The following is a 72089-nucleotide window of genomic DNA, read 5'->3' on the forward strand; positions in this document are numbered from 1 at the left end:
GAATTTAAGACCAGGACAAGTATATACTGATACTTCCCAAGTGTGTTCTCCATAGTTTTAGTCATAGTTTTAGTGAGGTAGTTTTGCATTTTTGTAATTCAGGCTTAAAAAGTTTTCACTGAAATCTTCCTAGCCCTGAAGGGAAAAGGGAGAGTATTTCTAATGAGTACCTATCAGAAAAAAAAATTAAAAACTAAGAAGAAGAATACCCCCCAAACATCTCCATCCACCCCCCCAAAACCACAGCAAACCAAACCAATCAACACTCAACAACCAAACACCCAAGATTATATAACAGAAAGGAAAGGGTCAGGGTTAGGGTAAACCTAGAGATTTTCACTTTTTAATAAAATAGGAAAGGAGTGAGGGGAGGGATATTCTTCATCCAGATGTTTCTGAATCCTCCACAGATTCCATTTTTAGGGAAGAGTCCTTGCTACATACAGCACCATTTTCCACAGTAGGGGAAACAGCATTGATCATTTGCTGCTTCCCTAATCAAACAGGCAGAAATAGGGAGTTGCAATAACTGAGTGAACTGAAAAAGCATACCACATGAAAACCAAGAAGGAGTACTGATTTAGTCCTGTAAAAAAAAAAAAAAAAAAAAAAAAAAAAAAAAAAAAAAAAAAAGACACCTCCTTCCATTGTTATGAACTTAATAACAGTTATTTTACTCTTCAGCTATTTTCTCCATGTATGGAATATGATTCAAACTTTGAAGTCTTGGTGAAAAAAGCAGTATTTTTAAATTGTCAGTGGATGTGACCCACCTTTTCTTCCTGAAGCTGGATTTCTGAAGCAGGAATCTACAGGAAGCTTTGTTATTCAGACATATTCTACTATTATGAAAGGAAAGGGCCACACCTAAATGCTCTCTCCAAGAAAACAAACAAAATTATACGTACAACAAGCAGACATCTGTTTGGTTTTATGTAAAGATTTTCTTACCAAGTTTAGTTCCTCCAGGAGACAACAAAATCATTGCTGCACATCAGCTTTCTAGTGCTGTTCAAACACAAATATCCCTGCAGCATTCTCCTGTACAAATGATTTTGCAAGCATTTGATGAATTTTAACCATTAAAGAATCCTAATTAATCAAGGAGAATTTTTGGATCAAAATGAGTGTAATTTAGAAAAGGTATTTTTCATATGTATGTCCTGTTCGATTTCTTTAAAAATATGGGGTTTTTTGTATTCAAATCAGTATATGCAAATGTTTGCTTTAATTAAAGTAACATTGTATCTGTTTTCTGAAACTTTTTCGATGGTTGCTGCTTTAGATCTGCCCTTCCATACACAGAGCACCAAGGGCATTTCAAGTTTATTGAGTGAATAGGCATTACAGGCCGATTTCAATACGTCGTTTTTACCCCTGTGAGGGAAGGCATTACCTAAATTAAATTATGCTGACTGTCAATACCATGCCACAGACCTTACATTTGTGTCAATGAATAATAATGTTTGGTGCAGGCTGGATAATCTTCAGCGTTGTTTAAAAAGCAGGGGACAAGTTCTGCTCAATCAAATTTTACGGCTGTGCTCTCTTGCCCTGTGGCTGCTGCTCTGCCTCTAAAGGTATCGGAGTACTCCAGGCAGACCTTCCTAAAGTTTGGTGTGCAGGGACATCTAGCGGCACAAGGATTACAGACCTGACCACAGGCTGATTATTCCAGTGCCTGGGACTCCTTCAGGGGACCCAGAGAGGGGCGACCAAGCTAAGCGATGTGAATCCTTCCCGCTTTCAGGGACTGTGATAGAGAGCAGGACCCACTTGTACTGTTAGCTGCAGATCCCCTTTCACCAAACGACATTGGCTAAGAAGGTAACAGGGTAGAACCTTGTTAGCATTTAAACCTGTCATGTTGCTCTAGTTTCTTGTATCAGTGAAAAAGTCAACACATGACACTGCTGAGACTGCAATCCAGGAGTGGTGCTATTTATTCTAGTGACAAGTGTCTGCTTTTCATTATTTTATGTCCTTTTCTACACGTTTGTATCATCAAAATAACTGAACTACTTCCCTGAATTAATTTTAAAATACGACTAACATTTGTCATGCTTTGTTTCTTCTTTTTTCTTTTGGAGAGAAACACTGACTGTGAAATAACTTCCAAGCAGGCAGTTTCCTTATGACTCTCTGTTTAAATATATGTGTTCCTAAACAATTGTACTACATGAAGCATAAAGGGTGATTCATTTATCCTTAGTTTGTCAAGGTAAAAACAGGTTAGAATTTGTACCTTTGAACTAGACTTTTAAGATAGTTCCGACTTCTCAAAGGCAGTACTTGATTTTATTGTAGATAGTTCTGTTATGCTGAAAGAACAGAACTGTCATTTGTGGGCATCAGTGGTTGCACATTTTCTGCATCTGATTGCAGCTAACTGCAAACAAACCTCACTGACATAAGGTGTCTTTCTGAGTTTAGTGATAACCTGGTTTTAAATGAATATGGAACATACCCTGGGGCATCAAATTATGCTAAGCCTTTTCACTGTAGGAAAAAGTAGGAAGAAAAAGGGAAAAAATATACATAATATATATTCATGTGAGAATATCAAATATTTGCACTGATTAGAAAAAAAGGACTTCAGCAATGAAATATTCATTATAAGCATGCAGAGAGAGTGAGAAAGAGAGAGAACATACAGTTGTGTTATGACCAGCTCCTTTATGTGTACCAAATAATTTAGGCTACATCAAAAGATACTACTAAAGGTATGATTTTGAAAGTCTATTTATATTATTAACACACTTTCCTTCTGCCATGCAAAAGTTTCTGTAACCATAAAAGTTTTAGAATGTTAGAATGTAAAATTATAGGAAACAAAAGGAATGAAAATGGGGATAAGATCCTGCACAACCTATACTGATTTCTTGTAAATTTATTGAGATTATTTTACTGAGTTAAGAAATTCAGGAAAAGAAAATAGTTTGGGTTTGTTTTGTTTTAATTTTCCAATTGCAAAAAAAAAAATATTACCATTGTTTTGGAAAAGGGTAATTCTCATATTAATTCTCATAGTAAAAGGCTTCCAATCAAATTATTTATATCACCTCTGATTGTCACATTTTCAAAATGCTGATATTTGGAAAGCTGCATCAGAAATTATCTTCAAAATGTGAATAATGAAAACCATGAAATCTACAATTCATAAAAATCCATGGCATCTTCAACTTCCAATATCTCACTTTTTCTGTAACATTCCTGTGTTGGTTTTGCACAGCCTGGTTTTCGGCAGTGGGGGGCGACAGAGGTGGCTCCTGTGAGAAGCTGCTGGAAGCTGCCACCACGTCTTGCAGAGCCAATCCCTGCTGGCTCTGCAGATGGACATGTTGGTGGTCAAGCCTGGGACAATTAGAGATGATGGTAACACTCCAGTGATAGCACATTTAAGAAGAAAGCAAAACAAAGGTAGTGGTGCAGTTTTAATTGTAGTTAGAGCAGAGGAGGAGGTGAGAACATGTGAGGGAAAACAACATGGAGACACCAAGGTCCGTGTTCGAGAAGGAGGGGCAGGAGCTGCTCCAGGCACCAGAGCCTAGATTCATCTGCAGGCTGTGGTGAGACCGTGGGGAAGCAGCCTTTCCCCTGCAGCCCAAGGGGATCCACGGGGGATGCAGAGATCCACCCACAGCCCGTTGGGGAGGTGCCCATGCTGGAGCAGGTGATGCCTGGAGGAGGCTGTGATCCTGTGAGAGACCCAGTGGAGAGAGGGGCCCTGCTTCCAGGCTGGAGCAGCCTGTCCTTGGAGGACTGCACCCCATGGAAAGAGAGACCCATGTCACGGCAGTTTTGGGAGGGCTGTGTTCCCGTGGGAGGGGCTCACATTGCAGCGGATGCAGTAGGGCTGCTGCTGGTGAGAGTGTACTCACGCTGAAGCTATTCACAGAGAACTGTCTCCCATGGGAGGGGCCACACAGTGCAGCAGGGGAAGGAATCCTCTCCTGGAGCAGTGGAAGGAAACCTCTGGTGATGAACTGACTAAACCCCCCTGCCCTGTCTCCCTGCACTGTTGGTGGGAAGGAGGGAGGGGTAGGGGGAAAAAAAGTGTTCTTTAAGGGATTATTTTTGCTTCTCATTACCCTTCTCTGATTTTGTTACTAATAAACTCACTTTACATCTCTAAGATGAGCCTGTTTTACCCTTGGAGTGTTTTCTCCAGGTCCTTATCTCAACTCATGAACCCTTTTTTCTCTTCTGTCCACGTGTGGCATGGGAGGGTGAATAAGTGGCTTTCATGGATGCCTGGCATTCGGCCAGTGTCAAACATGGCAATTCCTAGTATTTATTTGTTGGCTCTGGTTGTGAAAAAAAATCATCCTCTAATTTTGATACAGTAATGAATATTCCAGGGCTCTATCTTTCATATTAAACAGCCATCTTTCTCCTTGACAATTCATGATATACCTGACATCAACAGGCAAATGTTTTATTCACATGCAGAAGGAATCTCTGGCAGTTGATTATGCTGTCATATTTCCCCCTGTAACTCAACTTATCAAAACATTAGCCAGCATTCTTGTGAATCACCAAGTCAATATCCACCAAATGTAGTATCTGCAATGAACTAATTTTGGATAATAAACTAGAAAATACTTCAGGCGAATTAAGATTGTGACTGCTGTTTCACTCATATGAGTAATTTTCATATCACTAATATGAATAGTCTATATACCCAAATCCAGTTTTTAGAACTATAGGAAAAAAGTGGATAATGGCCATGAAATCCAAATGAATATGATATGGATATGAATGGTATGATATATGAATATAAAGTTCAAATGAATATGATTAAGAACTGTACCTCATGTAGTTTAGCAAATTATTTAACTACAATCATTAAGTCTTCTAAACATATGCAATTGAGCAGAGAGCTCCAATAAGTAATGTATAAAACAGATACTGTTCTGATGCCTGGGGCTGAGAATCACCACTGTTGTCCACAATACTGGGAAGAGAGGATAATACAAATACTGAAAATTTGATTTTTGATTAAGTAACATTTTAATTTGTACAGCAATGCAAAGATTTAACAGTCATTTGCACTACCATGTGATTAACTGAGATATGCAATATTCAGATAATGGACAGCTGTTGGGTGAAACTCAGCTCTGTTGCAAGAAAACAAACAAGTTGTAACTAAGAGTTCTTCCTCCATATTTTAAGGGAGAAAATCAACTATTTATTCTAGCTATCATGTACGAATATTTATAAGATCACTAGGGCCCTGGGTGCAAGAAGTACTGCAGTGTCCATCCTATCTCATTCCTTTTCCTTCCCCTTCTGGGCCTGGGGAGGGAGGTCAGGGCCACTTCTGCAGCCATGTAGCTGTGACTTGGATAAGGTCTGGGACCAGCCTCCATGGGTCTCCTCCTCCCATGAGGGCCGTGCTGGAGCTCAGCCCCTTAGCCCTGGCCCTTGCCTGGGCTGTGCTGTAGGAATACATGTGACACAACCAACCCCTTGTCATCCTTGCCTTCTTGACTTGCCCTCAGACATCCCTTGGAAAGTCATGTTGGGGCAGCTCTGTTTGGACCTCCTCTGCTATCCATGGTAAGGACTACAGGACAATATTCCATGTCAGGACTCTGCAGCACCCCATGCAAGGTGCAAAGATGTGTATGTGCCTGTGAGAGTATAAGAAGGTGACACAGAAATACTGCTGACAGCACTACTCTTTACCTGTACGGAACAAATCTGAGCCACTGGGAGGAACTGTGATAATTTCTGTCAGCAGCTGCTGGGGAAAAGGAAAAATTACTTGTTTCTCCCATCTCTGCAGAAGCCCATGGACATATTGCTACAGAGTTATAAATGGAGAAACTACAAATGGAAATTTTCAAAACTTCCAAAATTCCTAATTTGAATTTTTACAAGTTTTTTTCTATTTTAAGGAGCTATTTCCTTATTTAAAACTATTTCCTTCCCACAGAGCAAATTCCTCCACAGCTTTACTCTTTATTTAATTTTTATTAAAAAAAAAAAAGCCCACATATTCTGAAATTCAAGCCCAGACATCTGAATAAGGTCACCATAGCTCTTTGCTGTTTGATTAAATGAATCATGGCTCTTGCTTAGTGTGAAATATGAATAATGATAATTTATTTCCTAATATCATCAGTTCCATAAAATAACTTAAGGGTGTGGATGGTGTAGGGGAAGAGGCACTCAGCACTGACCTGGTTTTACTCTGACTGAAGTTAGTGAGAATTTTAAGAATTTAACAAGAGCATCAGTAAACTAATATAACTTTTAAAAATATTGTCCTTAGTACTTCTAAGCTGCTTTGAAAGCCTGAAATTAAAAAGCCCTTTAGAAGTGCAAAATTGCTGTATTTTCATTGTATTGAGACTAGTTAAATTTTGTAAAAAAAACTGTTTAAAAGAAACCCTGTTTTCAATGAATTAGAATAGTTAAGGCTTCCTGAGAAGAATGGTATAAGTAAAGTTTAATTTAAAAGTCATGGGTTAATATTTCTGGTTTTAGGGAAAATGGAGTTATACACATTATTCTTTATTTTGCATACAGAAAAGAATTTGCAATCTGATATAAACTTCTGAATATAAATACTGCTATTTTTTTCTAAACCAAGTAATTCATTTACCTCAGCAATAACAATTTTTTAATGAGAATTAGGATAAATGTCATGTTGTAATTTTTTAGATGATCAAAAAGTTAATATTAATGCATAATGTCAAAAACACCATTTGGGTTTCTGAATAATGTCTGAAGAAAGCTCAAGGAAATATTTCTTTCATCTGTAATGAGTCTTAGAAAAATTATTTTAAAAAATCTAGAAAGATGGTTGAAGTTCAAAAGAAATTAAAGCCTGAGCTTTGAGATACTGTAGGTTAATATGATTGGATAATAAAGCTTTCTTAAATATAAGAAAAATATTAATCTGAGGTTCACTGCCTTGGGCTTTTTCTCAAGTTATAGCTATTGTACATAATATTATTTCCAAGCTAAATTAAAATCTGCTGTTAAATTTGTGTTTGCTAATATGTTAGCCACTAACCTTAAGGCTGAATGGGAAGGAGAAAATTGCATAATTCCAGGGCTGCTCCCTTCTATGTGAAAGGGAAGTATTTTAGAGGGCTTCTGGGTGTAATCCTCTCTTAAAACACTTTCATTTGGGCATCCTTAATTGTATTCAAACAGCATAAGCAGTATCTCTACTCAATTTTTGTGAACACGTAGCTTAATCATGAGCTAACAGCCATAATAGATGGATTAGAGTAGCATGCAACAAAGTTAAACATGAATATGCTCACTGCTTTTAGTGCAGGCACCCAGTGAGAGCCTCTGCAGGCCAAAGAGGTCATGGAGATGTAGGTGTCTGTAGTTCCGCAGTATAGACAGATCATCAGCATTGCTGAGTTGCTGTCTTCCAACTCTGATTTTACTCAGGATTGAGAAATAAGATAGATATATCAAAAATGGCAATTTTTTTCTCTGAAATCCAGGTGTTACTAATACCAACTTAGTGATTTCACTAGTGTCACTAGGTTGATTTTCTTTCTTTTTTTTCTCTTGAAAGTCTTTCATTTATGAACAGTCATTATCATAACTCATTATTTATTTTAAAATTCAGATCATTCACAATTAAGGCACCTACATCTGTACAGATTCCCATTAATGGGGAGAGTGTCAGGAGAGGAGCACAAGTTTTGAAAACCAAAGTCACTTATTTTGTAGGATAACTTTAATGAGAATCCCAAGAAAACCGTACAAAAGAGGTAGAATAAGCACTTGCCATAATTCCTCAGGAAATCCCTGTTCCTTCTCAAGCTTGAATGACCGTCACTCTCAGCAGTGCATGGGAAGATGCAAATACAGAGGAGAGAGGATTACATCTTTGTTAGTATAGCCCTTACATTTTTAATTGGAAGCAGCAGAAACCTCTCAAAAGTTACCTATCATCTTTTATCCCTCCTTTTCTTCCTTAGTAGCAGGAATGAGAGTTGTCTTCTTGCCTCCAGGGAAATTTTAGAAGACACTACAGGTTATTTAAAATATGCCTGTCTCCTCACAGCCCTCTTCTGCCACCCACAGCTATTCCAACTTGTACCTTTTGCTTTCTACTGTTCCCTACTAATTACTCTTACCACACTGGAAATCAGCTGATCTTCCTCCCACCCATAGACATTCCCTGTGAATTGCATTTTCCCTCTGTAACTGATCAGCTGTTGTAAGGATCAAACACAGATCATAGAAGAGGAGCAATAAGGACTTGTGAATGTATTTCCAAGTTACAATAACTGATCAGAAGCAAGTAAATAAGATGTCATTGTGTTGCCAAAATTTTGTAATCAATCAGAGGGAAAGTTAAGTATGATGGAACCCAGTAATATGAAATCTAAGATTCATTTACTAAGTAAGATGGGTACAAGAGTTAGATAACAGTTCCTATTCTATCTTATATATGCACACACATGAGTCTGCATAGGCTGCCCACATCAGACAAGGTATCCAATTCAACTGTGATCAGCACCTTGGTCTCAAGGGCACCCGACGCATGTTCCACCTGCCTAGATGTCCAAGACCTGAATGGCAAAATGAGTTCAGCCTTTGGCAGTGAACACATTGATGGGTGTGCTTTCCTCAAGAGGAGCTACTGTCTTCACTATTTATTGCTCTCTATCCTAAAAATTCTGTGTAAGCCACCAGAGGCATAACCCAAGTCCAATTTCTTGACTTTCTCATGTTGTAACCCATTGTTAGGGAGTGTGATGTCAGAAATGTGTCAGGGAGCTCTTATATTTTATTGTACTGTCACCTTAATTCTGGCAACAGGTCCACTTTCTATGTTCAAGAGGTATTAGCTAACAATCCCTCAAATTCTCACAATACACTTTCACAAGAATGGTGGCTGAAAAGCCCTTAATTTTTTTTAGTACACTTCTGTAAGTTCTTAACTCCAGCAATAAAATCCCCAAAGGAGCTGCTAAAAAGCCACAACACACTTATTTCCTCCATTCCCACAACAGACTTCAGTATGGAACAGGGGATAGAAAACGATGGTTTTGCTTTGACCAGGCAAAGGAAGTGGGGAAAGAAATAAGAGGCAGAGAGAGAACAAAAAAAATGACCAGCCCTTAAGCTGTCATATTGGTTCTGCCACTTGGATGGTCTGGATCTGGGGTATTGAGACAAAAAAAGTAAAAGAAAAAGAGGAAAAAGAGAGTGGGGAGTCCCAATCCCTTTGTAGTTAACCTAGTATGCGCCTCTTATGTAAACTAAATTTTTTTGGGGTTTTTTTGCTGCTTTGTTCATGCACACACAGCCAGCTCCCTCCACAGTACCTTCCTCCAGGAGGTGAGTCCAGGCACGGGACTGAGTCTCAGGATGGAACAGGAAATTGACTCAGAGCAGTGTTGCCCCAATTTAACAGGACCCTCTTTTCCAATCCCATGTGTCCAGTTTGAACTGTGAGAAGGTATGACAGAAATAAAAAATCCTCTATGCTAAATCAATTGCCTGTGGATAACTAAATCACTGCCATCTTCTGGGGCCCTACCCATGGAATAAAAGCTGTTAGCACTTTATCTATGCATCTTTCTTTCCTCAATTATTAGAGAAAGGTGGATATAGTCCACCCCTTTAGGGTAAGCCTTCTCCATAGTAATCATCCATGCTTTGTTAGTGATCCGAGCCCAATAATTTAACATGATAGAGCTGGGCAGATATAGCCAATGTCTTATTTAAATGATGCTTTTTTTATATGTCATGCTATGACATTCCCTGTCTAACTAATGTCATCTCCATTTAACTTATCTGTAATTTGCCTTCTTCCTCTTCACAAAACAAACTACATCTGGAAGCATAATAAGTGTCATAGGTGGTAGTTTTTGTTTCTTTTTTTTAAGAATAAATTTAAACAATATAAAGAGAGACTTAAATTTTGTTCATATTTTAGAGTGTACTGGATACACATCACTGAGAATAGATGTCAGTTCTTAAACAAGTAGTAACACTGAAAATTAACCCAGAGTGAAGGCTACCACCTGCAAGAAGAGGAGTTAAAATATTTGTCCTCAGTTTTTAATAGAAGGTAGAATTATTTTAATCTAAAATTTCCTGCTGGGCTTTTTTCATGACAACAGGAAGTTCATTTTGCTTCATCTACAGTACAGCTACTCTGCTCTGTACATGCAGGAGAAAACAGATTCTCTATTTCAGCACTCTTAGTAGTTGAAGTGTTCCAAATTTGCAAGTAGATCTATTTAAGTGGAAATGAGTCCAAGTTATTCTGTATTCTGTGACTCCTGCCACTGATATTTTGAAATTCAACTAGTCTTTCTCTCACTAACCTATAATGCTAAGATAAACAGTTTCCTCTTTTTGTTTGTTTGTTTGAGAACTTCATAAAAAGAGGCATCCCACAACCCAAAAAGATAATGCCACATTAATTTTCCAAATAAATAAGTATTGTGTTGAACCCAAACTGCTTATTTCAGTGACCCCATACTGACAACTGGAAACCAGTACTTGAGTTAGAAAATTCCAGAGAAAGCAAGGTGAATTTCAAGGTTATGACTGCAGTTTTGTTGCAATCCAAATGAATCTCGTAGAAACTCCTAAGTGCTACTTTCCAATAGGTATGAAAAATATATCATTCACTGACATTTAATATTTTTAAGTTCATTATTTTTCAAGTATTGAAATTTATTTGAGACATACTGCATTCATACTCCCACAGAGACTTGACTATATTTATTTAATTCTTCCACTTTCATTCACTTAAGACCACCTGAGAATTCTCACTCTGTATGCTTTGCAGAGGATATAGTGATAATATATTTTAAAATCTCAGTAGTGACTACAAACAGTTTATAGGACTTTGAAATTAATGATCTGAAGCTGAAATTCTTAGATCCAACCATGTTAATATTTATTCATACCTTTCATGCCATCATTAATGCAATGGAGCACAGTCAAACAGATACCAAGCTTCTAAGATTCAGCTCATGAAAAAACTAACAAGAAAGTCAGACTTATTCTCATTGGAAATGAAGAAACCTTGTGACGTCCTAATTAAAGTAGTGCTGTTTCAAAGATGGTAAATAACACTGATCCAAGTAAGGATTAACAGTTGCAAAGAACATCATGATCTCAAAAAGTAGTAAAAATCCATAAATAATTTTTAGCAAAGAATTTTCTTCCGTCATATGACAATGTACTCAGGAAACAAATGAAAGATGTAATTTTTACATCTATATTCAGAAAATGTTTGAGAATTAAAATTATCAAAAAATGTAGGTAAGGTTAAGTTAGTTTGTTTGTGTTTCACATAAACAATAATAAAAAGAAAGTTGTTAAGCTTAGTTTTGTACTGAAAATAGCATAAGAAGATTCTGGTGCTCCCTTAAAGCTTTGCTGAAGAGAGAATTCCAGGGCTGGTGCACACCAACCAGACTGACCAGCCAATTATGGAAAGACCCACTGTTCAGAAAGGTATCAAAGTTTTTTTTTTGATTTAGCAAAGATCTTTTATTTTTAATAATGGATTTTGAGTACCTAAAATATGATAAAATGTTCCTTTCATGTTTTTTTTTCCCCACAAGTCTGAGAAGCAAGTCTTGCGATGTTTCTATCTTGAAAGCCTTGGGATAGGAATGAGGGATTTTTCCATGACACACCTTGGAAAATGTTATGAAATTTTTAGATTGAGAAGATAGGTCAGTGTTCTTTCAAGAGTTTAATGAGATTGCATATTCTTCCAAGTACTGCTCTTAACATGTTAATGAACATATATAAACAAATTCATTAAGTAATTTTCAATATAAATGCCCCTAAATTGTAAGAAGGTGGTTAGTTCCAGTCATTTCAAATAGCTGAGAGAAAAAATATGAGCTAGGATGTACAAGTTCAAAATGGTCTTAAACCAGGAAATTATTTCAGTATCACACAAAGCAGCTTAATAGCCCTTTATTTTATAGGTGAGAAAGTTCAACATTAATTTAAGCCGGAAATAGCTTTTTCTACAATAAGAATACTGAAGATTACATCACCTGGGCAACTTTGGCAAGGACTTCAGTAGCAAACCTGGTGGGTCAATTAAATGTAAGTGCTACACTGAACCTTCCCTTTGAGGGAGGAGATCCTATTGAAGAGCGATTTCTCCAATACAATGAAAATGCAAAATTGATTTACAGTCCAAATGTGTCAGTTCTTATAAACAGAGTTATAACAAGGGTCTATAGATTGTCAGATAAAGAAACAGAGGACTGACTGGGGGAACAGATAACACTTCTGTATAAATAAAGTATAATTGTTCAATCAATAGTTTGCTTTAAAGGTTTACGTAAAATTTCATTAGACATAGATCAAACAGGTGTCTCTTTGTACAGAGAGCAATGAACTGCAGGTTTATAGTGGGAAAACACTCACCCAGAAAAGAGTTAAAATGATTAAAAGCTACTAAAATTAGCTGAAGCATATCATGGTAATGAATAGCTTTTAACACCAGCTAAATAATATCCTTTATCTCTCTTTCTCTCTCCCTCTCTGCCCTACTTCTGTGTCAGCAAAGGTAGCCACTGAGGTAGGTTGTTTCCTGCAAAAAGCTTTCCATTTCAGCTATTGGTGCAACGTGGCAGGTGTCATTCTTTAAGTATGAAGCAGTTGCTGCTAAGATTAAAATCCTTAAAATGAGTAGCATTGCATTCAGGCTCAATGCGCTGCCTACAAATAGATACTTGCCTACAGGACCATTCCCCAAGTATCGATGCAAACATTTTTTAACTGGCTCAAACAGCCCTTTTCCTGCTTTTAAGAGGTTCAGCAATCTAATCAGGGAGCCACAGCAACACTGTGATTTACAGCACACTTAAAAAACCAAATGCTCAAACAAATAATAGGAACAGACATGATTGCTCTCTATAAATACTCCAGGAATGAGCAAGGTAGTTAAATGCCCAGGAGGAGAAAGAACTTTTTAAACTAAAGGACAATGTTGGCAATTGGCAATAAATAAATTTAGACTGGAAATTAGGGATTGCTAACTATTAGAAGAGTCGGACTATGGAACAAAGTCCCAGAGGGATAAGTGATGGAAAAGTATCTACTATATTTAAAGACACATACAAAAAAAAAATTTATGAAAGCTATTAGAGAATAATAGTAGATATAATAGAGAAAACTGGAGATTAGGCCAGTTTGCCCGGATTCTTTGCAGCCTTCTGTCATACTTTAACAAGAATGATGAAGAGAATAACAGCAATTCATAGGGTGATACCAATTCCCATCTCTTTCAATTGGCTGGAAACAGTATTTTAACTAGGAAAAATTGCCATAGTCATTGAATGTGTTTGTTGCATATAGTTTGAAATTCCAAAGTGAAGAATAATTTGATTTCATAGGCCTATTCCCCAGGCACACCTATCATATATTTCAGAACAGGATATGTAAATGACCTGAAGCTTATGCCTACTGCTCTGGCTAGGAGGTATGATTTATTGATGGCATAAACCCACATAGTCCCTCAAGAGCATCCCGTAAGTCCCCTAAGTACATCATTGCTTAACCTCCTTACAATTCTCTAAAAGAAATCAGCTTCAAGACATGTATTAGAATTCCTGACACCAACTTAAGTCACTGCTGGAATATCCACAGACTTGAATGGAGTTTTCATCGTACTTGGAGCTTCCCAGGGCAGTAGTTTAATTCCATATCAAGATTTTCAAGCCACTGAATCAAGGTTTTGCCAGCTGGATTCAAAAACTGCATGGTGCTGTGCTAGATTTACTTGTCTAAAAATCAAGCCTTCCTTTTTAGTTGAATTATGTTTCAGCACAAAATCCAAAACCTCAAAAGGAAAATCATAAGTGCCTGCCATTTAAAATGTTTAATAGAAATATAGAACTTGATGTTTGAAAGATAGTGGTAGTCCATCAACGGAGGATGCTACTCAAAAATCAGCTTCAATAGCAAAGGTACATCCAACATGATAGATTAAAATCCAACACTAATGAAATTACTATAATGTGTTTTGCAGAAAAATGTCAATAAGTGATCTCAAAGTAATTTTGCTGACAGTGCAATGAAGAGCACTGATATTTTAAATTTTCATTGGCATTTCATTTAGAAAGTTTTAGGACATGACAATGAGCCTTATTAGAAAGACTAGCAGATAATCATTATCTATTGACACAAGACTGCTTCTCTCCATCTTTATCCTTGCAGTCTTTTGTGTACCTGACCTTCTTTCTTGAAGTTTGTCTTAAACCCACAAATACTTATCCTGAGAAGAAGGGAAGGCAAGGTTGCTCTCGAATTATTGCTTCTAAAAGCTACACCCCTTTGGTCAAATACAGCAGTCTAATGGTCCCTCGTAGCCTTGAAAACACTTGAATGGATTTCATATCTGGCAAAACAACTATGATGACTGCACAGAGTATTTATGGAGAAAAAAAAAAACCCAGACACAAAAAAACCCAAAACATCCAAACAAAAAAAAAACAAAACACCCAAACAAAAACCCAAAAAAACCTCCAAAAAAACCCCGAAAAACAAACAAACAAACAAACAAAAACCCCAAAAACTCAAAAACAAAAATTAAAAAAAAATCAAACCAGACAAACAAAAAACAAAAACAAAAACAAAACAAAACCAAAAACAAACAAACAAAAACCCCAAAAACAAAACAAAACAAACAAAAACCAACAAAAAAACCAAGCTGGAACAGTAACCAAGGAAGAGGATAGAAATCATCATTCCAGTGGGAAGAGAACTATTCTGTTCAGTCACTTAAAGGGAACTATGAGGCTGGATTTTCAACGCTGAGAACCTCTTGTTATAAAGGAAAAGGTGGTGACGAGGAAAATAAACATTTCTTTTGTACTGTGAAAAGGACACACATGATCAACACTCACAGTCCGAAAACACTTCTCAGAACCCAAATATTTCCATTCATTGGTTAACAAGCTAACAAACTATGAAGCTGTGCTCTTCTTTTTCTTCCATGTATTCTGGTTCTTATATTTTTACATCACAATTAGGTATCAGAATAAAAGGAGAACAATATTACCTGAAGAAACCTAGATAGTGTTGCCAAAGATTTCTTCCAGGGCAATGAAAAAACTCTGAATTTTGGGGCGATTAGGACTGAGTCTTTCTATTTAGTAAATATCTAGCCATCAGAGGACTAAAAAAAGAGCTATATAAAAGATAGATTATGATGATAGTTTAAATTTTTAAATGCACTCAAAGGGTTTTGTATTAACTTTTGACTGGTTTATGTCAGTTTTAAGATAATCAGTCTAGCTCTCTTTTGGAGACGTTCTGTCCTGTGCATTACTAGATACAATACCTTGTAATTTTTAGCTAGAAGAACACTGAGGTTCTCTGTCAGCATAGTTCTTAGCAGAAGATATTTTTTTCTAAGATTCTGAGAATGTGGAATTTGAGGTTTATTTTAAAACTCAGTTTAGAAGTCAAAGTCAAATAGAAATGGGCTTAACATAGTGGTAGTGGTAAGACAATGAGAGAGTATGAAAAACTAGACTTTTTTTATTTTATTAACCGTAACTTTAAACTTAACATATAGCAAACTCTTTTAGATTAGGATTTAAAGTTCTTAAATCCTTTCTAGATCTTTTCACTTAGGCTAGTCTCTTGTCATGTACTTGCTCAGTGCTTAACCAAATAACCTGGGTAGAAACCATGGTCAAGCTGAATGTAATTGAAATATTTTCTTACCAGAAGAGTACTCGTTTTAACTCTGGGAAAAGACTGAACCTTTATCTCCCACAACATAGGTGGCAGCCTAATTTCCAAATTGTTGGGTTCTGTTAGATGTTGTCTGTGCTATCACTACCATTTTAGTGTCTTGACTATTAGATGTCCCTGAAGAAATCTGTTGATCAGACAAAATAAATATTCAACCTCTTCAGAGGAAGAGGAATGTCCCATTAAAACTCTGAGCATTTTCCAGGGCTAGGTAGGCTCTGAGAAGTAGTTGCAGGAAATTTTCTTTTCCCTAACAGTGACAACTTTATCATTACTTGTACTAAAGGATGTCTTAGAGTTGTTTAAATGATATTATTGGAAAAACCATACAAGACATTTATTAATCAGTCTTCCAGGTGCTTCTTCTGAACACATGGATGAAATCCCCACCTGCAAAGAATTTCTGAGAACTTGTTAACAAAAAGAAAGATGAGCTGTTTCTCTAATTAGGGTATATTGTGGATATGTAAAAACAAACTACAACAATTTAGCAACTAAAGAAGAGAATGATTTTTGTTTTGACACTGCACACTACTAGGAAGAACATCTGTGTATCTAATTTTCTGCAATGAGCAGTTAATAGCGAAAACATAAATCATCTAATTAAAAAAATGTGATGATGATGATAGTATTTGGCTTCCAACTTATTTTAGTCATTCTTTAGTTTTTTCTCCTTCAGTACTGATTACAAAGGTGCACAATATTGCTGCTGAGTTACAATCAGTTTAGTATTTTTAGTTTTTAATAACAGTTTCTGTATTCATTTCAGTTTGTCATGATGATCCCAGCATGTTATAATAATTTGCATCACACTTCTAAATGAGAATTGATTTTGTTTGCATGGGTAATTTCTCAGCAATTCCGTTTAATTTCAAGATGAATGTGTTTTTCAATTTTTCCAATTATGTTAAAAACAAACAAACAGTCCCCCCTCCTGTGGAATCTCCCAGAGTTCCTAAAACCTTTATGTCAATCTGTTTTAAATTAATTGTCTTTAACTCCCTGGGAGATTGTTAAGCACCAACAGGATGCACTGAGGCTGTGGAGTCTCTTTCCTCAGGGATTTTAAAATCTTGGTTAGATACAGCCCTGGTCAAACTGCTCCTGCTTTGAACCAGATCTACAACAAGATGACCTCAAGACCTCCCACTGAAACTGAATCATTCCATGACTTTATGAAAACAGTCATTAATTGGATTATATATTGGCATCATTGTACATTGAAATTTACAGGGAAGTAATTTCCACAATTCAGTCAAACAGGAATACAACAATAAACATTTTAAAATATCTACATTTTTTAAAATCTATGTCACTATTGTGCATGTATGTTTTGGCATATATACATACATGTATGTATATTTCTTTCTACCAATACATGTATTCATACACGTTCTATTATGGTAAAACACCCATTTTTATATAGATTTTGGTGCTTAATACACTGACATTTTTTAAAAATTCTTGATATTTGTATTTTATTTCCAGTTCATTTTAATTATATTACTTCACAATGAAGATTGAAATTAGAGCTAGTCCACAAATGAATAGCTTTGATTTCGAAAAATAAGTAGCCTATCCAAAAAACAGTAATATTTTATTTCCTTTGGAAAACACTTAGTTGATTGAATTTCTTTTTTTTTTTTTTTTTTTTTAAATGCTTTTGACTTCTTTGTTTTTCTAAATAAAATTATCAGGAAATTTCTGGTTCCCATAATGCCTGTACAAATTGAATGTAAAACTATGATGTATACGGAGTTACAGCTGCTGGTGTATTTATTCAAAACTGAATATGACTCATTTATATAACTAATTATATAGAAAATAATGTTGTTTTTGTGGTGAATTTCATCCTGTCACCATCTGTTACATACTTCAGAACAGGTTTTTAATCCAGAAGGTGCTTTTACTTGGAATGATGACAAATGAATCTATATCTATATTACTGGACATATTAATTGCATTACAGTCTTAATAAATTAGAATATCATATAATGTCAAATTCTTCTTTCTTGTTTGCATAAAATCTGTACTGACTTTAAGTTCATTACAACCAAAATACCTCTGGAAATCACACCCAGCATATATCATAAAACATACAGTACTGAAAGCACAATCTGTTCCTAAAAATTTATGTTAGAAATATTTCCTAAAAGTTGATTTTTAACTACAGGAATAGATGCTTTTACATGAAGTGAGGCACTTAATGAGTGTCTCAACTCTGAGCAGCTTTAATTCCTCAAAAGATTTTTTTAAAAAAAGTATTTTCCATTCTTTCCTGGAGTCTGTGTTTCCACCTTCCCTGGAGATGATTGTTGTGTTTAGGGATGGAATGATACTTTTGTCTGTTCAACTACCTAGTTCAGCAAGTAATATTCAATGTAATCCATCTGCTGTCTGTAGAGTAGTACTTCCATTTTTTTTCTGCTTTCTTTTATTAACAACTAAACAATAATACAAAACCATTTAAAAAGAATTGGCTAGTTGGGATAAATTTTGCATAGTTTTCCCAGCTTCAAGCTGATGAAGATACTGTGCTCCTCAGAATGTGAACCTGCACTTTCCTGTTTTGTTCTAGAGGTAATTTCCAGCTCAAGGTCTTCATGGGGAGGGCAGGGAGGGAAACTCTTAGGAATGTAAAATATTTTAGATGCTAGAGATAATCATATTCTGCTTGACTTGTGAAACCATTTCCTTAAAAAAGTGTTAAGACACGCTTAATTTAAAAGTGGAAGAGATAGTCTTACTTGAGCCTGATAAGGTCTGAACTCTTTATCAGCTACATTGCTGGTAGAGAACTCTGTGATGGAAAGGATTAACTCACCTGCTTCATTTCAAGCAAACTAAGCTTGCAAGAGAGCCCTCAAGAGAATCCGATCACATAACTGTGCACTGAGCTTGTATCAGCTGTGCCACATTTGTCAGGCACCTGCAGCATTAGTCCAGGCAGCACAGCTAGAATCAAGTGGATGCTACAGAGATTATATTTTGTCATGCTCTGCTCTAAGCATCTGCTTAGAATTTCAACCACATCTATCCTACATTCTAGAGAGGCTGTTTTCCTTCCCATTCAAGATAAATTTAAGGAAAAAACATTGGTTGACATACACATGTCACTGCAAGTAGGGAGGACTCTCTTCCTCTCTCACACACATCTAGGTATGCATTTGAATGTAAGATGAATTATTGATTTTTAGCACCTAAAACATTAACCTTTGATAAAGTTTCAAAAGAATTTGAACTATGTAGCCCAAGGACTTCAGGATAATAATAAATAAATCTATGCCACAAACGTAAGGTCTGGTCAATCCACTTTCTTATTCGTATCTCTAAAGAAGACATAGGTCTTTTCACACAGCTGTTATATATTTTAATATTTTTTTTCCATGTTCCTTACCCCTGCCCTTCATGGAATAGAATTAGCTATTAGACATGCTCACTTCCATGCCCCCTCAGCTACTGTAAAAAATTAACTCTGTAACAGGTTCACAAGATCATTTTCTGTATCCCTGCTAGAATGTAGAACATGAGAAAAGCAAGAATAATGCTAAGGATTTAAACTTACAGAGTATCAAGTAGGAATAAACAGTTGAATGATCTTAGTAAGCAGACCAGAGCCTGTGCTTAAGATGAAGGCAGAAGTTCAAGGAAATTCCTTTTTGACTAGTGAAAAATGGTTTTTTTACCTGTAACTTTGGAGCTTCCTGAATCATGAGCATGGAAGAGACCTGTCAGGCACCTCAGAGATTCTCCAGATTATTTGAAGCGCTGCATTAGTTCCATTGACCATAACCTTCTTGGATTGTGGGGTTTGGGAGAAAGGCTTTCATCTAATTTCCTATAATTTCCACAGTTAATCCTTTAGTTAATTCATGCACTGACCTTCAAAACATCTAAATAAATAAAAAATTAATTTAGACATTGATGAACTGAATGAAATCTAAAACATTGTATTGTCACTGCATCAAAGAGCATCACCTGAAATATTGCGTAACATAATAAAACTGTCAGAAATAAAAACATTCCATCACAATTCATCTAGAATTACTCTGGGTTTTTAAAAGGACTGTTGTATGCAAGAAAAAAAAAAGAAAGGTAGAAAAAAAATCCTCAAAGAGATATTATTCCCATGATCTGGGAAAAAGATTAAAGAATGTGGAAAACATTTTGCACAAAATCTTGGGAAAAATTGTCTAATAAAGGAGATATAGAAAAGTAAAAGTCAATCCATACTTGATTTAGCATATATACTTATTGTTAAATTCCTTGCATTTAGAAAAACCTGTTCTTTGTAAATCCCAGTCCCCTCCAACTCCATAACAAATTTTCTACTTTCTTAGGGAGGCAAGTACCAGTTTTTCCATGTTTCATCTACCCCTTAGACTTCAATCTCTTTGAGACACTTTGCAATTTTAAGATCACAGACAGAATATCATGAGGCAATTTGGCAAATATAAAAAAAGGCATAATTTGTAATACTTGCATAAGGAAGTATTATAAAATTAAATTGTTCTAAAGATGTTGAGAAGAGTTTGCATTTACACAGCAAAAGTAAAATAAATAGTGTTCCTTAAGGCAAACTTTTGTGTGGTACAAACTTTCATTGTTTACTTTAATGATAATCTTTGTTGTTGCTATTATCATTATTATTATTATTAGCTTGCTAGTCTTTATCCACTTAAGGAGTATACACAAAGCAGATTAGTGGACAAAAATAATTTCCCCAAACTCCAACCATGTCTTTAGTAAAGTTAGCAGTCGTTTTGAGACTGAGTTCACTGCTATCAAAAATCACAAAACTGTGGGCAGTCTTCATTTATCTCAAATAGATAAAGGAAATAGAGAGGAGAAGAAAAGAAGTTAAAAGCTTTTGGCTTAGTTTTTTTTATTTACTTTGATTTAATTTTATTATATTTTATAATATTTTGTTCTATTCTATTCCATTCTGTTCTCACACACTCTGGCAAGTTACATCTATGTCCTTTGGCACAGAATCAGAGTTGCAGAGAAAACCAACATGGCTAGGGAAAGTTCTGGAATGTAGCTCCTGTGAGGAGTGGCTGAGGGAGCTGGGATTGTTCAATCTGGAGAAAGGAGGCTCAAGGAAGAGAAACGTTTTTGCTCTGAACAACTACTTGACAGGAGGTTCTAGTGAAGTGATGGTCAGCTTCTTTCTTAGGGAGCTACTGATAGGATAAAAGGAAACGGCATCAGGTTGAAACAGGGAAGGTTTAGGTTGGTTATTAGGAAGAATTTCTTCACTGAAAGAGTGGTAAAACATTCTGTGAGGCTCCCAGGGAAGCGACAGATTCACCATTCCTATGTTTAAGAGTTTTAAAAAAAAACATTGGATGTGGAACTTTGTAACGTGTCGGTGGGTATGGTGGTATGAAGTCAAAGGTTGGACTTGACTATCTGGAGGTCTTTTCCAGCCTTAACGATTCTATGATTCTGTCAAAAGTGCTGAGCCCAAGTGACACCCAGTGACCTGCAAGACAAGCCTTTATTTTAGAAATGTAACGTAAACAAGGACAAAGCTGGAACCTAGGTAAGAATTTTAGGAACATTTGTTTCACAGAAATTCAAAAAAAGTCTCAATGGAGCCACTAACAATTAAAGGTACTATCACATGGAGAGTTTTATCAAAAGTTCAATTGGCACATAATTTTTAAAGCCAGGTTTGGAAAGGTATTTATCTGGATAGAGACAGAGATTTTGCGTGAGTCACTACGACTCATACAAGAGTTGTATGCTTGGCATTTTATAAATGCCCACTAAATGCTTTCATGCAGTTTTGATGAGTAGATATTACTGGACTGATTTTTTTAAAAAAAATTACAACCCCCTTGCCCTTTTATCTCAGATTAGCCCAATTAAGAAAACCCAATGTCAGACAGCCTCATCTTTACGGCTGCACAAAATATACAGTCTAGATTTTCCTGTCCTATATGTGTATTCATGAGTGATTATATATGCAAAAATTCTGCACTTAGAATGTAGCATTTAATGTCTTCCAGTAGTATATTTCTTTTAAAGTGAAAGAGGATCTCAAAAACATTTTTATGTTCAACAGTTTGTGCCACAAACACATAATGACTTTATTTTTCTTTCTCAGCTGCCATTAATACTAGCATCAACATTCTTCAAGAGAAAAGTTTAATTGAATAGATAACGAAATCTTATTGTAGGAGTGTCTGTATGGTCATCTGAAGATATATTAGTTTATTTTCATAAATAAATTGTGCAATGCATCTACAGGATAATTGAAGGGTGACACTTCCCTTTTTTTCAGCAAATGGGTAAAATGAATTATTAAGGACCTAAAAGCCTGAGTTTTGAAATCCCATATTTATGTGTATAATTAAAAATATTATTATTTCAATTGACAATACTTCTGTCATCTCCTGTATTAAAAATAAAAAAAAAGAAAAAAGTATGTCAAAACATTATGTCCCATGGCTCTATCTCCCAACAATTTTAACTCTAATTTTTCTTATTATAGTGATGTACTTCTTAATAAATTTTTCCCTAGCTGTTCAAAACTTCAACTAAGAAAATTTTCAACAGGAAATTTATTAAATTATGCCTTTCACAATCATTTCTCTGAAGGAGAAAAAAGCAATGTGATGTAGGTTTCTCTTTATTCCAGAAGATGGAGCTCAATCCCTGTACTACAGTTCTGCAACTCCTTGTGAGGTGTTTTTTCTTTTTTGCCATTCTCTTATGGGAATAAGCGACAACCAGAATAAGTAGTGTGATGCAATAGTCCTCTATTTATAGATGACAGAAATGTCTCCAGAAAACAGTGTTGTGATCCTACAGTGATGTACTCTCAACCACGTATGCACTTTATTAACTTAAGATTTGAATATTAAATGCTATTTTATTGGAGTAACAATGTATTATTAACTAGATGACATTCAGAAATGGAGTCCAGCACGTATTCAATAGAACAACACAATGATAAAACACACTCCATACAGGGAGTTTTATGATACATAAACATAATGATTGCATCTTTGATACAAAAAAAAGAACTTAACACTTTACATAAAACTGAAGTTCAGAACCTGAATTACATCCCCTAATATGCATCAACTAGATTTTTTTTCTGAATATCATGTTTCATTAAGATATACTCAAAGTTTACCAGTTTATTCTGCACACATAAATCAAAGTGTTTTTTCACAGCAATACCTGAGAACCACAGAAGCATAATTTGCCTGAAAAGGGCCTCTAGAGTTTATCTAGTCCACCTGCTACTCTAAATCAAATCAGAGACAATTTCATATAGTTCTGGTTATTTTTAATTATGTGTCCAGCTTTCTGAAAAGTGATGACAGTCTGTTATCCTGAATGTTCAGTTAAAAACATGAGCTTTGTACTTCCAGTATTTGAATGTAATTTTTAGTGGAAATATCCATCTTTCAGTTACAGGGTAAAGTGTTGGCACGCTGTGAATTGCTGAGGACATGTAAAATGTGTGGAAGTAGATCAAACTGAGATGGAAAGCTTTTATATTTCACTAAAGGACACATCTAAAAGCCTACCCAATGATGTATGCTCTTTCAGTACCTCCTCAGTTCAAAGAATCACATAGACAAGAAAGTTTTTAACCATGACAATTTTGTCAGTTAGAACAGCTTTAGAATTCAGAAACCCCATTCAACTGACATGCAACTAAGGCAACCTCATTCAACATCACAACGCATTTTGGAAATTTGGTATGCCTTCAGAGAACTTTCATGCATTCTCAGCTGTTGGATTACCAATTACTTTTGGTTCTGTGAGCACAGTGGGTGAGATCCAGAAAAATCCAATTTCAGAAGCATGGAAAAAAGTAAAGTGTCAATGTTTTGTTTTCTGTGAAAGCTTTTGATTGCTCACAGATGCTACAGTAATGTCTACCTATTCCCAATGTTTTTGTACATCTCTCACCTTATCCATATCCATGTTCAGAATAAATATACCATGTAAACTCCACACACTATACTATACCCACCACCTTTATATTTCTGCAGACTCGAGATACTTAGGTTTTTCTGTTTTCTTTGTTGTTCTCTTTTTCAAACTAGTAAAAATACAGATTCCCACACCCATATTTTTTCAACCAGCTCTCTGATATACTCCTTAACAAGTGCCATCCTGCATGCCTTTTATTCCCACCACACTTATCTATCCTTTTCAAAAACTTCACCACTCATGAGCTGTTTTGTCATTTCTATGGCCATTTCTATTTTTATCCTTTTCCTTTCTCTGGGACATTTTCTCCATCCCTAGAATAAAATCTAATGAAATAAAATGGAAAAAAAATACAGACATTCACAGCACTTTTACTGTCATAAAGTCTTTTGATTTATGGAAACCTGAAATATTTTATCTTTTCATTTCATCTACTCACTGTAGACCAGATCAGGTTGTTGGTACTGGGACACTCCCCTCATCATTCCCTGCAAACCCTCTCAATTCTCCTTTCATTTTCAGCACTTGCAGGAAGTTTCCTCTCTTCTTTAGCAGCTGCTGCCATGTCCTATCACTGCAAATCATCTCACTATATTTCAGCTTTCCTCTCTAATTTCAGCCTCAATCTCTCTGCTTCCCCCAGCATCCTGCACTTTTCCTTGGCTTCTTTGTTAAATGATCCATTTGACCACTTTCACTTCCTTAGCCCTGATGCTTTACTTCAGCTTTCTGACTTGCCAAAATGTTCATTCTTTACCTTTCATACTTCAAGTGTCTCTCTCTTTTTCTGTCTGACTTTTCTCTTGCTGTGCTTTCTTCATTCTAGCTACCAGCTATTCTGTCTCATCATTGATCGTCAGGCTTCAACATCTTCCCTTGTGACATTGAAGGCAGTTCCTTTTGACAGCACTGATATGTGCCTTATGATTACATCCTGTTGGGTTTTTCTTTTTCATTTCCTAGGATGGCACTGATAGGCATTTTTTGAATATGCCTAATCATTTAAGTTCTTCAAAATAGGGCCCCTCTTTCAGCCTCAGAGTTCAGAAAAGAGTGTGTTCACTTGGAATATATGAAACATTTTTTTTTCAATTTCTTCTTTTGATGTTCATCTCTTTATAGATCATTCTCTTCCCTTTGGCTTAGATTTCAGATTCTGGGAAGAGTGATATTTTCAATCCAAATGAGAAAGATTGTGCAGAGAATTGTTTACAGCTTCTGGCCTTGATGTATGCACTATATAATGGTAAAAAGATTATTAGATCAAAGCAATAAAATTTCCTTCATATGCAGGTGAGTATCCCACTTTGCGGATTACACAGCATTTTTTTCCTGACTTTTTCACACCTGGTTTATTTCATTTCCCAATGCTAAGTGAACAGCCTTGAAATGTACATGGAGATATCATCCATCTATATATAAAACTGGCATATCACAGAGTACCTTTCTCTGTGTTACTTCATGAAATGCTTAATGAGATAATTAGAAATTTCACATAGAAAGTGAGAAATCTAGGCATACAACAACTCAAAAGAGAAAGGAAATAAATTAAGGACTCATTAAGTGGACAATGGGATAAAAAGGAATCCTGAACTGAGTAATACTGTCCTTAGATTCCTAATTCTCAAGGAATGTTACAGAGTGAGCTAGACTCAGTTCAACTAATTGCATGAAGTGGATGCCATAAAGTGAAGAAGTCAAACGCTCTCTGTCAATCGGACAGTTCACTTTTGAGATTGCAAACTTCTTCCAAACAGAGAAATTCTTCAATAGCCATAATTGAAGATGGTGTCTGATTGCTTCTGTGTGCAGTTAATGAGAGAAAAAAATATATTATGAACATTGAAAAGTAAGAACAGGGATCCATTCTCTTCTAGTGAGAACTGGAATAGACTCTGAGTCATCTAGTCAGCAAGGGTTCATACTGCTACTGCTGCTTCCCTTCACCTGCCAAGTAGCATTTGATACTGTACATACTGTCACATAACCAGCATGTTGGCTTGATATGGGGAGCCATGAATAAAGAAAGAGGAAAACAGATATTAATATTTCAAAATAGTCTAGATATCCTTTTAATACATTATATTCATGTTTTAAAGTGAAAGGAAAATAGACTTATCCAACAGAACAACTCAGAAGAAAATTATACAAGGAAGTAGTCAATTAAGTCCATATTTGCTGACATAATGTTGATTATCTTAACAGCTGCAAAACTCTTATGATGTGTGTGGTATGACTGTACTCTGTTATCTAGATCAGTCACTTTTCTTGCAGTCATAAAAAAACCCTATAATTCCAAATAGTGGCAAAATGATTTTTTTTCATTATTTCTCTCTCTTGAATTCATCGTCTTTTTGTGATTTTTTTCTCTAATTCCAAAAAACATCAGAAAATGGAATAAAGGGGTCTGAATTTTTTTTTTTTTGTAATTCTTGGTATTTCATTCATTAATAAATACAAATTGAATTTTAGCATGTCTTGATACAAACAGAAAGATTCTTAACTCTATGGCAAAGATTCTAAAATTTTTGAGTGGGAGTTTAGGGATTTCTTAAATGGATGAAGGCTCTTTTGGAGGCAACTCAGTAGCAGATATGTTCACATCTCACATTCCTGCATCAAACTCTGACTTATCTTAATTCATTTCATATTCACCAAAGCAAAACAAACAAACCAGCCAAATATGTCTTTGGCAGCACATCTTATCTCTAGTTCAACCTAGGCAGTGCAGTGAGAAGCTGTATTAGGCATAGGACTGAGCAGATGCAACTTTCAGTCCTTTAGTCTTCTGTCTCCTAAGCACACTTAGATTTTGTTTTGCCTGAAGTATTGATCATATCTGTTACTGCATTCATAAGAAACACTGACTTGGTGGAAAAAGTGGAAGGAGGTGCCCCACTATTAAGGTGTTTATACAGCATGTCAGTTCCCCAAAATTTTAAGGTGTTGTCTCAGAATTAGTGTGATTAACAAGGACACACTAAGATCCTGCTAGAGCTGAAACACTCCAAAATGGTGGTGACTGCTTGCTATTTCTCAGCAGGCCTCCAACTGCTTTTGTTTCAACTGTTTGAATAAAAATGAGCAGAAACCACAATAAATGACCTTTCTTTTGGTCACTCTTTATAATGACTTTATATGCCTGAAAAATTTCAGATCATCCACTGCTGAACTTAAACCACACAACAGAAAAGGGCAGGGAGAGAAAAAAAAAAAAAAAGAAAAAAGAAAAACAAAACAAAACAAAACAAAACAAAAAAAAACAAATCCAAAAAAACCCCCAAAACCGCTGGTATTTCATCCCTTTTGATGTGAATGGGACTCTTTGTTCCAAAGTTACCAAAGTCACAACAGTCAAGATGATAATTACAAATTTCAATTGAATATTCTGAAATTAAAATGAGGTGAAAAATCCCTAATAAATTGTGCCCCTGACTTCAAGAACACTGTAGGGAATTCAAAAAGGTGTAGAAGCTTTTAGAAGATTGATATACTTATATTCTCGTATGATAATAACCCTTCCCTTCCCTGTCTCCTAAGCTTCTTTTCCACCCATTGTCTCCTTAGGCACCACACAGGCATCAGGCAGCCAGGGTGGATAACTCCAGTACAGCAGCCAGCCTGTAAGCCAGCACAGCAAAAGGCAGGATATGCTCCAGACAGTGCTAGTCCCAGCTTTTATAATTGTTTAAGGGAAATTCAGAGCCTCAACATATTTTGTTCTTAGAAAATCCTAATGTATATTCAGATTGTATTTGAAAACAATGCATCTCATCTTTAACCATATCCATTTACCTTAACTACTCCATTTTTCACTGTCACTGAGATTTTTGGTGGTTTATTGTTATGCTATTTCTAAGATGTATATTTTATTCTTAATAAAATTTTCTTATGTTAACTTTTATTTCTTTTGTGTGATTTCCTTCACAGCTCTTTCTCCTTTCTCCAATGTAAGAATCTTTTTCTCACCCTTTTATTTCTCTACTTCTCAAACTCTATTCTCTTTTTCTCCTATTGCACTTTCATGCACATTCACTGCCATGCCCTTTTCCTTTGTTTTGGTGGGGGTTTTTTTTTGTTGTTTTTTTTTTTTTTTAATTTTTTAAAATTTTTTTCTAGTTCATCCATGGTTTCTGTTCCTCAGAAGACGTTTAGAACCAAGGATCTGCCAAATATCTATTTTCATAACTTATATATATATAAGTATGTCTTATACTCTGTGCCTCCAGATAATTTGATTTCTTTTTTCCCCATCTCCTTTTTCTAATGCTAATTAGAAAATTTATGCTATTTGATTAATTCTGTGATTAATTGATGTTCTAGGAACACAGTTACTTCTAAGATCCTTTCCCAGCAATTAAGGGAAGAGGTGTGACTGAGGAACTACTGCTCAAGGGCATATATATATACACACACACATATGTATATACATTTTATATATATATATATATATATATATATACACACACACATATGTATATACATTTTATATATATATATATATATATGATGTTAATTTTACTCCAAGTTTTCCTGTGAGATAGGGGGTACAGATAATTCATGAGGCAAAATATGGAAATCAGACAGAATTTTGAAAATCTGAAAGAAATTGTAAGAACATGTGGCATTTGTCCTCTTTTAGTGTCAGAAACGCAACATTTTATCTGCCAGCTATGTTAGTTCTTGCATCAATTCTTATGTTCTTCTTACAGGAACTTATTAACAGATTATAGTTTCTTACAGTAAAGTTTCGACTCATTGAAGAAATATCTACAGAGGGTTTAATTTTTTCACAATTTTAAAATGATCTCCATTTTTTTCCTTCTCAGAGTTTTTTTATGTCTATATATACATTTGTTCTTTATTTGTAATGTAAATTGTTTGCTACAGTACAAATGCAGATGTTGAACTCTTCATCACTTAATTAAGAATTCACAGTATTGTTAATTAATGCATTAATCCACTTTCTTGTCAATTTGTCTTATGCAATTTAACATTTATGATCCAAGACATTAGTAATACTGCCTCACCCCTAGGAATTTGTCAATTTAACCTCTGCCAGCATGAACTCATTTCAATAACTATTAAAAAGAAAAAAAATTAAGGAGAATTTCTCATGCACTTGGTGGTTCACAATAGGATTTGGTTCCATTAAAAAAAAATCAACTACGTAATTATTCAATTACAGAGATATAATTAATTGTATTCCTAACATTGAACTATTTTAGGTTAGACAAGAGAGTCCGTAAAGATACCTGCATTAGTGTCATGAAAACAAAAGATCCTAATACTGTTCACAATAATTTCTGAGTGGTTCAAATTAGATTCCTGAGTTATGAAAATCACTATTTCAAAAAAAAAAGGCTTATACAAGGGAGGTAAGGGTAGCCATCTGACAGAAATTAATTTCCTCCTTTCCATTATTTGTCACAAAAGAGTAGATTCCTGGAAGCTACTTGGAAGAAATTGAATGCCGAAGGAGTATTAAAAAAAAAATCCTTTACTTTGTAATTAGATGAAAAGTTAAAAATTAAAGTACTCGTTATGGTAATGTTTCATTAGAATTTTTAGTTCACGAGCAAAATGTTGCAAAGCAAAAATGGAATAATCACATTTGATACCACTGTGATTCCAATATTTTATCTTTAATATTTTATTCTTAAACCCACTGAACCCTCACCCTTTCACCTGTTAAATCTCTTTGAACATATGTACTTTGGGACAAGAAGAAAAAAGGAATATTAGAACAATTCAAGCAGAAAAGCTCAATTGGAGCCACAATTAGAAACACATTTTTAATTGGGATGATGATTATTAGAAATTTTTGCATTGAGAAAAGCATTTATGAAAAAGGTCTTGAATCTTAGACCTTATCTGCTGGCATAGCTGTGACTTTTAGATGGCTTTTAGAGACTGTGCATATATTATCAGTACATAGTCTTTGATCATAGCAGCAGAAAGCCTTTTAAGGTAGATCAAAGAGATGGCATCATAAGAGGTGATCAAGATGCACAAAAGCCTTAAACCCACACCAAATGCATCTAAACTATCTCTGATGTGCTTATCTGGATGGATACAGAGGATTCAAAGCTAGATCAGTATCACTGGTTTGATTTTCAGACTTTTTTGAGTCAATCGAATAATACAGGAGGCTCTCACAAGGCTGAACAAAGATATTAGCCCTGTGACCTACGCAAATTTTACAACAAAACTCCAGGTAGAGCAGCACACAAGTTCAGAAGTAAGCCATTATGTATGGATTATTTCTACAGCTGTATTTTTTCCAACTAGGCAGATGCAGAAATCTGCATTTCTGAACTGAGTAATCATTAACAAATCACCAAAACATCTGTAATGGAAATACTCGAATGTGTTACTCACTGCTGTAAGCAAGTACTTGAAATTACACAGTATTTGCAGGACACCAAAATCAGGACAGTTCCTTATCTCAGAAGGACAGGAAATATTTGATTTTGGTCTCCCAATGTCTTTTTTGTATTCCTGTAAGTCTGCCTATTTAACTTCAGTCTTTTGTATGCTTGTTCCATCCTACTTGACTTACTTAGCATCCACTTTCTTTCTTATAACTTATCATCTTTCATTCTTCTGAAGAGTACTCAACATTCAGAATGAAAATTCATTTCTTTTCCTCAAGATCAGTTAAGAAATGAATAAACGTGTTAGCATAAAACAGGGAACATGATGTACTTATATTTTATTTTAAGCCTTCTATTTTCCAGTAATTATTTGCCAAGGAATTGGCATTTTATCCAACAACACAATATAAGTTTTTAACCTCAGAGTAATACTGATAAAAATATTTATATATTAAGCATCAAGCTTATCTTGCAACATAGAGATACTTCAACATAAACCATTTAAATGTCTTTTTCTGGGAGAGTAGGAGAGGGGGTGGTGTGTAAACTTAAGAAAAGCAAACAACAGAAAAATGAAACCTTTTTTGATACCAAAGAAACAAATAAATTTTCCCTTGTTCTAGAATGTATCTCACAATTATCTTTTCCCCTGTGTAGACAGCTCAATCTTTTAAATAAAAACAACAATTTCTGCCTTTGACAACATTTCTCTCCTTCGATCAGTGGGTTATATGAATTTGAACTTTTTAATATCCAGTGTAGCATGCTGTCATTATTCCTTCTCGGGAAAATGTTTGATCTTCATGGGAACATGCTGTGGTTGAAAATAATGACCTTGGATTAAGTAAAAAAAGCAGAGCCATATCTGAAAGCATGCAGAACAATGATGCTTTTACCTCAGGCAATGTCAAATTAGTTGCTCTTTGCTCAGCAGGAGCTGAAGGCTTATCCAACATATTTGCTTTGAAAATTTCACAGATAACATTAATTTGAAAAACTGCTAGTAATCATGCAGGAAGGCAATAACAGAACTATAGTAAATGGCATACTTAAGTAAGTGAACAAACATAATTTAAAAAATAAATAGTCCTATTTTTCTGCTCTCACTAGGCTCTGTGTTTGGATCTGCATCTGCTTTGGCCAATAATTTATACTGACTTCTAACTCTAACATTTTGTTTATTCCATGGAGTAAAAGCTTCCATATTATATTCTTCTGCTGAGAAATCCTTCCTGCATATCTTCTCAGTTAGAACCACTGCTAAATCACTGTTCCTTCCTTCAAAAATCATCTTTCCATCAACTCCAATATACACTAAGGTCTTTAGGAATCATTTTCTGTAAACGTCAGAGACTTTTATTATACTGACAAAATGTAATGAAAATTAAATGTGGATGCGACTTTGGCATGCATATGAAAATATTTCCTGTAACAATCACAGCTCAGAAGGAAAGATGCCACATCGGTAATTCATGAAGAGATCACAAACAGAAAAAAACATATCTGAGAAAACCGTGATCTGCTAATGTGTATTACAGGATCAGTCTTAGAGTCTGAAATTGGTTGAGTGAAATATGGACTGGAAATGTTTATTTCAATTTCTTTGGACAATTTCAATGTCCAGTTCCTTTTCAACTGCCTGACAATCTTACTTGCTGCACAACTCAGAGACAGGACTTCAAAGAAGGAGTGCAAAAGTAATCCAAGCAGAGAGCCTTAAGTCAAAGCTTCAGCAGAAATAGGTCGGAGTTTGGGTTGAAGTTAAAGTTTATTGAAGTCTAAGTCTAAGTTAAAGTCAGGGTGAGAGGAATTGAAGTCAAAGTCGAAGTTGAAGCTATTGAAGCCATTGAAGTCATTGAGGTGAGGGTAAAAGGAAGTGAAGTCAGATATTCTAACAGTACAGTGTTATATACTTGTTTCTGCTCAAAATAGGCCACAGCCCCACACAGTCTCAAGATTTATCCCGCATACTACAGACAGCTTATTGTTCACATTATTTTGGCAGCTTTTACAAGAGTTTTAAAGACCTTGACAGTTACATATGCAATTCTCTTCCTAGTTCTTTTTCATATATGTGCTCTCTCCACCATCACCTGTACCCAACCAAGGCTCAGATACCTCAATTCACAAGCTCCACTGTGCCTCCCTTTCATCTCTTATCTGTTCTTCCACAATGCCATACATTATATCATGGATTTTTTAGCTGGCTTTTGACAAGATACATGCCATAAAAGGAAGAGTCTTGTTCTACTTTGTTAAAAGCTGTTTCTGGACCTACAGGTATAAGAGCTTTTAAATAAGTTTTTAAAAACAGTTTTATTACAGTTTTCAGTAAACCACATAATGATAATACATTGCAATTTTTCATTTTCTCAGGACTGTCTCCTCTAATAATTTCTGCAACATTTGTTGATAATAGCATGATGTGAATGAGCCAGAAAAAGGGCATGGCAGAAAGTATCTTCCAGCTTTGTATTTCCTATTGCAAATGTTGAAGATTGACAAATGGATGATCTGACATTGTAAGACAAATCTTTTCTTCAGATGTACTCTTGCAGAATTACTGTTTGTATTTCCCTCTAATTACCATTCTCTCCATCTTGTCTGAGACTGTTACAATGGGTTACAGTAGAAATTTCAGAAAAGCTTTCATTCCTTTCATCATAATGTTCCAAAATATACTTTTCTATAATTGACAAAAATAAGATAATATTATATTTAAGAAGCACAGTAATTCTTGCTAGATTTGTAGGAATATATGAAGAGTCATTCAAGAAATACCTAAAAATGCAGAAACTTATTTGCAATCTACCACTACAAAAAAACTTAGGAGCAAACACATTCTTGCAAGTTTAAAAATTGCAGATTTAACAGGTATTTTTTGGGTGGTGTGTTTATATGCTGTTGTAGTTTTATAGTATGACTTGCATCCCTGTAAGTAAATATTCTTATCTCTCAGGGTATGAATCATCTTTTCCACATAATTATGACCACACTATTCAATATTTCTCTGTATTATGTGGAAACCAGCCTAATTATTGTGCTGTCACTGAGATAAGATTTTGTTAAATCCTGACATTGTCTTAATACTGAACACTGCCTGCATGACTTTTAAAGGAAACAATCAGATTAAGGAAAAAAAAAAAAAGTTGCAGGACAGTCATGGAACTGAACAAAATTTATAAGAAAACCTAAAACAGATACACTAGGCCATGAAGTTTTTAAAGGATTTTTTTCAATACATGAAAACACTTAATTCCCAAATTCTACCGATTCTTTTCTTGAAATAAGTACTATCAGGGACACTCAGTTCCAGATTTGTACATTAATGAGCACCTTGAAAACCAGGTTTCATCTAATCTAAATTTAGATACATAGCTTAGATATTGTAGAAGAAAAGAAGCTTCTTAAATAATCACCTTACCTTTTTCTTTTCTCTGTGCCAGAAAGATTGGAAAATTTGCATTATTTTGCATTTTAATTTATTTTTTTTACAATGGAAACTTCAATTAAGAGATTTGTGCTAGAAGGGTTTTCACCTGGCAATTAGAGGGAAAGAGAGAGAGATTAAGTGTTCTTCTAAATTTCCTAAGGGTTCTTAAAGTTGGAGACATTGCTTATATCTATTTCCATAAATAGGCTGGATTGACCTTGGCTGGGTGCCAGGTGCCCACATAGATTTTTGAACCACTCACCCTCCATCAAAAGGGAAAGAGGAAAAAATATCATTAAAAGATTGTGGATGAAGATAGGGACAGGGAGACAACTTACCAATTGCTATCAAGGACAGAACAGACTTGAATTAGGGATAGTAATGTATTTTATTTCAAGTATTTGCAACAAAATAGGGTGGTGAGAAGTAAAACCAAGTGAAAAGCACCCTTTCTCCACCCCTTCCTTCTTTCCAAGCTCAGCTTCACTCTGACTTTTCTACCTCCTGAGCAGTGCTGAGGGGTGGGGAATGGGGGTTGCAGTCACTTCCTAACAATGTGTCTGTGACTCTTCTTGCTCATCACACTCAGGCTGCAGTTCTTCAAGAACTGCTCCATAATGGGTCCTTCCCATGGGGTACAATCCTACAGGAACAGGCTGATCCAGTGTAGGATCCTGCGGGTACTGCAGGACCTCCTTGGGCTGCAGGAGGACAGCCTTCCTCACCACAGCCTCCACCCCACTCTGCAAGGGAATCTTTTCTTCCTCCTTCTTCACGGCAGAGTCTCTGGGGCTGCTTCTCTCACATATTGTCCCACCCCTCTCCCAACTGTCTTGGTACAGAGATTTTTTTACCCTATCTTAAATATATTATCACAGAGATGATACCAAGGTTGTTGAAAGACCCAGCATCAGCCAGCAGGGCGTCCTTCTAGGAGACAGCCGGAATTGACTCTGCCCCACATGGGGGCAACTTCTGGTGCCTTTTCACAGAAGCCACACCTGCCACCCCCAGTGTTATCAAAATCTAGCCATATAAACACCATACAATTCTTAAATTCAAGAGTACATTTTTTCTAGTCTTATTTTTTTCTAATACATTTATAATAAAAAAATAATTATATTTGCTATTTTTCCTTTACATTGACTTATGATTAGCCAGAAAATGTTAAAAATATCTTTGCATTATAATATTTGTCACTTGGATCTGAATGATAAAAATGCAATAATTTGGGGGACAAGATATGTTTTAGATTTAATTTTGGAAAAAAAAGACTGCAGATAATATTGAAATAGAATGCATGGGAAGTAAATGTTGCGTTGAATGTCAAATCACATTAATCACATACTCAGGAAAACTGAAATAGATACACTGTAAATTTGTTAATATTTATTTCGACTACAAATTATCAGTGCTCAGGGGAAAGGGAAAAATGAGAGTCAAAACCAGAAAATTTGGTCTGCAGGCTAGAAGTCAAACAATGAAAGAATAGTGCGGCAAGAATGGTATACTGAACCAGTGGTAAATTAACAGGGAATAGCAAAAGCAAGATTTGCATTTGTAAAAAGAAAAGATTTTTCTTCTGTAAACCTTTTCATTTTGTATACTAAGATGAAGGGAGACTCTAGAAATAGGAAAAAGAAGAATATACTTCTCTGTAAAACACTAGCCACTCTTGCAGTCATGAATCATTTAGCTATAATATACAACAGTATGGGGATGGCTATAGAATACTTTAAGAAACAAGAAAAGCAAATTTTAAAATACTGTATTGTCCCTCATCTGTTTGAAGGTACTTTATTATTACTGCTTAAAAATGTGGTTTTGTAGCAAAGCTTTGCATTAACCACCATTAATCCAGCAATATTTGATATCTTGAAAGGATTAAAATACATTCGAGGATCAGAATTGAGAGAGGATTTCTCATTTAATGATTTGACCCTTGAAAAAGGGGAAAACTCCTATGCTTCTATTCTGATTTAGTGATTTCTTTAAAATTCAGACAATACTTACCTATGGCTTACAATAAAAACTAAATAAAAACTATCTTCCTCCTCTCCCATCTCTCTTTCACATTCCAATAAAAAACCTTGGTTTAGGCTAGTCCCTTTCTTGCTGATGTAAAGAAAGGCATTTAAAATTATTTGGGGTCTGATACGTGACAAATAACTGCAAGGAATATAAAATTAGTACCTCTTACTTGTAAAACAAAGCCTAAGAAATAAAACAACCACCAAATATATCTAGTATTATAAAAATTATACCACAAATAAGCATAGGCAGACTTAATCCATTTATATTTAGTATCAAAAGACCTAAATTTCATGACAGCTGGAAGTTATTAGTTTTTTTACTAAATATACCAGATCACTGTAATAGCCAGCAGTATGACACATAGACCGTATGCAAACACCTTAAATCCAATGCTTCAATGTCAATTTTCTAGAATAAAGGATGCATTTTAGCCTTATTTATTTATTTGTTGCTTTTGCAAGAGTGGTTCAAGAGTTGAATTTATGCTTCTTAGGTACATCTGAAATTCCATACAAAAAATGGCAAAACCCTTACACAAAGAATAAAAATGGTCACTTTAGCCCTCTTGCACAAAAATGAATATCATCTACATCTGAAAAAGAAACTGATGGGAAGACTGATGGAAGAGTCCATCTCAGACTGGCCTTCCATTAGAGGCCAGTTGTTCAATTTACTGTCACAGAAGGCAGAGAACCCTTCCATGGACCTACAAGTCAGGCAGATTGCATTCCCATGAACTGTCATTCATGTCAGCACATTTTATCTTCCATAAAACATGAAGAAGCTGTTAGATTCAACTCTGACTCAAATAGCAAAAAAAAGAGTCTGACCTGGGATTTATGTTCATTAGAATTTACCTCTTTTGCATCCCTTTTTCTGTGTCCCAGAATGCCTGTTACTTTCATATATCCCTAGAAACAAATAGTTTTGATGTGAAGAACCTACTGTTAATATGATCCTGCCTATTATATGAGCTATGAAGATGAGAGAATTTTCACAGAAATACGCTGTACTATAAATGCTGGTGTAGATTGCAGATATCAATGGGTAACACAAAGAGTGATTTATTATATTTAAAACCATTTTGGTAATTTTACCCAGGAAATACCCTTGGAAATGTTAAGAGCTTCATGATTTTTATAGCTGTATGCCACAATGATCAGCATCAGCAATCGCATTCTTTTCTTGGCCTAAGTCGGAACTCTTCCAAAGTCATATAAATTAAACCAGACTATCCTTAGAAGCACTTAGCTTTAAATCATTCCCTGATTTACAGAGAAACACTAGAGAGGTGACCCTAAAATAAACGGGGAGTTTGGGCGAGAGCAAAACGCAGATCCAATCAATATGATTAATGCTATGTTCTTTGTTTATTCTGTCCAAGATGGCAGGTTTTATACAGTTATTCATAGTTTACAGTTACAGGTGTACTCTCATTGGCAGACAGCACAGGGAAGAATGCAAACACTCATTGTTGAATAAACTCTTAAGGCAGCTACCGTGTCCACACAAATTGCTGTACTTGCTAACTACTAGAAAACTCTCTGACTCTTGCTAACACCTTAAACTATAATTCTAACTGTGCTACACTCTTGGCACTGAATTTCTACCTGTGCCAATAACTCCTACAGGCCTCAGGATGAGGCCCAGTCTGGGTGATTCAATTACAGTCTATATCTGCTACAAGAAACAACTCCTTCCAGTTTGAAAATTTCCAGTTCTTTAACTGCAGCTTTGAGAGACACTGTGAGACCATGTCAGGTACCAGGCTAAATGGTCCAGAAGTTTTGTACTTCAGAGGCACAGGAACCACTTTGAACAGTTTAAGAGTTTTGTTGTAGTAGTTCTATAAAAGTTATTTCTTAGCCTCTGAATTACCCAGAACACCAAATTAGAAAACATGTTTCCATTGTAGCTTTATGTAATCTGAAGAATTTAATTTTATTCCTTTATTTTGAGTTGACCTTACCTGGCATACCTCACAATAAAATTGAAACACTTTATCTTCATTCGGCATATAAGCATCACTCTCTGTTCGGAAAGGAAAAAAGATCAAAAGCCCTAATATTAGCTATGTTAGCTATATGAGAAACAAAAATCAAATTTAGCTACAAAGAAATAATAGCTGCTGTCTCAAAGAAATGCTTGATTCATTTTGTCATTGACTTGTTTGTCTCTCATTCTCTTTCTTACCAACAATTTAGAGGAAAAAAGGTTTGGTTTTTTTTTGGTTTGGTTTGGTTTTTTTTTTTTTTTTATGGACTAAAAGTTAGACCCTCCTGAAGATTAAGGGTCTTCATTTTTCTTCCAACTTCCAAACTAAGATTTCCCCCTTTTTTGGTTTTAGAGAAGAAATCATTGAAAGGTTAAGACAGGACAATAAGCCCATTTTGAGTTACAGGCTAATAAATGTTTGGAACACACAAGCTTATCTAGGTCTTGGCAACAAGGTTCTAGTATAATGAAGATGAGGTCAGAAAATTGAAATTGTAAAATGGAGCACTCATGCAGAACAGAGAGGTGACACAGATATTGACACATTTCTTCCTTCCTTCCTTCCTTCCTTCCTTCCTTCCTTCCTTCCTTCCTTCCTTCCTTCCTTCCTTCCTTCCTTCCTTCCTTCCTTCCTTCCTTCCTTCCTTCCTTCCTTCCTTCCTTCCTTCCTTCCTTCCTTCCTTCCTTCCTTCCTTCCTTCTCTCTTTCTCTCTTTCTCTCTTTCTCTCTTTCTCTCTTTCTTTCTCTCTTTCTCTCTTTCTTTCTCTCTTTCTTTCTCTCTTTCTCTTTCTTTCCTTCTTTCTTTCCTTCTTTCTTTCCTTCTTTCTTTCCTTCTTTCCTTCTTTCCTTCTTTCCTTCTTTCCTTCTTTCCTTCTTTCCTTCTTTCCTTCTTTCTTTTCTCCTTTTCTTTTTTTAAACTGAAGCCTCCATGCTTTAATGTGTCTATAAGTTACCTAAGATCAGAGTTTGCAGGTCAAGAAATCGAGATTTTTTAAATCGAAATATGAATGAGAAGAGGCAGAAGATTTGTGCACTAATGCAAAGCAATATCTAAAACTCCTACCAAACACATAGGGTTTAAATTTCTAAAGGATAAAATAGAAATGTTTTAAACAAATAGGTGTAATTGGCTGTTAATAAAGATACCATAGGAGCTAAAAACTCTCAAAGGTCCTTTTCTTCTGATTTCTGGAATGATGTGATGAAGCAGTAAGTTTTATTCTTAGGCTTTATATAAGCGTTTGTTTCTCGTATACTGCCAAACAGTGTATAGAGCTCATGCTAGAGTGATCTTTAGTCTGGCTCAGCACAGCCATGAAAATTCTTTGATATTTACTCATAATCCTCATTATACCTCATATAACTAGACCATGAAAGCAAAGAATAACAAAATCTGTAATGTCTTCACTAAGAAGTGTGTCTTGTAGAAGAATGATGTATGGCCAAAGAAAAAGCTACCTCAGGAAAGGTATGTGGGACTGGTAAAAGGCTTGTTTGTCTAAGTGGGAGTAGAGACGTTTGAATAAAGTTTAATCTCTAGAACAGTGAAAACAGACCTGGGTAATTCACAGCATTACTGTCAGTGATGATCCACAATGACCTCATAGGTTAAGAACACTTTATGCAGATCTATAAAACAACGCTCCCCAAGGAAATTTAGTATTTTCACAGACAGACCGTTTATGCTTTGAAGATACTGGAAGCAGCGTGATTTGGTGCAATTCATCCATAACCTATAGAGCATGTAACTTGGGACCAAGAGCTACCCTCCATGCTGGAGACAGACAGCTGCAATGGATCTACTACAGGACATTGCTGAGCCTCTCAGCCAAGATGGTGATGACCCTTGGAAATCATAGCCAAATGGCACTGCAGCTTCCCTTGCAGCTGGTGCAGACACCACAAAGAAGCAGACATCTACCCTTGAGCTTGTAGAGAAATCCATTCTGGAGCAGGTTTACCCTGAAGGACTGCAGTCTATGGACAGAATCCATTATGGAGCAGAGGAGACATGAGAAGAGGAAGAAGCTGATACGGAGTGACCACAACCTACTTCTCCATCCTCCCACACCTGTCAAAGGATAACAGGTAGAGAAGCTGGGAACAGATGTGTTAAGTTGAGCCAGGAAAGAAAAAGGAACAGCAAAGAGTGATGTTTTGATTTTTGTATTTTTTTCTCACCATTCAAATAAATTTTAACTGATAAAAAACAAATTAAGTTTCCCCAAGTGGAATCTCTTTTGCCTGTGAAGGTAATTTGCAAGTGATCTCCCTGTTTTTATCCTCAGCCACCTGCTTTTTCATCTCATTTTCTCACTCTGACCTGTTGAGAAGGGGAAGTGAGAGAGTATCTGGAGGGGGACTTGACCTTCAGTCAAGTTAACCCACCACAGGTAGTAAGTCACTGCTCTCAAGTGATTACCAGAGCAGAGGAGGGCACACAATGCTAGGCTGGTGTCTATTCATGGAGCTGCCCACCTCTAAATGAGACTGGTACAAATATAAAACCTTTCATTCATGAATAAACTGCTTGGCCATGTGATTTCTGTGGAAGATTTTCCAAGTAGTCTCACCCATGATCTCGGACTCTTAACTGCAGAGTGACAAGGACAGTCTCTCACTGCAGCTGAATTCAGCTGCTGAAAGGTCCTGTTTACCATGTACACACTTCTAATCTTTTCCTTTGCAAGCTTGAGCCCACAGGATGAGTTGGCTGACACATTCACTTGAGAGAAAATTAATCCTGTCTTCCCTCCCACATGCTGAGAAGTGTACTTTCTGTCTTCAGTGAACTGAACCAACTCACCCTTCTGGGAAGCTGCATGAAAACAGATGATACAGGGGAAGAGGAGGAAAAAAGACTGGGCAATGTGTCAAAGTTGTATCAGATGAGGTACGAAAGGAAAATGTACCTCGGTAAATATCTACAGAAATGCTTGGTGAACTTGTAGCTGACTATTTTGTGATTTTTTTTCCTATCCTTCAAAATTAGTGTTTACCTGATATTTCTATGTTTTTTTCACATGCATTTGGAATGGAAATCCATCTGTAGGTGACATAAAAAAGCAAATATCATTTCCTTCCTGAGGGTAGTAGTGAAACCACATTTGACTATTCCTGCTTCACTTGGAATCATTTTGCTTGTTTGCACGTCTTTCAGACCTAGTATTGCAGTAAGTATACTGGCAGACTTTTATATCTCCAAGTGGGGAGAAGAGTTACATCTGTCTGTAGCAGGTAGCAACTGGAATAAAACACCCTGTTAAAAATATGTGATGGCCTAAGTGGTTCCAGATTCCTTAGCAGATTGTAAACACTATATGGTGCAATCAATGACAGTTCTAACTTGAAATGAAGTTAGCTCCAGGAAAAAACTTCATCCAAAGCGGTATAATAATAGTGAATTTCATAATTTAAGAAAACTAACCATTTGTCTAGTGCATTTATGACCAGATTTTCTTCAAAATAACTTTTTGAATAAAATACAATTTAATCTTATATCAATAAGATTGATACATAAAATACATATTGAATCTTAGTAAAATTTCATTGATCCTTCCAGCAATAAGAGCACTGAGAGATAATAAAAAAATTGTCAGTTCCAAAAGCTGCTGACATAACTAATCTGTTAGACATACATAGGAACATTGATTTAAAGTAAAACTTAAAATTGAAAAAGAAGGCTTACAATACGACACCTTTTGTTTGCCAACATTTTCTGGAAGAAACACTACCCTGAAATTTAAAATTAGGGGCCCTGGTTTGTTAGCTGGAGTTTTATTTACACCACTGGAAGGGCAGTGCCTGTGAGAATACCAAAGCTTGTTGGATGAATAAAGGAATCTAACTGGAAAGGCCATGGCTACTTTTAAAATGGTGGAATTTTCTAAGGATCAGGAAATTACTGTTTTTCTCAAGTAAGTAAAGAATTCATTAGTCAGGGAAACTTGAGGAACTGGTTAAGTTTCCTGATGTCATGCTGTGGACACCAGATCATCTAACACTCTTACATACCTTTTCTTATTTTGTAGGACACACCAGTGAACAGACAAGGAGGTAGGAAATGCAGTCTTGGAGACTCTGTAAAGGAGAAGGAGATAGAACTCACACATCATGCACATATGCTGCACCACCTGCTCTTTGTTTAAAAAAGAACTTGCACAAGAACTGACATTTCTGGGTCATTATCTTATTTTATTTCTTTATAAATTATCAGCGTAAGTGAGACCTGCTATGCCAAATCAAATATTTGCACTTCTCCTCTCGATATTTTTCATTTTTTCATGTATCACTACAAAACCTGAATATGAATTTGGTTCCTAAAAGTTGTTTGGTTTTTGTTGAGGTCTTGAATACACCAAGAGGCTCTGCAGCCATCAGCTTTGTCCCCTCTCTGTGCAGTCCCATGGGTACTCCTGTGTCATTTGGTCCCTTGTCTGGCTGATTCTGACCTGGCGGATATGACTTACAGGCTTTGACTTGGACCTCTTTTGTCACTGTGGATTCACATGGGCACCACGGGGCTGTTCCCCAAGCTTGTCGTCTCTCATGAGTCCTGCCAGGCTGCACCCTTGCTGGTGAGGACACCATCTCCCCCTGCCTTGCTCTCACCGTAGGCTTTTAGCTTATATTTTTGTTCATTAAATTGCCCAGCCTTCCTGTGCACTGGCTTATGCTTGTTGTCATTTTGTTTAGGCTTATTTATTTACAATTATTATTCAGTAGAGAGCTGCTCAGCTGAGGCTAAAAGGTCAATTTATGGAGATTGAGTTCTTGTTATTCCCAATTCAGCAACATAGCAAAAAACTTATTAGACGCTTAGTGAATAAAGTATTGCTCAGTGGGATGTTGATCTGCATTAAGTCTCTTATTAAAATCAGCTTTAGGAAAGAATGGAAAAACTTGCTATTTTTTCCACAGAAATCCAGAACTCAGAAACATTGGCATTGTTAAGACTTACGGAAAAATCTCCAAAGTCTGGTAGAGATGTAAAAATAGAAAAAAATGGGTGGAAAAAAAAGCCCCCAACATGGGATAATTTTGGAATGAATATAAATTTTGTTTACTCTCAAAGAACAAGTGCTTCATTGAAGATAAGGTAGTTGAAGTTTACTGTAAAATAGGCATGAGCTGCACCAAGTCTAATATTTTACCCTTAATATTCTCAAAGAAGGAATAATCATGATGAATCACAACACTGGTTACTAAAAAGCAGTTGCCCTCCTATCATTGGTGATAATGCAGGCGCTTCTCCAAGCATCGGTATAGAACACTGCAATGACAAACTTCACCTCTTAATAATTTTTATTTTTTTCCAGAGTTTCTTATAAATAAACATATTTACAAGGATTGTGATTTTAGGATTGAGTTTCTAGATAAAAGAGGATTTTCAGCTCTTGCTTTGTTTTATGCCAACAGTTTGAAAAAGAAGCAGCTCAAAACCATTCTGACATACTCTCACTGATCACTGAATGAGTATTCTGCTCACCTATGCTGTAAAGCTATCTAAAATATAAAAAACATTCTGATTTAAAAAGCAAGGAATTCTTTAAGAGTTAGATGTTTGTGTGTTGAACAGGTCTTAAGTACTTTTGGAGCAACAGAATGTCTGCATGACCTGTTTTCATGAGGATGGACAAGACAAGCTAAATAAACGAGGCTTGTGGGGCATTAACAACATGATGCTACTGCTCAGGGAATTCAGGCTAGCTAACATATGTTTCAAATCCAAAGTATATTCCGTGCAGCCACTACAAGATTTGAATTACAACAGTATTCCTGACCACAAGTAATTTGCTCAGCTCCTTGGCTAATGTGCCATTATGGCTCTGGCTGACATTTCACACTCAGTGCTGTACATCACTAAGACATGCATATTCAGGGTTAGGCACTGGGTGGTGCCGAAGAGCTAGTTAGTGGGAAAATGTACTTCTGCAGATCTTAAACTGGTTAATATTCACCTTTTCTTGCAGCCGATGGAGCAGGATTTGCTCTTCAAAATAATTCATCTGGTTGCCTAGACCTAATCAAGTACCTTGAGTTAGTTTTCCTATTTGTAAAAGCATACTGAAATGAAGTCCTGCATTGTGTTTCTTTTTCTTAAGTTTGAAGTTAAAAATATGTTCCTGTAAGTAAAGTATCCTTTTCATATTACTTTATCACTAAAAACCTTCTACAATCTGACCTTGTCAAATTTGAAATAAATGTTTTTCCAAAGTATTGTATTTAATCGTACTGTGTGTTTGACACAAACTATAGAAAGATTATGTTATTTCTTATTTTCTTTCTTAATTGATTTTACATAACACAAGTACAAGTAAACATCAGAGGAGAAGAAATTATGTGTTAGTTCACCATCACATCAAAGTATTTTAACCAAGGTAAATATACAGGTCTCAAATATAGAGACCAAGTAATAATAATAAAAAAATTAACGTGTCATTTAAAATTACCCTGCTTAGAGTGATTCTACTAAAGAAGTGGCAATATTTAGCTTTAAAAGAAGATAGCATTCAATGACAGCATTTGTAGATATTTACTCAGCATCTTCAGTTTTAAGTAGTATGAAAAGTTTAGATTAGTCTGAAAATTGTATGCAGCTGTACTTACAATTAACAGGTATTCATGTGTACATAATAGAAATAAAATCATACATATCTATCTCTATGAGGTTTCCAGGCCAAAAGCATTTTTTGTGTTTGTCTGAGGGTTAAATTATCATCAGGACCTTCCCTTAATTCTAATTTTATTTCTACAGATAGGTGGTCTTTACTGTGTTGGTATCAAAAGATTTGGAGTTTAATTTCCAGTAGCTGTTCAAAACAAGATTTCTCAAAATATATGAATATTTTTATGACTTAGAAATCCATAGCAAAAAATTACTACAAAATTGGCCTCTCCATAGATATCATGAAGCCAAATTTTCAGCTGCAACAAGCTTCTTTAGCAGTCATCTGTGTCCTGGTATATCAAGTACCTTCTAGTCCCCAAATGCATAGAATGTATTGCAAGGATTAAAAAACTATCTGATTCTTTCAAATATCTCACAACTATAAGAAGTCTTTGTTTGTTAAAGGGAGAACTGGAGTGAATATTATCTGATCTAGTCACTTATCCCTAATTTAGATCTATACCACAGTGAAGACAATAAAATTAGTGACTCCTACAATTGCTTTGCATCACAGACACTGGTGCTGAAATAGTCACCTTCACCAGGACAGCTGAGACTTGGCCCAAGGAGAAGACTTTTAACACAAAGCTGCCACAGAGCTGTGGGAAGCTGCAGCAGTAGCTCTCTATCCATGCATTCATTTAAGATTCCACCAGTTATCAGAGTACTGCCACAGACACTAATAAAAAAAAAAAAAAAAAAGAAAAAAAAAGATGCACATCAAGTAGGAAAAAAACCCCAGAAGAGTCAAAAGGAATACAATGAAAGCAAAAGTGGTAAACACAGTAATAAGTAAATAAAGAAATAAACATCCTTGATTTTCCAAACCACAAAACATGGCAAACAAAAAAAAATCACTTCCAAAAAATACTTTTATCCAATTGTGCACACTTATTCCATTTGATGTATTTAAAGTTGATTAATTCTCTCCTCCACCTAATAATATGCCTCTTAATATGCAAACTATAAACTACAGTACTTTGGGGTAATTAGTTAATCAATCAAAATAATTCTCATTTATACCCACACTCTTGTGGTCTAGGGAGGTCATTTTAATATTCTGCAAATACCTTTAAGCAAACTCCAGGGACAAATCAGGTAAAAAACACTGTAAGCAGCTATTTTTCTGTAGTCGTGCAGTGTTTATACTCTGCTGGTAAACACCGTAGGCTGATTTTATGGAGGCTTTTGAGTATAATGAGCATAAATGTGACATATACCACCATATGGTTTCTACACATGGACAGGCTGCAATTAATGTTGCAGCCTATAATTTGTGCCTTACTTGTGTGTTTATCTGTCAAAGCTAATTCGTTTGCAAAGAGTATTTGTGTATATACATGTGTATGTGACTATAGGCATAACCACTTCTGTGTTTAACTACTGGTTGTGCAGAATAAAGCCTGTATGTAATAGATGATCAGTAGGAGAAAGCAGAAGAAATACTTACGTCGAGAAAGTTGTAAAAATTATGTGCTATAGTACTGTTGGGTTTTTTTCTTGGTCTTTAATGTTTACAACTACCAGAAAACCTAACACTGTTCTAATTGAACAATTATATTAAATTGCACCCTGTATATATTGTCATATATAGTGTGTGCATATAGCTCCCTATCATATATATTGCACTCTACTATCACTTATATAGCATGTTTTAAGATAGTGGCCTAAATTCCTTAATTAAATCTTATGCTCCGATTCCAGTCATTACATCTGCTGAATAACTTCTGAAGTTATAAGTAAAATTTTTAAACAAAAATCACATGAAACTTACAAGTGGGAAAGTAAGGAACCTGTAGTATTTGTGATCTAGGAGTGGATAACTTGCAAAATAATTCTACAGCATCAGGTCTGATTGCTTTGTCAAGTTGTATTGAGAAAAAATGCATGCCCACTGAAGATGTTTCTCTCTTTCACCTTATTTAGAGCATGATTAGACAGCTACTGTAAGCAAAGAAATACTTCTCTCCCCTTTTCCCAGTAAAGGACACCCTGACATTCAGTACAACAAAAATTGAGATAATTTCATTACAAATTTCTCTTTCTTTACACTCTAAGTACACAATCTTATTTTTTATCTCCTTGGGTAATACTTTTGCATACATTCCTCATACAAAAATACCAGAAAATCACTTTGGCCAACAGAGAAATACCAGGTCTTAAAATGGTAGGCAACCAAGCTTTCTTGGATCTTTGAACGAAAGTTGTTTCAAAATAGCATTTAACACTCACCAGTTATACTCAAACAAATATAAACAGAACTACACAAATAAGCTTCATGTGATAAATTAGATTATATTGCCTAAATATTAATGCTTGTTTATGCTGTTGATCAATATGTATGATATATTTATATGTCATTAAAATGTCACATGGTACTGGTGAAATAAGCAGTTTGATTTTAGCAGAGCAGCTAGTAAGTGAAATTTTCTATATAATATCTTTTTGGCAAAAAATATACAGAACAGTATAATTGCATATAAATCGGCTAAACAGTAATAAAAATCAAAATGTATGTGAAGTGCTTTCTTCTTGGGAATTCTTGGAGATAGGTAAAAGTAGGTTTAATAAAATCTACTTTTTGGACTGTATATATTATTTGATCATGTGGCATGAGCAGAGTTTCCAACAAAGATACAGGTATAAAATTTATGACCTTGAGGAATGTTCTGTTTAACTTTGTTGTTTTAAATATTTAATGTCAAATGGAAACTGAGATTTTTTTTTTCCCCTGAAGACATGAAAACATTTGAGTCTTTTCAGTACTAATAGTAAAGAAATGTGCACCAAAGTGTGCTGGAAGTGTATTTGCCAAGTATGAAGGTTGCTATTAATTGGAGGGGAAAAAAGAAAAAAAAAAAAAAAAAAAAAAAAAAAAAAAAAAAAAAAAAAAAAAAAACAACCAAAAAAAAAAAAAGTCTGGACTAAAATCCACCTTCAACATAACTCAGTTGGATTTAATGGAGCTGTGATGTATGGACTGTGTTGTGTTTCCATAGGGATGTTCTAAAATTATACACCTGCCTCAAATATGAAAATCAGTGTCAATAGGGAAAGAAATGGAGACACATTCACCTCTGTCATATCTTCCCTGCCATCTGTGGAATATTATGCTCATGTTTTTGTAAGATTACTTTTAAAAAAATTTTAAAAGTAGACTGCAGAACAGTAGATTGTGGGTTAACTGAGTGGCAGCCAGGACTACACACATTCTGTGTAATAATTCGGTATTCTCCTTTATGAGCCATTATTTCCCCCCACCATTTGACTTTGCTTAACTTAAATACAAAGATTTCACTGGCAGTATGCTGCATTTGGCCAGTTTTTTTCAAAGTCTCCAAACAGCATATATTTAAAGCCACTTAAAATAGCTACACATCCCTTTCAGTTGCAATGTTTCATTCATCCACTGAATAAACAGGCATAGAGTGGTGATTATTTTTTATTCCAAAATAGCTAAAATTAATATTAAAGGAGAGTTTTAAAGGTAATTTAAGGATGTAGTACTTGATGGTGCTTGTATCATACAAGACAGGTACATACTGTCATTTTAATTGTCACTACTAATTTAACCAAATCTACTCTTGGTCAATCAATTGCAATTGATTTTAGTTCTTATTGGTTTGTTTCCTATGCGTTGTATTTTTTAATTTCACAACCTAGATATCACTGATTGGATAAAGTAATAAAATCGCATATCCATAACAACCTATGTCCTTATCAGTGTCTTAGGTAACAAAAATATAAATCTAATAGCCCACAGGCAGCAACAATTTGGTTTGATGGCTAAATAAATAATGTTTAAATCTAAAATGAAATTTTGGGGTTGATAGATTCTAACAATTGTTTAGGCAGAGCAATGTGCAAATGATTAACACCGACAATAGTTTTGAGCACCGTGTATTATGATTTCCCTAGCAAAATCAGACTAATATGTAAACAGATAAAAATATAGATCTAGTCTGCCAACCTTCCATGTCAACTAAAAATATCAGTGTTTTTTTAATCAAAAAGCTGATGAAACCTGATGCAATAACCAAAGCATAAGCCAGTTGGTCTGCAGGGCACCTGGAGCATGGCCTCCAGGGGACCCTGCCAGTGACTCTCATAGCAGCTAAACACTTGCACCAAAGCCTTCAGTTCTGAGCATGATCAAAAACACACCTCAGGATCATTCACTTCTCTTTCTAAATATATCTCTTCACTGAAGAGTTAGTCTATTGGAGTAATTCCACTGATAACCCTTCTGCAGGAGAAAAAACAAAAGCAAGTACAAACCAATCTTCACTTGCCATTCACAGGAGCCAAGGCTTCACAGCAGCCCACGCTTAGAGAATGTTGTTTCCTACAACAGTAGAAAACAACCAGGAAAAAAGAAAACTCTTGTACAAAGTATCAAGTTGATTTACTGCAAATCAACTGAGAAAATAGAAAAGAATTCATTTTCAGCTGTTTCAGGGAATCAATTTGCCTGCATCTAATAACTGAGGATCACATATTATTTTTTTTAATTCACTGATATTTACAAATAAATGTGAAAGATTATTAAATTATTCAGAGGGTGAATAGAGTATCAGTCCAAGATAATATTTCCTGCAGCTTTTAGATACAGAAAAACACCTTTGCATGGTAACTATATTAGCTCCCAGGAGTCTCCAGGGAAGCAAGGAAGGTATGACTATACACAACATGCAGTTCCTCATTTACCTTTGTCTTGATTAACCCTGCTCCAGAAAAACTATCAAACAAACATTCTGGGCTGTTTTGTTTTGTTTTGTTTTGTTTTGTTTTGTTTTGGTTGGTTGGTTGGTTGGTTTTTGTTTTGTTTTGGGTTTTTTGTTTGTTTTTTTTTCATTGAAATTCTCAAAAGAATGAAAAAATTAGAAAAAAATTTAGAGAATATTCCCTTGTTTGAATAACAATGCTCTCAGGGATTGAAGATTGTTGGGGTATTGGAAACTCTGTGAGTCTTCAGATATAAACTTCATCACAATACTAATCAGGCAATTGAAAACTTGCTAAATATCCCACTTTGATAAATAACCATAAAGTTAAGTTTCCTTTTGCAAGAACCATACTTTTATTTTATTCAGGAACAGGTGTCTTTTAAATGTACATGTACAAGAGCAGGGAATGCAGAACAAGTATTGCCATCTCCTTTTAATGTATCAGCTCCTCGGAGCAGCTCATTTTAGTCTGTGATGATTTCCTTTTGCCAAGAGAAAAAATTCTTATCTAACAAGTCCCTTCCATTTGCTGATTTTATTTTGGATAACTATAACCATGCCACAAGTTTCAGAGATGTGTCTGACATCTACTGCCACCTCTGTATTGTATATCTCTTAAACAGTTTCAGGCATTGTTACATCCCAAAGCTGAATGTGGCTGTGGTGTGACTTTTTACTTCTGTTACCAATTTATCTGCCATCTCTTTTTATTTTTTTTTCCCCTTGTTTTCAGGTCCTTTAGTTCCCTAGGAGCATGTAGCATCTATCTTTTTCAGACAGGATTATTTACAAATGGATCACTGCCCATCAGAACTCAGCACTTCTGCTCTTTTCAGGTATTTTTCAAAACTAATTTATTTCTCTTGGAATTGTTATAAATACCCAAAATTGTAGAACTTTAGACTTTTTTATTCAGTTTCTCTTTCATAATTTTCCTTTTTTGGTGAAGTTTTGTTTCGGGTGGTTCTTTCGTGGGGATTTTTTCACTTGGAAATGAAAAGAACAGTCTAAATAAAACCCAGGCAGAAATCTTGTTCACTGAAACTCTTCCCCATCTTTTAAATGCATATTTTGAGACATCTACACTAAGCAGGGGTTACTTCATTATTCTTCTAAAGGAGGACATAGAATTACAATGGCACACCAACTCTGTGTAAGGGGTCAATATTCACACACCTTGCACTGTATGTTGCACAGTAAGGAAGGACACAGTGTACCAATTAAGAAGGTAGAGAAAACTGAAAAAAAAAGTAATCACTTCATTTTTTTTTTTCCTTTATAATTGCCAGTATCAGGCTATGCTGTGAGAGATGTCCTACTGCTCAAGAAGAATATGTTTCATCCAAAGGAAAATCAAAGATAGTTCGTCCCAATTTGCAAGTCACGGAGGAAAAAAAAAAAAAAAGGAAAGAGAAGAACTTTAGATGTGATGATTCTGTGTGCAAAAGAGGAAAAGACAACCAAGTTGTTAAATCATTAATTTTCTCCTGCTCTAAGGAACACATTAAGTCCAAAAATGCTGGCATATATTCCATTTTGCTGCATCTCACAATACAAAAACTAAGGTCATTAACAAATGATCAGGCTCAATAACCTAGGACAATCCAATATTTCATGTAAGAAGGCTTGAGAGTCTGCAAAGTTGCATATGATCATCAGTTTTAAAAAGGAGGATTTTCATATTTAAAAGAAATGTAATAAAATGCAAATATTTTCATATTGAAAATGTACAAGGAAGAAGGTAGAGGAATAATGATAACTTTTCCTTGTATTTTTTTTTAATAAAAATACAAGGAACTAATTAATGTAAGTTTCAAGTATACAGACAGAGGGAGCCCATGCCTTAAACATAGGATGCTTTCAAAACATCAATATGTAGATTTTATACTATATAATAAAAAAGAAAAGTCACACTGACAAAATATATGGCTTTTCTAATTAGTCACCAGCTACAACGAATGTAGTTCATGTAAGACACAAGATTTGTGAACCTCACACTATTCTAAATCTAATGCCCACTCAAAACTATTCTAATGGCTTTATGTCTGCCTGGATAGTAGACATGACATCTCCTGTTTATAGCCTGACCTCCAAATCTCTGATTTCTTACCCTGACCTTTTGTTCTCATCTTGGCTATCTTGTAGCATTTTGAACATTTTTTTAAAATAATGTATTTTACAATTTGGAAAGAGTTTATTATGTAGTACTTTATCTACTTCTACTTTGAATTATCATTCTGAACTAATTCCTTCATGGTTGTTTTTTTTTTTTTTTTTTTTTTTTTTTTTTTTTTTTTTTTTTTTTTTTTTTTCTGGTGGTCTGTAAATTTAATGCTGCACCAAATCAGGCTTTTCTTCAGCCATTATTTAAATCACAGGCTAAGAAGAGACAGTCTTTTGATACTTAGCTTTTTCTCTCTAAACTCTAGTTCTCTCTGTCTCTAATCTACATGTAGAAAATATTTTTATTACTTATTTATTTATTTATTTTTGCACATAAAGCATTACAAGTGTATAGATAGAATTCCATTCCTCCAGTGCACATATCCTCTCCCCCTACAGAGAAGCCTGTGACCTTCTGCCTGTCAAGAGGCACATTTGCTTTTTTTTCTTCTTTCATTTTTTTTCTGATGTAGAACCATTTGAGCTTCAGTCACAGTAAACAATCATCTTTTTGCCCTCATTCTTTAAAGGCTCAATGTGATTTCATCACCACGGCCCAGAATTTGTTCTCTAAACCAGTTATCTGCAAGAGGAAAATTGATACTGGACTGTAAGCAAGACAATATTTTAGCTTCATTTTTAATATGAAAAAGTGAAGATTAAAAAAAAATACTTAATTTGAATCACATGCAAAAAGAGATGCTTTTTTTGCTTCTATATGGGTACTCAGGGAGCATTTTGAAGTGTCTTGAAAAAATTAATTATAAACTTAATTGATAGCTGGCTGAGTAAACACCAGTTTTAACATTATTAGGGCTGCATTTTGTTTGTTCGAATGCATTTATATAAAGAACATAAGTTTTTTTCTGACCTTATGAATGAACCATTTATTTAGCAAAAATTACCAATGACCATTATGAAATTACTTATACCCATAAGCAGATACATTCTCAAACTCTGAAGGATATATTATATAGATTATTTGGTGATGCTAAACCTTAGCTTCTACACTCAGTGTATGAGTAAAAGAGACATTTTTGGGAGGAAATCATGAATCTATAAAATATTTGACATTTAGATATTTCTTTCATTCTAAAAGACATAAAATGGCAGAAATCATAATGGAAATTTTTAATAGAGCCAAAATATTTGTGTATCAATGCAATAGTGAAATAAGCCATGAAAATAATACAGTATCAATATAAATAATTTTAATTAAAAATAAAATATTATTTTTTTAAAATCCATTATTTTAATATAAAAAAGTGGACACTTTTCTTTAGAAACTGCTAAGTAATTGAATGCTTCTTTTACTATCAAAACACATTCATAAAAATTCAGACACATTGTTGTTCACCTAAACCAAGATCACACTGCTTTTATAGAGTCATTTCAACATGATACTCTCTCATTTAAGAAACAAAATATTTCCAAGGGATGGAGAGTGAATTTCATTCCCATATGTAATGATCTTTTTGTCCTGGGCAAAACTCAGCATAGCAGTTTTATTGGTATCATATTTCTGGGGCAGAAATTCAATAACAGGGGAACCAAGTTATTCAGCTATGAAAGCTGTCTGTCTGGAGACATGCTATTAAACAACACTTGAGCTTTCTGTTTACTTTGGTGGTATTTATAGTTATGGCTAAGCATTTGCAGCTTGCACTTGCTAAATATTTCTAAAATGCAGTTGCTGTAATAGACAGCACAAATCATCATAGCTTCAGTGCTATTCTTTTTCCCTTTAAGAAATAAAAAGCAGAGGCAACAGAGGACTTTTGTTGCTGTTCACTTTTCTTCTACATCTTATTCTTCAGTGCCCTGTTGCTTTATAAATAATGCATTGATATTACTTTTTATTAAGGTGTATGTATTCCCCATTATTATAGCACCTGAACATCCTATATATGAAGACTTCTATGCTCATAGATCCCCTTGACATGCAAAATAAACACAATGCTGCCATAGAGCTGAGGGCATCTAGTTTGCAGTGGGGAATCTACTCAGGGTTTTTTTTTTTCTAAAAGCAGTGCTACAGCTGATCTCAAAACTATCCTGTCCAAATTCTTTCATTTCAAGTGCACAAATTAATTCAAGCACTGGTTAAAATATCCTTCAGGCCATGCAAGAATCTATATGTTCATGTAGGCAATAGGGCAGGGCAGGGAAGGCAGGCAACAAAAGTCTTGAAGAGGACATTACCACTCTGGTCATTCACAGAGATGTGGATATAACCCAGAAGATTGGTTGATGGCCAAGGATCACCAGGAAGGGGTCAGTGGAAGACCAGGGAAATAATTTCAGACATCCCTAATGCGTGCTGTCAGTTTTACTTAAGCTACTGGACACTACAGTATTTTTATCAAAATAATTAAAATTATAAAAGTATTTGTACATAAGCAAACAAAGAACTAAAATACAAAGCTTGAAACAATATTGCTATGTTAAAAAAAGCAAAACCAAAACCAACAAAAACCAAACAAAACAATAAAATTAAGAAAAAAAAAAAAAAAAAAAAACCAACCAAACACCCAAGTCAATCCATCAGGCCCCTCCCATCTCTAAAATCACAAAGTTAAAACTGTAGGCTACAAAAAACCTGATGTGGTTTGACCCCAGTTGGCAACTAAGTACCATGCAGCACACTGCTTCCCACCTCACCCCCATCGTGGGGAGGAGAATCAGAAAGACAAGGCAAACCTTGTGGGTTAAGAAAAATTTATTAATGGAAGCACGATATCATAATAATATTATTGTTTATAACAATAATATATTCTAATAATGTTAATAATAATAATTTTAATGATAAGGAGAGGGAAAAAATGTAAGGGAACACAAGAGAAGAGAAGCACAACAGAATTGCTCACGATCCACTGACTGATGCACAGTCTGTCGCTGAGCAGGAACTGGGCCCATCTGGGTATGTCTCCTAGTATACTGGGCATTATGTCCTTTGGGAGGGAATATCCCTTCGGCCAGTTTGGTTCAGCTGTCCCAGCTGTGCTTCCTCCCAGCTTCTTGTGCACCTGCTCAATGGCAGAGCCAGCATGAGACGCTGAAAAGTCCTGGATTTAGAGCAAGTGCTACTTAGCAACAACCAAAGCAATATTCTGATACTGAATCGAAAACACAGCACTGTACCATCTACACATAACTCTGTTACAGCTGAAACCAGGACAGTAACTTAATCAAATCACAGATAGTCACATAAGTGACCCCTGACATTTCAGACAATAATAAGCTATTATTTCCTGAAATGCAACTTACTGTTTGCAAAAAAAATCCCAAAGAAGAATTTCCTGGTTGAAAAGCTTTTTTAAAAGATGAGCGGGACAAAGTAAGATAAAAACAGGTGTACCTCTGAAGAGATTAGATGCCACTGCAAGAAGACATATGTTTTATCATGTTTTGCTGCTGCCCAACATTGAAAACCAGCAAAGAAATTAAGGATTTTGCTTATTTTGTTCAGTGGCAGAGAGGGCCATATTTTACAGCTTTGAGGCTGTGCCCAGGAAAAATTTATCTTAGTCCTGAGACTCCAAGGGTCTCAGGTATCTGAGACAGCCACCTCCAAGGGCTGCTCAGCTCCTTGAAGGGATGGATCCCTACAAAATGCAAATCAAAACCTTACCAAGAAGCCAGATGCCATAATCTAAAGGTTGACTGTGCATTTGATGCACTGAAGCACTGGGAAATACCAGAATTCCTGTATTTCTCCTAAAGTAGCCTTCATCAGTTTTCAAGACAGAATGATACCTCCTAGTGACAGGATTTAGCTTCTGCTGCACAGCCAGCTCCACTGAAAAACAAAAAACCTTAGAAGGAAGACAGAGAGAGTTAGACATCTGCTTTCAAAATTTACTGAGCCTGAACTTTCAGGAATGTTGTCCAAATGTCTAATATAACACTGCAGTAGAATACTGTGGCTTCCCACTATTACTTTTTCTTTTATATTGTTATGGTGAAAGCTGTAAATGTCCCATATATATTGGAAGAATTTTTTTTCTATTATTAAATCACTCATTAGCTTTTCTCTCTGAAATCCCTAAAAATACTCCTAAATTAAATATGCCTTCTATAGTCAGTTATTATTATAATACTATAATCAAAATTATTTATCTAATAAGCATCTGGACATGAGTGACAGTGAAAACATATCTTGATCATAATTTGAAACATGATGGGTCTTTTTGGGTTCTAGCTACAAAACATATATCTCAAAAGTTTCAACTAAATTTTTCTTTTCAAATAAACTGAAGGGTTAGAGGAGGGCAGGTAAGAGGTCTTGTCAAAAGCTACAGTACACTCAGTTACTTGGTGTTGAATTTTACAACCTTGGCATTCCATTTAAACACCAGGATATATCTGCTCAGCTGGAAGCATAGTCCTCCCTTAGCACTTAACTCTTCCAGGTAAGATCTTGGTTATACACACTGTGAGGCAGGTGTGGCAGGGTAATAAATAGGGGACTTAAATCCATTTCTGGTGCATGGTAGGGGCTTGCATGCTTCAGACGGGCATACCTGGAAACCAGGTGGAAGAGCCTGACAGCTGGGGTTTTGTTAGTGGCTGTAAGGAGGAATGGCAGATGGGAAGCATTAACATCTGCAGCCACAATACAGAGTCACTCACCTTTCCTCTCCTCCCTTGAGGTGCTGATCATAGAGTGCACCTCCCAAGCCTAACAGTGTCTGGCCTCCAGGTCGCCACAAAAAGCCAAGGCCATTGTTCAGGAGCAGAGTCTAAAGGGCAGACCAGTGGGATTTGTGGGAATGGGCCACCTCCCATGGAAGAACTACGTGTGTGAGAAGTACTTACCCTATGACTTTTAGTATTCAAGGTGACAAGCATCAAAGGAACTATATGTAAGAAATAGAAAATAATTACTGTATTCTAATACAATGAATAATCAATAGCAGGATAATTTAAATATAGAAAAATATATAAATCTAGTAGAAAACATTATTAATGTTTTCCAGGTATGTTTTCTGGATTATGCCATCACTTCTTTTCTTCTAGAATTGTATCTATCTTGGATTATTTCTGTTTCAGTCTTTGCATTTTACAAGATGAGCGCAGGTGTACAAATATAAAGTCAGCCTCCCAAATGCTATCTTTGCCAATGAATTCCTGCTGGAGATGTGAAGATCTTTTAGGGTAACAACATGTAAAGGACACAAAATAGTCTCTCCCTCGTCCACATATAGAATCTGACTTAAAACAAGACTTTCTCTACGCATCAATCCCTGCTTTTTACTCTAAATGCCAATGTCACTTTCTTCATCTCATCGTTAATTGCAAAGTACTAAGGTCATACCCCCACTTCTCTATCTCTCAAACAAATAGAGGATTTTAACTAGGTTAAAAGAAACCAAACAGGCATAGTCCTGAATAACACTGCCTTGTTTTGCATTCCAATCCAACAAGGTAAAGATTTTATGCATGCTTCAATGACTTGCCTTAAAGAGTGTATCTGCAAATTGGAAACCTTAGGTAATAAGCAATTTAGAAATCTCAGTCTCCAATCTCTCCTGTCACCTAATTTTATCTGTGTGTCTACCAGATATTCGTACATGCAGACCCAAATATAATTTGAAGGTGCAATTAGAAATCAAATATTGTGTGGGTTTCATATTTCTTTTTCATATCATTAGCCTTCAAATACATATTGGGGTTTTTTTCTTCAGTTATTTCACTGTGTGCCACTCAGTTTGCTCCTTCCACAGGAATATCTCAGTGGAAGCTTGCTCACCACTCTTCATTTACATTAAACAGAAGGAGGAAATAAATCTCTCTTAAGTGGTGATTAAATGCTCAAACAATGGGTGCCACCATGCCAACTTGCTGCTTGGAAAGGCTAGTGAAAAGTGAAAACCTAAGCCATCAGAGCAAAACTGTGAGCTGGAAAAGCAAAGGCAAACAGGGATCCCCATGGTTTCAGCAGCTGCAGCTGTGTGAGTGAAGCAGCATGCCAACAGGCAGGTGGTGCATGGTGGGTCCTGCATGGACCTGGGGAAAAGCCAAAACAGCATATTTTCCATTGGCCAAGATAGTTACAGAAAAGTCAAATCTGGGAATTTTAAGATCCCTCCCTGCTTGTTCCCAGCATACTGAAAGAAAGGCAAGATTATTAAACAGACATACACCTATGATACATTGGAACCATACAGTTAATGATTTTTATTCTGGCAATCAATTTAAAGGGCTCCATGTACTGGCTGACTGCTCAGGCTGGAAGGGTTGGTGGTATATATTGTTTAGTGTTATTAGCAATGTTCATCATTTCTAGTAGTGAAGTCAGCAGAGTAACCAAACTTTCATGCAGTTATATATGCATGCGCTATGATCTTGAAAGGTTTAGAAGGAATGAAGCTCTCATTAACCTAAGAAACAATTACATATATTGAGAAAAGAAGAAACACAGAGGAAATGTGACAAACTGCTAATAAAAAGTAGATTCTTCTACTGGTATAATGCATTAATTTGTGCCCATTTTATTTTGCAGTGTGATAATTCATTGCATTAGCATCCAAATTGTTTTGTTTTTTTGTCAAAAACAACCATGAATGATGACCAATCTTTGTCTTACAACAAAAGTATTGTTGTATGTGTTACTGAAGTCTAATTCCACCAAATTTTTCCTGTCATCACTTTGGCAAACAAGATGGTGACTGGTTTATTTTTATGCCTTTACTGCTGCACAAAACCAGTTTGGTTAATCATGCCACAACTGGTTTATGCTATGATAGGCTCTTTCCATAGGAACAAAGCTATGGAGTCACTTTTCAGAGTCTTATATGTGGGCAGATCTTTCTATATATCATCACATCAATCTTGAGAATTAAATTAAAGCTGCTTTAGTAATTCGTAAAGAAATCACATTTACCAACATTTTTCTTAGTTCTTACTTTATCCCTTCAAGACCTAGCACTTTCAAGCAGTAGATCAGCTCGAGATAAATGCCAAGTGAGATTTTGCAAAGTGTGACAAGTACAATGTAAGCCCATCTTAGGTGAAATGCAATGGTACCATTCAGTGTAAACTCTCTAACTCCCAGTTCTCACACTTTTCCTGTTATTCTGATGAAAAGCCTAACTACATCTCTTTCCCACAATTGACTATAATGACATTTTGCCTGCCTTTTCTGAAGGGCATTGAGTCTAGGCTGTTAAAAGGCAAATAAAGAGACATAAGCATCTTGCAGAACATTCCTAACTAGTTTCTTGAGTATGGTACAGGCTCCAGGTCAGGCACCTCTGCTCAGCTCAAGCACAGCGAGCCACAGACACAGGTGTGCACACTGACAAAGGAGGCCCTGAAGCAACATGGTACTCCCACAGTGAAAGGATAATTTTTATCATCATAAACTTGCTTAGCAGAAGGTATCTGGACTTAACATTTATTTTACAGGTGTTGTCAGAATATTAAAGAAGAACAGCCCTACTTAACCTTTTTCAGTGAGACCTGGGTTTATGCTGTCTGCTCTTTGAGCTGTTTCAGTGAAAGCCAACTCTTAAAAGAAAATCATGTCAGGCAAAGTGGAAGGGTTCAGGAGGGAAAAAAGCTCATTTCTTTAGCAGTACTTATCTTGTACATACCAACGTGCAAATGCAACCTTGCTAGCACAAACCAGACTTGACTTCAAGTGTGTTTAAAAAGATTTTGCCTTTTATTTTTTCAAAATTGTTGCATTTTAAACATGTATATACCATGCCAGATATCCGCTTCTTAGCAAGTACTTTCAGATTTCCCGTTCTGTTTTTTAATGGGAAGAAAGTTATAAATCTAAGAAAAAATGTGAAAAACCAAAAAGAGTTCAAGGTTTCAAGATGGGTTCAAATTCAGTTAATGTGTTCATCTAAGTTGTGTGTTCTATCCTACTTTGTGATTTGGGTAGCGATACAGTGGTGGAATAATTTTTAAAAATATGATTTACAGTTCAAAACTCTTGATAAATTTTCATTCAAGTTGTGCCTATTTGTAGTGGTTTGAAAGCAAAACAAATGAGAGGCTCCAAGTCAGCGATACAATTTAATAGGAAGAAAGGAAAGAAAGTAAAATAAAATAGATGCAATAATACAAAAGACCACTGACAGAGTCAGAATACAACCTGAGCAGGGTGATGGAAGCAGTCCAGATGAGGTGGTCTTCCTGAAGCAGTGATCCTGTAGAAAGGTCTGGTAGCTCTCATCCTCTGGGAATCCAGTGGGTAAGGGCCCCCTGTATTGTCCCAAACCCCAGATTATATCCAGGTGAGAATGCTTGGTTCCTCCCCCTGGGTGGAGCATCTCACAATGGGATGATGGGTCATGCAGGGAGTCCTTGATGGCCCATTAAACAGAGATACCTCCCAGAGGGAGTTCTCTATGAGTCATGGGTAAGGTATTTGATGGGCCATTAACAGAAGATAATGGCCCAGAGGGAGGGGGTCTGGGAAGACACTGCCCCACCTGGATTCAACAGTTCATGAAGATGGTGACAGAATACTTTGTGTACATCCTATACTACAACCCAGGACACTATTCATAAGACTTCACAATATTTCTAAAATAATAAGGATATATTTTTACCATATATTACATACTTAATGTTTGTATCTCAGAATAGGAATTTGAGATAGATTCAAATCATAATAATTTTGATAGACTTTAAATGAAAAAGAGCAGAATTAATTTATCAGAATGTACAGATTGGAAACCAAATAAGACATGAAAATTTAGAGATTTGTTATGTATATTGTGGAAGAATAATTAACAATAATGTTTCAAGCTTTCAAATCCCTACATTTGCATTTCAAGAAAATGAATTTGAAAAAAGTGTTTTGGGGTTATTTATTTACTTATTTATTTATTTTGCAGCCCAAAGGTAAGGACAAAATTAAAAAATGCAAATAGCAGGACGTTTTGTGTGTTAGATTTACTCCAACACAACTGAGGACCTGCAGTAATTGGGCTTGTATAATTACATGCTCACTCTACTGTCAGCAGCAGTCTACCTTAGGCTGTGACCTCTAAGCAGTGATAGTCCGTCTGTGTGCTCCATGCATGCCAGGAAAGTGATGAGTTGTCCTGTTCTTACACATTCATTCAAGGTTACCTTGGCAACCACTTGATAAGATGATTCCATAATGTCTGTCCAGCTTTTTTCGCTATAGCATGAGTTTAGAGACCAGACAATTTCAAAAGATGTCTTTTCCCCTAGGGCCTGCGGAGTCAATATAAATTTCTTCCTGTTTCAATAAACTTGCTAGTGTACTTGCTAACAATCCTATGTGTTTATGGTGTTACTTCCCATGTATGTATGCAGACATTGATTCCACTGCTCTGTATTCTACTGAATGCATTTACTAAATGCTTATTTTTAATGTAGTTTTTTCAAATTTTGTGTGACTATAACTTTCTGTGGACAAGGTTGTCTCTGTTCGTTCTAAATTCTGCTTGCCCCTCACATTCAATCATGTAAAAATATTAAAAATATTTAAGGAAAACAGAGATGGTAAAGGCATAGATTTATCTTATTTTTTGTATAGTAATATTATTAAATAATATAATTTAATAATTATTTGGCAAACTGACATACAGAAGACAGATTTCAAAGACAGTGTTTTCTGATGCAATGTCTGAAACTAGGCAGCTGAAGAGAGGAGGAAAACTGTATGATTGTCATCAGTGAAGGAAAGAATACTCTGTGAGCTCAAACAAAAGTATACACGGGACACAGAACCTGGAACACTGAGAAATGTAATTGGAGATTGTACCTTCTATTGTACACCAGATAGTCCATTTTGAGTTTTTTTTTTTCTTTGAGGTTTCCACGGTTGCTGATGAAGGTCCAACTCAGACTGCAGGTTTGGTAAAACAGGAGTCTATCATAAGACACAAGAGAAATTTACTGAAAAGCCTCCCAACTGTACTGCTTCTATTTTTACATCATGTTTATGCTTTCAAATACTTCTATTTTCATGGTGGTTAAAACCCTGCAAACAAAATTATTCCAGCCTGTCTCAGACCTGCCTGATCAGTCAGGCAAATCCAACAGTGCCTGCAGACTGACTCAGAGTAAACTTCAGAGTTGGCATCCAGCAGCTGTTTCCGTGAGATCTGGCATAACTGCTTCAGTTCTCAGAGAAAATGGGATTATTTGAGGTGAGGATAAGGGGCTCCTTAGAAAAGTAAGTCTATATTGGAAAAAGTAAAATGTCATGTACTTCCTATTGACTGTAAGAGAAGTATTTACAGTCACTTTTTTTTTGTGAACTGTTTCTTTCAGTTGCAAGTGAGACATAAAATTTCTATGGCAAATTATTTTGATCACATTATTTTAAAGTACTTTCATTTTCACTTTCTGTGACCTGCATGAATCACTCTTATTATGTTCGCTCATCTTTTAACTACCACTTACACCATTTTCTCTGTCCCACCAGATAAAAAAGGGGGGGGGGGGGGGGGAGCGGGGAAAGATACTTGAAAGACATCAATTCTGGACATAAAAGCAAGTATCACAGTACAAAATGTTAATGGTTTTTTATAACTCAGGATCTTGGACATTCTCTTCAGCATGTAATTTTCTACTCTAAGAATATTTCAATCAATGTTACCTGAGGTCAGTTTGTCAGCACTGAAAGCATTAGGTCGTGGGCCTGTGAAGGTTCAGCTGGAACATTTAAAAGGAGAAGAGAGAAATAGTCTTTTCATCCTCATTCATTTGTTGTTTAAAAAAGACTCTGCTAACCCTATGTTGTAGTGAAACTTAGAGGAGAAAAGTAGTATTAAAAGTTTGGATTGCAGTCTTCTGAGTTTTGAGTTTGTTTATTCCATATGGATGTGGGGGTTTTTTTGTTATTCATGTATCTTGATTATTACATATTCCTTCCTGCTCTGAAGTCAGAAAGGCTCACCAGAATTAAAAAACAGTTACATTTTTTTTTTTAATTTTTTAACAGAAAGGGAGCAAGGTCTTATTATTTTGCATTACAGAGCAAAACAAAAAGTATATTAGGCATGCTCTTTCATAGTCATTCAACTTTTCATTCTTAAAGTCATAATTCACTTAAGTCCCAGAGCAGCTTGAATGGCCTTTGTCATACCAGGTATAGTTTGGCCTTCTAAAAATTACAATTCTATGTGGTACTCAGATGTTTTAGCAAATTAGTAAAGTGTTCAGTGTTTTTATTTTTCTCCTTTTTCTTTTTGGCATGTTAATTTATTAGCTTTTTTTTTTTTTTTTTTTTTGTGACATAGATAAGCTAATTTTCAGCCCCCTTTTAACAAACAAAAATGAAGCTCCGGGGATGTAATTTTTTTTATATATATATTATTTTAATGCCTCAGTAATCATTTGACAGGTTGTAAAGTGGGAGTTGAGAAGTGCTGAGGCTGACAAATCCTGTTGTAAAATTAAATGTGTAAGAAATTTCAGTGTCTGGTTTGCAAAGAGAGAAGGATGCAGAGTACTTGAAATAGACTAGGTGAAGCTACACCCACTCAAGTGTACTAACATGGTGCAGCACCCTGAGGAGGCACTCATTTGTCTGTGCTGAAATAAGAGAAAAGCTAATTTAAGGACAAGGACTGGAGGAACTAAAGCCTAGATTGAAGGTTTCAGTAACCTGAACAAAAGACACATTAGAGCTTGAATTTCAATGCTTTGACCTGAGGAGATACTAGATAAGACTAGATAAGTTCAAAACTTTATGCAACATGCAGCTTATCACAGCCTGAATCTCTGCAGATGCTGCAAAACCAACACTGCTGCTCTTTATGATTTTAGAGATGGCTCAATGTGCAGCATGCTCTGTTGTATTGCACAGACATGTTCTGCCTTCACTTTCTGAGATCTCCTAGAAAATCTAAAGTTAAAAGAAAAAGAGATTTTCAGAGACAGAAGTAGTGCCTTAATTAAAAAAAAAAAAAGGTTCTAGATTCTAATTACCCATCCTTTCCACAGGTAGTATTAGTATTTTAAAGTTATTTTTTCAAAACATCTAGACAAAATACTTGAAAGTCAAATTTCCTAGCATTACACATGCATATAGGAATTATTGACATTACCAGTTTTAATAAAAATTATTTTCCATCATGCTAAAAGGTGGAAGAATAAACTTTTAAGGTTCTTTCCAACAGTGCACTTCTATAATTATATGAATTTGAAAAAAACTGAAAAATTTAGAAGCCTTAGGTCTTGAAAAGATCAAGATAAAAAATATATATATGCAATGCTTTCAGATCTGAATAGACAAGAGATCTAATTTGGAAAATTAAAATTGATTATTATCTACTGTTTATAGTAAGAAAAATTTTTGTGTTGGTGCATCAATCTCAGCAATCTCAAAACTTACGCATACTACACAGTGCTCCTTTTAAAAAGAAAGACATCTTGTTCTGTTAATTTCATCTTGAAATATTTCAGAGTAGTCTTTGTTATAATAACCAGAGGAAATCCCAGGTCAAAAATTTCTGAGCTGCTTCTTGTGGGCTTGAAGTTTATCTACAAAGACCCATACAAACTATTCTGTTTTAATTATTCCAGTTTACTTCCAACACACTGGATATGCACCAAGGCCTTTTATCTTGTTACATTTTAAATTTATCTTTAACCAATTATTTACTAGATGAATTTGTAAAAGGAAATTTACTTTAGTTTGAAAAAGGAGATATTTTATTAAGAGATTGAATTGCATTTTAAATTAATTTCATCATTAAAAAAATAAAAGGATACTTTACCTTTGTTAGAGTCATGTTCTAATTAAATTATTTTATAATGGTGGTAAGAATATACTTTAGGAGTAAACATGAAGATTCTTGTTAGGAAATCTAGCAACATGTTCACTAAAAGGTGTCCACCATACCTTCCTCTTCTTTTGTAATTTTTTTTTTTTTCTCTGAGACACCGCCAGCTTTCCTTACTGTGCAGAATCCTGAACTTATTCCTTAATGGAGTCTGATGGAGCAAACCTGTATGCTATTCCATATGAAGCAAGATTTTATACAGATCAGAGTAATACCATGGAAAAGGTAATTACTTCTTCATCAAAATGACAATTACGACTGGGCAAAAGAATAACAAGTTCCTGCAATTTGTTTGATTTACTTCAGGGTTCCCATGTATTCAAAATTACTCTTCACATTTCTTGTAAAGAAAAATATTAATATTTGTTCAACATAATTTCAACAGGTCTTTTCCTTCCCAAGTAGAGCCATGGTCAGAGAAGTTGTTCTTAATCATAGAAAACTTTCACATTTTTCAATTTCCAAGCTATCTTCAGCATAATTTATTTTTGGTTTTGCACTCACACATTATTTTTAACTGTAATCCTGAATCCAACTCAGAATATTCTGTATAAAGCTCTTGGTCACAGAGCACCCAGTCTGGCCAACTCTCTAGTTTGGTAGATGGAACCTGAGATGCTTCATCACCCCATCTGTGCCACTTGTCTGGCCGGAATTCAAGGATTTGGAAAACTGTACTCTTCACATTTCTCTGAAATCAGAACAGGAAAAACCCACTGTCATAGTAGAATGTTCCCAGTGTGCAAAACTGAAAATTCTAAAATTACTTTCTCAATCATTTATTTTTTTTTTTTTAGTTTTGCATCCTTCCCTGTCAAAGTTAATAAGGCCAAACTAAGTCTTAGCCATGTGCTACTGCTTAGCTAATGTGGCTATTCAGAAGGAAAGAAGATTTAGCTTTTCCACAAAAGCTGAGACAGGTCATGAATGATAGGCAGTCCATAATATCTAAGAGTGACTCTGCATTGCTCTTCCACTAAAGCTATCAGTAGAAGAGATTGAATTTGGAATATAAATCCAGAATTATTTTTAATAAGTTATCGTAAATAAAAGCTAAGATTCAGATGGGGCTACTTTCTTTAAAACTTGGGAAATCAGATGTAATTAGATGATATTATCACAAGACCAGAAGAAAAGATATTTTCCACTTCCTTTCCAAATCAATAAACTTAGATGCAACAGAAAAAAAAGAAAACAAAACCTCAGAGTCATGAGGGGTTTTTTATTGAAAACTCTTCTCAATGTCCAATGTTTCTAATGACCTCTATAAAAATAACAAGCTACATCTGTCTGATGGCTGGTCAACTTGTGGTTATCATTACATAGAATCAAGTACATGCTCTTCTGCCCTTGACATTTTACTCCAGTTAGCTTCTATATTTACCTCTGAGGCTTTCAAATTTTTTAAAGTCTGACAAAAAAACCTGTGGAGTATATTCTATTGTCCTTTTGTCAAGCAGTACCTGGTATTTTGGCCTTTTAGAGGCAATTTTCTGACGGAAGTAAAAGTAGTGACATGAAGATCTATTTAGCTTGTTTATTTATAGAGTCTATGTCCTTGACTTGTTCCACGGAAGGTCAATGACACAGGAAACTCCCTTCTTTCAGGAGTCTCAACTCAAACATCAACAACTGAGCTCTGAAATTTATCTCTAATTGAAGCTTCATGGAACAGAGCAACTTCTTCCTTTTGCAAAAATACACACTAGGAAACTGTGTAAAGGGAGCAATAACTAAATGGTGCTTCTTCAGATGATGTACAGAGCTTAGATAAATTTTAAAAAACATAAATTCATGTTGAAGATTTCCACCTGACTATTCTCACATGAAAATCATTTTCTCACTACGCAGTCTTACTTTATATGCCAAGATGTCTTAACCAAATAACCTTGCTAGAAGTATCAGCATGAGAACTCTGGAGGAAACCCATGACCAGAATCTAATTGCTCAGTCACATCATTTATGTGGAAAGAGATACTCAGAGCCTTGACTGCATGAAAAACTGAGACCTTGTTTTACTAAAAGTGCAAAAAGATTTTTTCCTATTGCCTACACTTACCCTTAGTCTTCTAAGAATTTGTTCTTCTAAGGATGTGATTATTGTCAATTAATGGTCATTTGGACACCTTTCAGTCTTTGATGTCAGACTGGATTTACTCTGGAATAATATAAATATTATAAATTTCCATTTTCACATAGAAATACGCAAAATATTTTCCATCTCCTGATTCTTGGTTTCCTTTATCTCTTAGTATTTCACCAGCTACACACTTATGTCAATGTGTCAATCTACATCCATAACAGAAACACTTAGTCACACTACTTTTTGACCTTATTTTAAACTCTAAATCTCACATGTCTGCTTTTCCCACTCCTTTTCAAGTACTATATGGGGAAGTAACAGCAACACAAGCACACATCTGAAGGAGCTCCACAGGTGGTGCTACAAAAGGTGTTTATCAAGTCGCCTGCCACCCATGAAGTTTAACTTACACACATTCACCTTGGCATTTCCATGCTCGACTGCAGTGATTTAATGACAAGAAGAAAGATAAGGAAGAAAAGGGTTCTTTTTATCTCTACTTCTCCATCACACATATCATCTATTTCCTGCCAGCTTTAGTACAGACCTAATTTAATTCATGGAAGGAAAACAAAACAAAACAAAACAAAAACAAACAAACAAACAAACAAACAAACAAACAAACAACCCCCAACAAACCTACATTCTTTTTTTCTCTTAGATGAAAATATGACCTAAATGGCCTAGAAACTTTAGATATCTGAAGAATTGCTCTTTAATCTATCTTCCCCTAAAAGATAACCCTCGTCTTGAGCCCACAGGGGTCAGTAGAAAGGTTTAGATTGAATCCTATAAAATCTGGATTAATTTTTCTGAGAGCACTCACTGCATCTCAGTTCTCTCATTAGCTCTCCACTTTGCTGCAGGATTACTGAAATTTCTCACTTACTAATAAAGATCAAGTCTACACAGCAAACCAATCAATTTAAAAATTGTTTAGGGATTTTTTATTGTAGTGTTGCATATATGGGATTATTTTTACTGGCAATTATTTTCTTTCACATAATCACTGAACAAGCAAAATGGCTAAACTCAAATTCAGTTTCTGTGAGCATCACAACATGTGAGAAAATGCCAAATGAAGATGATAAGCCATGTGCATGAATGATCTTCGTGGAGGTAGTTGACTTTTCCATATAAAATATTTTAAAGTGATAGTTCAACAGCTTAAAGTGATTTAATAATACATTATTTTTAAGTCAAGCCTTTAGAATATTTTGTTTATTCCCAGCTAAAATGACCTTTTTTTGGTTATTTATGAGACTATTTAATGGCATTATAGAACCACAGCCATAATGTTCTTGCGATTTCCATGCATTGGTAACTGGCTACTTCTCTGTCCTCAAAGTGAAATGCCCAAGATACGCTTCGCCAGCTCTCTATATGTCATCCCTTGTATGCTCTCATTACCATCCTGACCAGCACCTGAGAATATCTGGGTTGTTTTTCCACAGAGCACTGATGTGGGACAGGGCCACACCACTCCAGAGACACTGAGAACCACGCCTGAGTCTCACAGCCCATCTTGTTTCCATTCAGAAATCCCACTCCAGAACCTGCTGGGCCTCCCACACCCTAAACAGATGTCTGCATTCCTCTTCTTTGAATTAGATGTTGTCTAATCCAAGATGTTGCCTTCCAAGGAGGAAGGGAGGACAAGGTAGGAAGCAGCAATTAAGATGCTTTAGGAGGCACCTTAAACAACACAGAAGACAATTGCACTTGCCAGAAGCATCAGGAAGCAGCAAGGTTCAATCTAAGGGTGTTTACAGAGACAGAGGGAATGTAGATGATAAAATCAAATAGGAATCTAGATCCTCAGTGTTTATGTAAAATCTGGAAACACTGTATGTTAAACAGTTAAATATAGGCCTAGAACTCATTTGAGAATGTTAAACCACCAAATTCATTAAGTACTGTGCTCAAATATAGAGACTGATCCTACTTTTGCATGATGAATATTATAGCAGAAATTTCTATTATAAAAGATCAATATTCATGTTTTTCATGCAGGACTTTGCAAATCAACATAGAAACAAAGGTCCTTCATTTATTTTCTGGCTGGCCCTGGCATCCACTTGGATTTCAGTCACATCTTCCATTGAGTTTAACAATCACTAAACTAAGAAGTTCCTACAACATGTTCCTAGCTGGAAGTTCATCTAGTTTCCAGACTGACTTCACAGAACCAGTTCTACACATCTATTCTCAAACTTTACATTGTTGAAACATCACTGGCTCTTCTTACCTTTTCAGTAAATCTCTCCATTATACTAATTATCCTTCTTATCCTAATAAGAAGAAAAATGTCATGTGGTTTTGATTTGGTTTTTGTTTTTTTAGCAAGAGGTAGCTGTTGATTAAAATTTTATCTTTATTTTTTTACAGAAAAAAGTATGTACTCTGAAGATTCTAAATTCATACTTCAAGATTAAATTTTGTAAGCCATTTTTTCTAAGCCTAACTTTTGAAAAAGCTAAGATTTCACCCATAACATTATGTGCAACCAATACATAGCAATAGTAGGAAAAAACCCTCCTGATTTCTCCCAGCTGATCTCCATTTGTCCATAGTATAAAACATGCAGTTCAGTTAATTGAATGATGCTGACTGAATCAGCCTTATGTCAGAATTTCAAAGGAAATAAAACTGTTTAAAAGATATAACACTCTTCCAGAGGGAGTCTGAGAATTTTTGTAAAATGATGTAACATTTCATAAATCATGTATGTAGAAACATTAAAAGGCAAAATCTACTCTATTTAGAAGAGAAAGCAATTTTATCTCTGTCCTTTGGAGGTCTGAATTATATATATCCTAATAAATATACATATTTAGTTCCAGTAGAAGGCATTTGTTTTTACCTCATTGTAGAATATTAAGCATATGATTGCCATCTGTACGAAGCATAGACGTAATCTGTGAATATAATACTCTTTGTAAATTTAAAACATCTTCAAAATTCCTCTTACAGAAACATTGCTGATTCTTGACATAGATGTGGAGGAAGAAATTTCCCACATAAAATAGTTCCTCAAAATAAGGTCTTGGTATTTTCCACTATATATTTGAACCACAGCGTAAGGATAAGATTTGCATTAAGAGACAGTAACTCTTAAGAAAAATGGAAAAGCAAAAGAAAAGCAATGATTTTCCTGGTTTAAGAATAAATAGAAAAGAAAAAAAAAAAAAAAAAAAAAAAAAAAAAAAAGCCCAACAAAACTCAACCCAGTCCAGATTTCCCTCTTTAAGAAAACACAGAAAGGAACAAGGTACTCAAAAATATTTTCAAAACGATTGCAAGGCATGCCTTTGGAATCACACCAAAGTAATATACACTCTTTAATTTTCCTTTACCTAGTAAGTAGACTAACTTGAAAATAAAATGTAGTCCTCATGTCCATTCGATGCAATAGTGTCCTTTACTATTACCTGTGTACCTGACATCAATTTGTCTGCTGATAGAACATCAAACATTTCCATCTGTTCACACCTCGTTAACATCACCACAATCTACTACTCTCTGTCCCAGAAGAGCTAGACTGAGATGGCTGTGGATCTCAGTCACATCCTCATTCATGAAACTAAGTGAAAAACCTCTAAAAAAACCTTAACTCATATCTTCTCCTTGAGTAAATAAGAGAGTCCATCATGTGCTCCTTTCTTACTCAGATCATATTAGCATTTCCACCTTATACTTCAGAAAACATAATCATTTTCTCAGAAGTCATTTCTGCCTGTAACTGGGTGCAGGACCACAATATCTACCCCAGCCTAAAGGACATTGCTTTTATTTATTTAGTCATTAAAAACGAAGTTCTGAACTCTTGAAAGAGCTACCAAACCTTTCAACAAAACTATTAGGATTTAAAAATATTATATACTCTAAATGCTATTAACAAGAATTCTGCTCTTAATGCCTGAGACAGTTTCCAAAATGTCTTTTTGTGCTATATGTTATGTACTGTCATTACATCTCTAAAGGCTAAATTAAGGAGATTCGATTCTACTTTAAACATCCAGTAACACAAAAGTTCTAGTTCTCTCTTCAGATGCTCTACAAATGTGCCACCTATTCTCACAGAAAGACTCAGACATGGTTAATTCCCCCAGTATTCATAGTTTTCCCCATTTCCTTCCTTCCTATCTGGTTTCAGTATGAAACAAGTTTTCACTGTTTCTTATCTTCCTCAGCTGGAGCAAAAAAGGCACATCTCTAATTTCCATTGGTTTTCCCTACCAGTCTTTTCTCTTGGAGACCCTGATGGCTTTCTATGGATGGCTAATTTCTCATAGAATTTACCATCCATACAGTAAAGTACAATTTGATATGACTTATAATTTTTAAAAGCCTAGGGAAACATTCATTTAAAAAAACAGTTCATACATTTTGTAGGTTAAAATAATTTCATATACCTCAAGTCTTCCTAGTCAGCATATATGTACAAATATAAAGTCTTTTATTTAAGGAAACGCCTCAATATCTCTCTTGTCTAAATACTTCCTTGATGGAACTCATAAAAAAAAGCTCTTGTTATGTATCAATTCTTTAAGTTCAACTGGCTATTTTTTTTTTAAATTACAATCTAAATTGCAATTATGATCTGAAAAGAACAGAAAGAGCATTTAAAAAAAAAAGAAATAAAGTTATCAGTTTCTGACCAGATATATTCTAAAGATCTAATTTTCAAACATGAATCATTCACAAATGAACATCTAAGAACTTTTTCACAATATACCAGAACAGTTCTGCATTGCCATAAGCCATGTAGAAATGAAAAGAGAGATAAGTAAAAGACTGACAGACAGCTGTAACAGAAAGATTAAAAATGCTCATCATATATAAAGTTCAAGAGGAGTACAGATTTTGTTACAAGAAATCTGCACTTGTAGACCTTTGCATTTTGCTTATATCTAGAGTTAAAGAGTCTTTCTATTTACTTTTTTGGAACGTTTCTCATTTTATTAAGAAAGTTTTTCAGAGCCTGAGATGCTTTGTAATTAATTTTGAGGGGTAACTCAAAATTTCATTTTTTTAAAATCTATAGGAATTCTAATAATTTGGTTCCTACCTATTTTAAAGGTAACACTTCTCACTTAGTGTTTTTGATGGTAAATAAAGATGAATTCTGTATGTTCAAAAGACTTCTCTCCTGTTGCATGCTATGAGGGAAGAGCTTGGAAAAAAGAAAATCTTTTGTTCATTATGAAAGTAAATTTTATTCCAAACTTCATATATGCCATAGAAAATCCTCAGGACAGCTCCAGGTATAAATGTTTGAAGGAGTTTGAAATGTTCTGGTTATTTATGCTCAGTCTTCCTGAACAAGGTATGGCTCTATTTAAATCCATAAATACTACTACTTTTTTAGGAGAAATTCTATAATAGACAAATAGGAAGTTTTTGTCATACATATTTTACAATATTGCCATGTAAAAAATTTGGTCTGAGTTCCAAAAAGTCTTCCCACACATTCTTACAGTGCTCATAGATGAGTGTGAGAGCCAAATAAAGAGAGTCTACAGCTTTCAGAATTTTTCAGCTTTTCAGAAATTCAGAAGCTCAACACATCATGCAGTGACATTTGGATGTAGTGCTTCAAATGATTAAAACAAAGACCATAACAGGAAGCAATGATTTCTTCATTACCATGGCAAAATTAGTCACACAAGCAGAAGTGATCACATTTTGGGCATTTTAGATGCTATGTATTTTGTATTTCTCTACCTGTAATGCATTGTATATATACATAGGGTTTTATGCAGGTTTGTATCTCCTGTGAGTATATCATATACTTTTATGATATGGTTAACTTTGATACTTTATGGTACTTTAAATATGTACTGATATATAATTTTATATACTGATTTATATTTATTTAAATTTATATACCGATATATAATTTTAATAAAACCAGCATTGTTTTTCCTTTCATTTAGATAACACACTGTCCTTTTCTAAAGACAGAATATTCTTATTTTGTTCAGTTTTTCTCTGCCTCTTCATGCCTTCACTTTGAATTCTAGGTGATGTCCTCTGTAGCTTCCTCATGCTACACTAATTAGAAGTCTGAGCTCCAAGTACTTCCCATCTTTTCATCTAACATCTGCAGTCTT

The sequence above is a fragment of the Chamaea fasciata genome, unplaced genomic scaffold (genome assembly GCF_029207755.1).
Source record: "Chamaea fasciata isolate MVZ Bird 193981 ecotype frontalis unplaced genomic scaffold, bChaFas1.0.hap1 SCAF_1, whole genome shotgun sequence".
In the NCBI taxonomy this organism is placed as follows: Eukaryota; Metazoa; Chordata; class Aves; order Passeriformes; family Sylviidae; genus Chamaea; species Chamaea fasciata.